At 38.5% G+C, this 72,089-nt stretch overlaps 2 protein-coding genes across 3 annotated transcripts; both read right to left on the reverse strand.

Moving 5' to 3' along the window:
- Positions 1 to 1,737: 1,737 nt before the first annotated feature.
- LOC136673560 (fibronectin type-III domain-containing protein 3A-like) lies at positions 1,738 to 28,631 on the reverse strand. Of its 2 annotated transcripts, none has more exons than XM_066649102.1 (26): positions 28,468 to 28,631; positions 23,809 to 23,938; positions 16,678 to 16,753; positions 16,516 to 16,592; positions 15,993 to 16,194; positions 15,543 to 15,821; positions 13,613 to 13,671; positions 13,334 to 13,503; positions 12,805 to 12,864; positions 12,541 to 12,679; positions 12,240 to 12,293; positions 12,033 to 12,154; positions 11,737 to 11,920; positions 11,030 to 11,116; positions 10,811 to 10,949; positions 10,176 to 10,238; positions 9,961 to 10,079; positions 9,736 to 9,841; positions 9,320 to 9,495; positions 8,350 to 8,463; positions 8,102 to 8,251; positions 7,688 to 7,974; positions 7,383 to 7,595; positions 6,483 to 6,649; positions 6,264 to 6,385; positions 1,738 to 6,161 (listed from the first exon to the last, which is right to left on the reverse strand). In XM_066649102.1, exons 2-26 carry the CDS (start codon positions 23,905 to 23,907, stop codon positions 5,850 to 5,852), a joined length of 3,576 nt encoding a protein of 1,191 aa, XP_066505199.1. In that variant the 5' UTR covers positions 23,908 to 23,938; positions 28,468 to 28,631; the 3' UTR covers positions 1,738 to 5,849. The 2 variants fall into 2 exon arrangements, with proteins under 2 accessions (XP_066505199.1, XP_066505197.1); XM_066649100.1 differs by having other exon boundaries at positions 12,033 to 12,157.
- Positions 28,632 to 33,016: 4,385 nt separating this feature from the next.
- On the reverse strand, positions 33,017 to 36,144 carry cysltr1 (cysteinyl leukotriene receptor 1). Its single transcript, XM_066649103.1, has 2 exons — positions 35,966 to 36,144; positions 33,017 to 34,312 (listed from the first exon to the last, which is right to left on the reverse strand). Exon 2 carries the CDS (start codon positions 34,307 to 34,309, stop codon positions 33,272 to 33,274), a length of 1,038 nt encoding a protein of 345 aa, XP_066505200.1. The 5' UTR covers positions 34,310 to 34,312; positions 35,966 to 36,144; the 3' UTR covers positions 33,017 to 33,271.
- Positions 36,145 to 72,089: the final 35,945 nt, after the last annotated feature.

The raw sequence follows: 72,089 nt of genomic DNA on the forward strand, positions 1-72,089 counted from the left end.
GAAACAGCATATTACGAAAAAGTCCAGAGTTTAGCATGTAATTCCTGACAATGAAGGCAACTGGATTTGTCAGGGGGATATTTGGCTAGTCAAAATGAGAACGCAGTGATTTTAAAGAGGCAGTGGTTTTAAACGATCAGCTCTCAGCCATGTCCTATTCACAGGAAGTCTAGGAACGAGCCTAGACTGAAACCAGCTCAAAATTAGTGTCATTTAAAACATGCATTAACTATGTAGTTAAATTGTTTAAAGGACTTCATAATAAGTCATGAAAAGATCTTGCAGGAGTGATATATTTGGTTTAGAAACAGACGTGCTAATACCAATTAACATTCCAAATTCAAATATATGCAATCAGCCAGACCTTTTAAAGGGAGTGTGGCTATACGTCCATAACAATTATGGGACTGAACACCTAAAATATTAAACACTGTGCAAAATTTGAAACCACCCTTCATTGGTTTAATTTCCAGTCGAAATGACCTTGCATTACAACATATTTATATTTCAGCAACAAAATAAATCCAAACAAATATTAGAAAATTACAGAGGGGCCTCAGAAAATGTATATGTCACATTTTTCAATTAAGGTGTCCATCAATTTTCCTGAATTATACCCTTTTCACTTTATCAATACATTTACAATGAAATCTGCATGGACACTCAGGTACACTTAACGTTCGTGACCCCAAGGTTCATTAAGATGTTGGTGGTCTTTTTCTACTTCTCACAATCCAAGAGATCCAAACATATTCAGGATGTCAAGGTCTAGGTTCTGAAGAGGCCAAAAGAGTCACATTTACTTGGCCATTTTGACTGGAAATTAACTTAGCACCATACTGTAACTTCATGGTCAGGAATCACACATTAAAATATGACATTTTCATGCTGTGCTCCTTCAGCACAAATGTTCTTTTTGGGTGTGATTATTCATTTTTTTTTATCAAATGTGTTCTACACCAACACATATAGAAAGCAGTTTGAGCAAGCTGGACTTCTATTAGTTACAAAATATAAGACATTCAATATGTCAGATACACTGAAAGAAATAAATCTGCAATTAAAATATTTGATCCAATACAATGCATACAAGTAAATATGACAAGTAAATATCCTGAAGCAGAGGCTGATGACATAATTTAGATATAATCTCTAGTCCTGAAGGTCAGTGACAAACTGATGACAAAGCAACAGCTGAAAAAGGAAATGAAACATTGGCTACATTTGGAATTGCAACATTCAGCCTAAATATGATAGCGAGCCAGTCTAGAATGGCTTCTGCACCATCCTTGAAAGAGGTATAATGAGCAAACAGTACACAGTTCAAAGTAGAAAAACACACAGCAGCTTTTCTCCTTTACCTAGAACAAACACAAGCAGCTCTATGACACCAGCAACAATGACCAGTTAGCAACAAGCTTGAAATTAGGCCTGATCACATACACATAATTTCTTGCAGATTAAGTGTGGATCTAGGATCAACTGTATTTTGCGTTGTTAATTAAGGTATAAAAGGCAATGATTCAAGCTCAGGACTGTGACATTTTTGATATGACCCCTGGTCAGATAGAGGCACTTCACTCTGGTTCTACTACATCCAAAACTATTTACCACTTAACTATCTTTTATATATATATATATATATATATATATATATATATATATATATATATATATATATATATATATATATATAAAAAGAAAAAAGAAAAAAGAAAAAAAAAAAAAAAACACGATTAAAAATGTACAACGGATAGTTACTCTGTAAAGTGAAAGTTGTATATCACAGAACAATTTGCATGAATTTTGTTTCAAGCTGACTTCGCCTCTTTGGCTACAGAAAAAGAGCAAAAGTTAATAATTGAGTATTAAAGATAACCATTACTAATTACAGAGAAGCTAACCGGTATTTGTTTATGGTAACATTTCATGACAAATTTGCAGTATTATAAATCACATTAACACTAATAGCAAGGTAAAACACATGATATTTAGATTAAACTAATTACATTTTAAGGTTAGAACATAGAAAAGTGCTTAAAGCAATAGCTCAGCAAAAAATTTATTTTTACTTTACCATAAATGTAACTGAAGTTTGTCTTTAGTTTTGCACTAGAGCTACAAAGCTAACATACACATACAGGTGCTGGTCATGAAATTAGAATATCATGAAAAAGTTTATTTATTTCAGTAATTCCATTCAAAAAGTTAAAAGTGTATATTATACTCATTCATTACACACAGACTGATATAATTCAAGTGTTTATTTCTTTTAATTTGATGATATCAACTGACAACTAATGAAAACCCCAAATTATGTATCTCAGAAAATTAGAATAGGTTCAATATTGAAGACACCTGGTGCCACACACTAATCAGATAATTAACTCAAAACACATGCAAAGGCCTTTAAAATGGTCTCTCAGTCTAGTTCTGTAGGCTACACAATCATGGGGAAGACTGCTGACTTGACAGTTGTCCAAAAGACGACCATTGACAAATTACACAAGCAGGGCACGACACAAAAGGTCATTGCTAAAGAGGCTGTTCACAGAGCTCTGTGACCAAGCACATTAATAGAGAGATGAAGGGAAGGAAAAGATGTGGTAGAAAAAAAGTGTACAAGCAATACAGATAACTGCACCCTGGAGAGGATTGTGAAACAAAACCCATTCAAAAATATGGGGTAGATTCATAAAGACTGGACTGCAGTCGGAGTGCTTCAGCTAGAGTGCTTGAAGCCGAGTGCTTCAAGAACCACCCCACACACAGACGTACGCAAGACATGGGTTACAGCTGTCGCATTCCTTGTGTCAAGCCACTCTTGAACAAGAGACAGCGTCAGAAGCATCTCGTCTAGGCTAAAGACTGGACTGCTGCTGAGTGGTTCAAAGTTATGTTCTCTGATGAAAGTAAATTTAGCATTTCCTTTGGAAAGGCAGAGGAGGAGAGGCACAAAATCCATGTTGCTAGAGGTCCAGTGTAAAGTTCCACAGTCAGTGATGGTTTGTGGTGCCAAGTCATCCGCTGGTGTTGGTCCATTGTGTTTTCTGAGGTCCAAGGTCAAAGCAACCGTCTACCAGGAAGTTTTAGAGCACTTCATGATTCCTGCTACTGACCAAATTTATGGAGACACAGATTTCATTTTTCAACAGGACTTGGCACCTGCACACAGTGACAAAGCTACCAGTACCTGGTCTAAGGACCATGGTCTCCCTGTTCTTAATTGGCCAGCAAACCCGCCTGCCCTTAACCCCATAGAAAGTCTATGGGGTAATGTGAAGAGGAAGATGCAATACACCAGACCCAACAGTTCAGTGCAGAAGTCCTGAAGGCCACTGTCAGAGCAACCTGGGCTCTCATAACACCTGAGCAGTGCCACAGACTGATCGACTCCGTGCCACACGGCATTGCTGCAGTAATTCAGGCAAAAGGTGCCCCAACTAAGTATTGAGTGCTGTACATGCTCATACTTTTCAGTTGGCCAGCATTTCTACAAATCCCTTTTTTTTGTATTGACCTTAAGTAATATTCTAATTTTCTGAGATATTGAATTTGGGGTTTTCAATAGTTGTCAGTTATAATCATCAAATTAAAAGAAATAAACACTTACCAGTCTATACCAGTGTGTGTAATGAATGAGTGTAATATACAAGTTTCACTTTTTGAATGAAATTACTGAAATAAATCAACTTTTTCATCCATCCATCCATTTTCGACCGCTTTTTCATGATATTCTAATTTTATGACAAGCATTATATATATAAATCAAAATAAAACAGGTTTACACTTCAGTAGCTATCTTTATGCAAACTCTCATGTTTAAGTCATTTTATAACTAGTCTTAGATTGCATTGATATATTTAGCTATTTCAAATATTCAAGTATTTTAGCTCCAGTGCAAACTAAAGATGCAAAAACCTCAAATAACTACCATGTTTAGGCTAACCACGTACAAGACCAAAGTATCACCAAGGATTAAATCGCTTTTGTGCCCCCACCTAAAGGGTCTATGAGAAAACACTGTTCTCAGGAGCAGTATCTGGCAGCCCTGTACTGATAAGCACCATCCAAGCAAGTATGTACATCAGGGATTGGAAACTTAGTGAAAGACATCAGCACAGTTTGATATTCTCCCTGCTCCAACTAAACTTAGTAACTGACTGCTGAAACATGTGTGAACTTTTAAAAAAAAAAAAAAAAAAAAAAAACAATGCCATAATCTAGCAGACATTTGGCTAATCTGGACCAGAGTTTCACACTGCTAATCGGCATGGAGGCAGGGCACAGTCAAGCCTTTATCAGAGCATGTCAAATTGCTTGAAATTCTATGCTGCAAGCAATCACAAAGAGTGGTAGGTTTCATTGGTAAAGGCTGAGGTGTGTGCCATCAAATCAGTAGTGTAGGATGAAGGGCGAACAATAATGAGAATTCACTATGAATATAAAGTGTTAAAAGCAAGTCATAAAATAAAACTCTTGATCAAAAGGTTTTCTAAAACCAGAAAGGGACTATGATGCTCAGTTTGAGCTAAATAGAGAGACATTTATAACAAATGCATATCCATATAGGCTATCTACCAAATACTGCCATATCTGTATGTACATGAACATAGCTAGAATGTATGTATACTCTATTGTATAAGCACACACTGGTGATAGCAGAACAAAAAATCTAGCTCTCCCAATGTCTGAGATAAATGGAATATTATTCATGTTGCAGTTATGATGTTATAGAACAGTCATAAAAATGTGAACATTTTTTTCTCATCTGCAGATGAGTAAGATGAGCTACAGTCGTTTACGAGCGTGCTCTTTTTTTTATATCTATGAAAACTTTGGCACTGTCTCCCTTTTGAAAGTGATAAAAACAGAAATACTGCCAGTTAAATAAGCAACAGTCTCACCTTTTTAGGCAGTATATATTCAGTCCCCAAGACTTACTTTCTAGCAAGGAACAAAAACTCAGTAACACAACTGTTCTCAAGAGTATCCTAGATGTGTCCCATGACAGCCAAACAAGGAAGAAGGGCCTTGAACACTCTGAAAACACTACTCTGTACCAAATAACAGCCAAGGTCAGCAAAGCACTGAGTGCTTGGCCTTGTCTAGATGCTTCATTATAAATGTTCTGTATTCATAAGAATATATAATCTGGCCTCAACCATATACAGTAACCTTCTACAAGCACATAAGGCAGCATACTTAAGTTCCATTTGTCACAGTTTACACGGGTCATGACAGAAAACGTATTGAAAAAAGTACCTACTGGCATCAAATATAAATGATCTCTTTCTTCCATGCAATAATAGAAATTAGAATTAAACTCAGTATTTTCTGTTGGCCTTTGCGGATAGATCATGTATCTGTGCTAGTCAGTGTGACTAGCCTCTTTTCTACTGTAGGGTCAAATGGGTAAAAACAATACCAAATCCAGTTTCCTTTTGTGCTGCTAAATCAGGTGATTTTAACAGTGGGCCATTATTGGTATTCCATGTATAAAATACGGATATTGTCATTGCTCCTGATTCAAAAAAGCTGTCTGGAAATTAGACTTTTTTTTACCGTTTTAAAATTTGGTAAGCGACAAATTTTCAGCCAATGAATAAATGAACTACAGCATTATCACATCAGATCTGAACAGTTCTGCTTCGATTAACGTGTTTAGTTGACCATGCCATATGTCTTATCATCATTCTATGCCAAACTGTATCTATGTGGTAATTCATTGTAATTTTCGGTCACTCTGTGCTCAAAATTTCTTGTCTCCCAAAGTGGAAAAGAGGCTAATGTGCTACGAGGCCTGCTCTACTCTGACACACCGCTCCCTCTTTCCTTTGCCTCCTCCCTCACTGCCTCTCAATGAAGAAGTACTGGATGAGCACTGCAAAGAGGACGGCCAGTACAACGAAGCCAAGGAGCAAGATGGTGGCAAAGGGCTCGTCAGTAAGTGGCCAGCTTCTCCTGGGCTGAAGGTCCTGGCTTTTGGAGATCCTTTGTTCTCTTGGGGGCTCCACTGCAGGCAGACTGGTGCAAAGGCTGCACTGACCCCACAATTCACTACCATCCTGAACACGACGACCAGCAGAGACTCTGAGCCTATACACAGCACCGGCTGTTGGGTTCTGCCATGTATAGGAGGATGCTGGACCCTTGTACAGCTAGAAATATTAAAAAGACAATGATTATAAAATTTTGTTCACAGGATGTAACGAAATAATGAATAATAATAATACTTTAGCATTCTAACACTCTTCCTTCACCTGCTCCACTTCACGCCCCCTCAGCAGCTGCAGTGTGTACACAATCGGGTCTCCTCTCATTGGCTGAAGTGCCTCCCATGTGACAGAATACTTATTCCACTCAATGAGTTCAACCTTTGGGGCTATCAAAGGGACATAACATTAAGTAATAATTACAGTGAGCATAAGAGCACCTAACAAATGAGCTAAGATCAAATATGCTAAGGGTACAAAACTTACCTTTGAGCTGTGGTGGAGGAGAGCGGGTGGTACTGAAGCTGTAGGCCGGGGACAGGGGTCCCATGCCTGCGTTGCTATGAGCTTGAATTTGAAACTGGTACTCAGTGGCCTCACACAATCGCTGCACTTTGAAGGTATGGCATGGGCCACTATAGACACAAACCGACCTGCAACACAGGAACATATTCAGAAAAGCTACTCTTGTGGTTGATTAGTAATGCAAGATCTTTTTCAATGCCTATTAATAACTGATCAATAAAGGATTGATAAGTACGGGTAAAAGTACTACTTTATAATTACAAATAACACTGGCCTGCCACATGTAGATAAATAAACACAATGCATTTAGAATCTACCAGAAATGCAAATAGTAGCATTGTACAAAGATAAACAAGTGTATAAGCAAAGATAAAAACGTGCAACGTCACTGTCCAAATGCTAAAATTATAAGTTTACATAACTTGCAATGTAAGTGAATGCAACAAGATTTTACTTTTGGAATATTTCTACTGGTTCATTCATTATGAAATTTTCACACAACGTGAATGACAGATGCTGTGTTCAAATGTTGTGATAAACAAAACAAAAATCGAGAAAAATGTCGATATGTTTTAATTGGACAGCGACGATATAAAATAGTGTAGAATATCGTGAAAAATTACAGTCTATTGACATACACATTTTACAGCATGTATACAGGGTATATGTATAGATTTTGAAATGGTTAAACGACCACATCAGAACAGCATCTACTGTATAAATTGTATTTAAGTTTACTACATTATTTGTGTTTGCCTGGGAACCTAAATGCCAGGGAAACTTAAAATATGTTTTCTGACTATGTACTTCAATTAATAATACTTTTGTGGATAGCAAAGAAAGCATTAGCTATTTCTGTACCTGTCTGCGCCGACCTGCATGTGCAAACAGTAATATGTCCCCCGTGTGTTCTGGGGTCTGCTGGGACCTTCTCCCCACTTAAGCTTCAGGCTCTGAGGGCCTGCCGCTACACATTCCAGGGTTGGGGGCTCGGGAGGCAGGGCTCGTGTCCTGAGCTTTAGCACTGAGCTAAAAGGACCAGCGCCAATGCTGTTCACTGCCTGTACACGTATTCTGATGCACAGAAATGTGTAACATTATCATTATTATTATTATTATGATTAATAAATGATGTATGGCTAAACAAGTTTGCTGTCTGCTCATACCTGTATATTGTGTCTGGCTGAAGATTTTCCAGTATGTGATAACAGGTCCTTGCGACAGACAGAGGGAGCTCCTCTCCAATGTCAATATTATAAGTGGAAATCTCGGCTCCGTGGCAGTGAGGTTCCTTCCATCGCAGGGCCAGAGTGGTAGGACTGCTGCGAGTCATGACCTCATTCAAAAGCTCTTCCCTCATCTCCTCAACCTGCTCCACAATTGCTGGGACTGAGGCTGGTGTGGTTACTGTGGCAACATCGCTGAAGAGGCCAGCCCCAACAACATTAACTGCCTATTTAGAGAGGGCAACATGACAAGACACAACAGGTCATTACTCTCCATATTTGAAATGTATAAACTTATCAAGAATTCCCCTGGCCAGCATAAACACATTGGCCCATTTAACATGATACACCTACCTGTACTCTGCAGTGGTACTCTGTAGCTGGCTGCAAATCACTCACTTCATACTGAGTTGCAGAGCCAAAGTATAGCAACTCTAAAGCATCCTCTTCAAGCCCCCACTCCAGCCTAAACTCACATACCTCTGACCCATTGCACACTGGGGTCTGTGGGAAGCAAATAAAAATAAAATTATTCAAACAAATGTAAAATCGACTTTTTTATTATGCATATTATTAAATCAAAATCTGTTAATCCTGCTCACCATCCAGGATGCTAGTACACTGGAAGGCGTCCTTAGCGTGAGCTCTGGCGCACTGCATTGCTCTGGAGGTCCTGGTGCTGTGGAAGCTTGGCACATTTCTGACAGAGGACCCCACTATGCAAGAAAATACAGAGCTATTCAAACCTATACAAACCAATAGCCCTATACAACATTACTAAATTCTAGATGTAATAATGAGTAATAGCTTAAAATACATTACATGTCTGAAGCTTAACCAATGTTTTTAAGAAAAACAAGGATGTAGCTACATATGTGAAATTCTTTACTAAATACAAAACTTGTATTTGAAGAACCAACTGCATTTAGTTTGAGAGCATTAATAAAGTCAGACATTAATTGATGATCAATCAATTAACAGGTTAAGAAACAACACTCCAACCCAAAATATATTTTAAGTTGCTCTATCACTAATACTCCATGTGTTAAAAATCTAGTGAGATTCCATAAATACCCTTAGCTACTGACGTGAACTCTATAACATTGATATTAAATTAATAGAACTGTAGATTTCCCATCCTGAAAAATGTTATGTGGAACTAAGTGAAATGATTTAGGAAATATTACTGAAGCCTTTGTTTGCAAATACAGCTACAAGATATTTCATACACAAAGAGTTTGGTGTTTAAGTGAGACTTTGGCCCATACTTCTAAACAGACATAACTGGATTAGAATGGACTGGATTTAATAAAAACGACTGGTGTAAAAGTCATGTGTATATCTGCTTTGGACACATGTTTAAAAAAAAACGTCTCCCCCACTGTCCAAACAATGTGTGCACAATTACAAATATCCATGTTAACAATGGGTATATCTTATCTTAGAAAAGCTGAATTTGATCATTGGTGTAGTCTGTATAATTTTAGACATTGCGTAGCGGATTATGAGCCCATTTTTGCCATTCCATCAACTATTAGGAGGGAAGTTTTAATCAGGTCAGTTTGAACATACCCCTGCTGGATTGAAGGCCTTAACCCAGAAGAGGTAGGTTCTGCCAGGCAGCAGCTGGCCGACAGTACAACAGACGTCAGAGCCACAGAACACTTGCTGTTGACATTCCTCTGCTGACTGAGTCATCTCCACACTGTACTGGGAAACTGGACCCCCACCATCACTGGCTGGAGGATCTAGATGCACACAGAGGTTGTCCAGTGTTAACTGTGCCAATAAAAGTTTCAGTAGGGCATGCTAAATTTTTTGGTATATTCTGAGAGTGAATAGGGTAAGTACAGAAAATTGAAAAGTTGGAGGCTTTTCTTTCCAGTGCAGTAAAGTGATTCAAAATTCAATACACTAATGTCTTACAACATAAATAAAACATTGGGTTTCAACTATATAACATCTTGAGCTGAATAAACGTTTCTCACCCCAGCACAATGGAATCTCTGAAGGTGTAGATTCCCCAGCAGGACGTAATGCTCTGCAAGGTCCAGGAGGTAGAGATTTTGTCTCAACTGAGAGGATCTCTGATAACTGAAAGAGGGGGAAAAAAAAAAAGATTATTTTCAACCAAGGAGAAAACAAACGTTCCTGTGCCACATTACTCAGCTCAGCTCAAAAATATTACATTTGAATTCCCTTTCAGCCTTTACCTGACTCTGTCCTCCCAAACTCTGGCAATAGACTCTGAGTTTGTAGCATGTTCCTTCCTGCAAGCCTTCACAAACATGCTCTCTGAGAGGCCCTCTGTATGCAACATCCCACTGGCCTCCTGGGCATACATAAATTAAAAACAAGGTCCATCTACACGTTCAGCATTTAGGATGGAAAATAACATTTCAGTCTAAAAGGTTTGATTCACTCTTACCACAGTGACTAAGTTCCAGTATGTATTGAGTGACTGATGAGCCCCCATCATCCTCTGGAGCCTCTGAAACAGAAGCAATAAAAGAAGCAATTAATAACCACACCTTCCTTATATCTACACCCATTCTCCATTTTTTCAGCTCATCTGAGTGAATCAGATACAGCAGTGCTGTGAGAGTTTTTAAACTTTGTGTCCACTCATTGTCCTTTGTTAGACACACCTACCTCATTGGTCCACATTGTAGATGTAAACTCAGAGACAGTAGCGTACCTGTTGGTGCACAGTTTGTGTTAATTGTCCTCTAGTCCTTCATTAGTGCATACAGGATGCTGTTGGCAGAATATCTATGGTTGGTGGACTAATCCGACACTAAGGGCTTTAAAAAAAAATTTTAGTAGCACTGATGTGTCTGATCCACTCGTATCAGCAATATACACACTAACACAGTGTCACTGTAGCATTAAAAATGATCCACTACCCAAATCAAACCTGCTGTGTTGTGGAGAATGGATATAAGAAAGTAGGCAGAGAAGCAGGTGGACATATTTATTTATACACGCTCATCTAACATTTATTCTAAAATATACATTATTACTATGTCTTTAATTTGTAAAAATGAGGAAGATCCATCTTACCCCAGATAACATGTAGGCTGTGTGGCTCTGCAGGTCTTTGTAAGGACAGCTTGCATGGGTTTCCAGGTTGGTCTGGTTTAGTCTTGAACTCCACCACAGCACTAGGCTGGCTGGTGCAGTCCACGTCAGCCACCAAAACCTGAATAAAGATGAGAATGGCACTAAGTGGAAGAACCCTCCAAACAAACACCAAAAAACAATAATGATCAATCAACTCACCCTGAACCGGTAGGAGGTGAATCTTGTGAGCTCCTTCACTGTACATGACAGCTCCTCTCCTCTATACTTCTGTTGGAAGCCACAGTCCTGTTCAGCAGAAAAAACACATTCTATTAACTCACAATCAGTTTTATATATTCTACAAATGACATAATTACATGCCTAACCACTACTCTTGCAGTCTGCTTAAAAAATGTCTCAATGCTAGTGTTACTTATTTTCCTCTGAATGTGGTTGTGTAAAGCTGGAATTGTTGTCTGTGGTCCTTAAAAAAATACAGACTCAGAAACAGATGCAGAGTCTCAAACATCTGTATTTAATTAGCTCTGAGCTGCTGCCACAGAAATAAATCTATATCCCAGGATAACACTGGGTACATGCACAGAATTGTTGGCTTTTGAGGGCAACACACAAAAGGCCAGGGTCAAATACTGCATTGCAAATATGAAAAACAGTGTTAATCTGTAAGAGTTTATTGGTTTAGAGATGTTTTATAAATACAATATTGGTAATCTGCATATAAGTGTATGGTAAATATGTAAAATTCATTAGAAGATTCATGAACATAATATTGTATCTGGCATTTCTACAAGTACAAACATCATATTTAAAAAAAACAACAACACAGAAATACACAGTACCTTCCATAAAAAAAGTAAAAACTTATTACAAAATTTAAATTTATTATAAATGTTCTGCTTACTAACCGATCCCTTCTCCTCCATCTCCAGAATGTATGTAAGTGTATCTCGGCTGGCTGACCCACAGGGGGCAGTCCACTCCAGAGCTAGCCATGTGACTCCAGCTTCTGTGAGTTGTGGGGGAGCCGGTGGTGTCAGAGGAGAAGCAGAACAGTCAGCCGTGCAGCAGCTCAGAACAGCACTGAAGGCACTGGAGAGAGGAAATACAAATATGGACAAAAGTTTCTGAGCCATTCAAAATCATGTAGCACAGTAGATAATCTGGGGGAAATCTACATTTAACTGGACCAATTGACACATACCTCATTCCTACATCGTTTTTAGCAGCAAGTCTGAAGGCATATTTTGTTGAAGGCGTGAGTCTCATGACTTTGTACTGCTTGGCAAGGCCACTGTAAACCTCCTTAAATGCACTTTGTTTTCCCTGCTGACAAAACACACTTTCATAAAGATGCATGCAAGAATTATGTTGGGCAAGCATGTTAATCTTTCATTCTACAGACGCTTACCTCATGATATTCCAGGCAAAATCCAGTGATTTTGGAGCCATTGTCACTGGGTGACTGAAATCAACAAGTAATTATACACAATATTATAAGATTTTTTGTAACGGCACTACAGAACTAGTAAAAGAAGCAGGGCTGCTTTTGACTACTTAACTGACCAAAAACCACTGAAAAATTAGGTACTACATTTATCATTCACTGAAGAATCACTGACAAATTTCATTACAATAATGCATATATTACATTCTTTATCTGGTCCTTCTAAACTGGAAGAAACAAAACCTGAAAAACACACAAATCTTACCCTCCACTGAAGGCATATGGAGGTCTTAGTGCGTTGGATGAGCCGGGGCGCTGCAGGAGTGTCCGGAGCACTGCACTGTGTGGTAAAAGCTGCAGTCTCTGAGGGGGCTCCCTTCACAGAGCTACACGCCACACATACCCTTCCACACACAAAAAAAGAGAGTGTTACATAAAAAAAAAAAGAGAGTACATTACGTGCAGAGTTTGTTGCATTTACAACCAGATTTATGGATTGACAAGTAAATTGTGTATCTATGTGTCTTACCTAGCATAATAGTGTGTAGCAGGCCTGAGGTCTCCTACTGTATATGTAGTGTCTTTCCCTCTGGAAGAAGATTTTACATTACACAACATTCTTACATAATACTTCATTAACATCACTGGAGAATAAAATTACAGGGTATGAAGTTTACAACACTGTGGCTGTAGTGAAATTAAACTCTTAAAATTATTTCTGATAAAACAGTTTGTACATTATCAAGAAAATAGGGACATACTCTGGTAACCTACAAGATGAGTTGAAATAAAATAAAGGAAAACACAGAATCTAAACTTTTAAATACTGGTTTATCTGTGACATTTCAAGTTTATGTGAGACTGATTTTTCTGCTGTTGGAACAAAACCTTTTACCAGATCTTTCTGTGCTGTGTAAAAATGTGCTACATAGAGAGAAAATGTCCCTGAATCCCCCCCAAAGAAGTTGTGTTTCAAAAACTCTCATTCAAAGTTAAGAAGATTCTTCCTTATTCCTTTCGTATGTGCATGTGTAAAAGAGAGAAAAGTTGTTGCTCACTGGTACACAAGTTTGAAATCTCCCTCAGTGCCACTCTGGGACAAGGCCAGCTCGTAGTTAAGCAGCAGGGCAGTGTGTGTGTGTGTGTTTGAGTGTGTGTCCATGTCTGAAGGTAAACGAAGTGGGGGACGCCAAGAGAGAACAGCTGAACGGGATGTGACACTGCCCACCTGATAGTTAGAGAAAGGAAAAAGAGAGAAAAAAGTTAAAGGAAATAATGAAACACGATCTGGATAAATCTTACAGGAATGTCATGGGTGTAGGTCTAAAAACACTCACAGCTGGTTTACAGACGGTAGACAGCAGCTCCTGCACACGTCGCACTTCCTCCTCCGGGTCTACAGAGATAACAACCACATAAAATGTCAGCACACACTTGCTTAATAAGCCAAGAGCAGGCCTGTGACTGGTATGGAAATACATTTAAGTATTTACTGAAAAGCTCATTATAAATGTGTATGAACTGGCTCAAGAACACACAGTAAGGATGTGTATATTTTACATGCAGTTTCATTTACTTTTATTGAAATGTTTATTTAAATATACAGAATTGTTTATGATCTACAGTGTATATAGCATTAATCATTGAAAGCTCATAAACAACAAAGTTAAAAATTAATAACCTCTTCAAATAGTGTAATTGTATGATTATGATTGGTGTTTTTTTTATTTTTTATTTTTTTTTTACTCTTTGTACCAGTACATTTAATCTGAAATAACACAAGAAAGTGCATGATGTCAGCTTCAGTTGAAATGGTGAGCTATATTGAGATTGCAAACATTTTATACTTACATCCATGCATTTTACATTAACACAATTTAGAAGCTCAGTTAGTTGGTAGCCAAATGTTACAATAATATATATAAATAAAAATAAGCGAAAATAAATCCTAAGGGCAGGGTTGGGTAACATTCACTGTTGAACTGATAATTGTACCTGGAATTTGGTACAAGTATTTCCAGGAACTTTATTCTAACTGTAATAACAAAAATATAATTTCCATAGTAAACACTGATGATGTCATGAAACTCAGAGACCGCAAATAAAAGTCCCAGCTTAATGTAAACACAGTATTTCATGTGCAATGAAAGAATAAGACATAACAAAGCAGAATAAAAAAAAATGTGTTTTAAAGGAGCACATTTTATACTTTTTTTTTAATAGTTTTCTTAAATTGGATTACTTGGAGATACTTACCTGAAGAAGTCAATAAAGTGGCAAATTCTTCATTTAGATTTTGTTTGGGGATGTGGCTATTTTTTAGCTTTACTAGGTTTTGCTCCAGTTGTGAAGTATTGCCCAGCTTTGCATTACATTTCAAATTCAGTTGTGCATCATTTAATCCAATCAATGCGATGAATGTCCATTTGTGTTAATGGCCGTGGTTTCAAATATTATAATCGTGTAGGTGCTACTGCGGACGTTCTGACCTAATTCACACAGGGATATGTAATCAGTCATGCAAGGCCTCCAGGCTCTTTAAGAGGGTGATGAGGGTGACTGGTGTCAGGCATACGCATGAGTAATAAGCTTAAGAGTTATTTTTGCCCACCTTGGAAATTTTTGCTATGAATCCTCAGCTACCCGATAGGAGTAACATCAACATATTGCTTTTACTGCTGTTGTTCGAGACCAAAGACCATATGATTTTTAAACCAAAAATGTCAATAATACAAGCTATTAATGGAGGAAACATCAAGACACTTTAATTTAATGCAAAACAGAAAAACTGAGACTTTCAGGAATACAGCCATGATTAACAATTTGGCAGAAATGACCACAGTAGTCAATCAAAGAAAATTTTCCTTTAACATCATCAGCTGTTAAAAAAAGAAGAACATGTATGAAAATACAACAGAACGTTTATGCCAAACCTTCAGGATTACGGACCATGAAAGTTTAGCATAAAGTTTGGGAACAACTACAAAATTCTGGAAACATTTGCAAGTCTTAGCAATGAAACAGAGATACAGCGAAGAAGCAAAAAGGATCTCCTCCTGATCCAAAGAAAACTAACCTAAAAGATATAACTAAAAACAACAACTGTAAGATGAATTCTGAAGTACAGAGAAACATCTTAACTTATTCAAATCAATTGGACCTAAACAAATTCCTTAAAATTGTAATATTGTAGCTTTTTTCTGGGCTACATTAGCCTCTGCAACATTTCACATACATCTTACCAGGAAATGAAACTGGAAAACTCACCTTTAACGTCATAGCTGGATGGAGGGGAGGCTCTGGTCCGGCCAGAGTGTTTGAGTCGGGGGGGTGTAGGAGAGGCAGTTGAGCTTGTCCGGCTCTTTCCATTTCCGTTGTGCATGACAGTCTGGCCGCCTTTTATAAAAGGTCCAGGGGGGCTGTGAGGAGGTGGCACACCATTGGCAGTGCCCAGGTGGCCACTCTTTAGCCTTCGTTGCAGCTGCTCCTGCATTTTCACTGAGCGTTCATCATGGATAGGCACAGACATGCTGTGACACATCATGTCTGAGTTCCCGCAAACACAAACACACAAACACATGCAAACTTAAAGTGCTATATCACTCTCTTTTTAACAAGAATTTGGTATTAAATGTCTAGCAAAGTCTTGAGCCAAGCCCTGACTTGTTTTTTATAGCAACTTGTGCACATTAGCAGAGCTTTAGTGCTCTCACTCACCCTGCTCAGTGTAGATGGGGAGTGCAGGCAACGGGTGGATGTAGTGAGGGAGCTCAGTGGGGAAGAGGTGTGGGTGGTGTAGCATGGCCGGGTGTGGCGGGGTGTAGATGGGAAGATGTGGGGGGACTGGTGGGAGGGAAGGATGAAACTCCACAGCATGGGGCAAAACCAGAACTTTTCGCATGCCATTCTCCTCCACCACCTATAGGGGGCACAAAAAAATGAATGAACCATACTTAAGACAAGATACATGCATTTATATAACAATTAATCATATAGCCACATTTCATTTAACAGAAGGAAATATACCACAGGCACAGGCTACTGTTTATCCATAATGTGATTGTTACGTAAAAACATCTGTGATATTTTCAAAGTATAAATAACTTCAAAAACCCTCTCCGTGAAACAACTTAAATATACATGTTTCTCTGTGCTAGAAATTCTAAATTACAACATTTAATAACTTTTGAGGCAAATGAAAAATTAAATTCATAATTTGGTAAACAATAAGAATGAATACCTGAGAAACGTAACCTGGAGGAACAAAAATGGGAGGCATGGTGCCATTAGGAGAGACCATGGGCACTTGTGCTGGACCTGTTCAAGTACAACATGTAACAATGTCTGTTAAAGTTCACTGAAAGGTCTTGATGAAGTATGTATTTATGATGTGTGTGTTTACCTGTAATACACTGATAGTGGCCATCTTCTGTACGAATAGTGAATGTTTCTCCTGGATTCACCTGCACCAAGATCATCTAGATAGGACACAAACAAACATAACCATTCAAGTTAGCAGCCTGACTGCACAATATGCCATAACACCATGCACATGGACAGGAACAAAGTGTAAAATTACAGATATATTCCATGAATACTCTATTCCCAGACACCATGCATCTTTTAAATTTAAATTTGTCAAGAGAGCCGTAATGGTTCTACAAACATTTTTCATGCCATCTCTGATGTGCATATTCTTCCATTAGGATTTTGTTCAGTAAAATTCAGTAGCATAGACAGAGGCTCTATTCTCTCCATTACAGATCAGTGAGACATCACAAACATTTTTAAACTGTAATTTAAGGTTAAAATATTACGCTTTTTCTTTAAAAGCCACTGATTAAGACATAACGAAATCACAGTTCCAAACCCTGTATTCAATTCCTGCAGCTGAACAGAGTCAAAGACTGTGCCCAATGCCTGTCTCTCACCAGGTTGTGGGGGAAATAGTCCCAGTTGAGGCGAGATCCAGCTCTGTGCAAACACGCAGTCACACTCTCAAAGAGGGAGTGTTTGTTTCACCCAGCCTGCAGAGTGTATGCACAGTGCTCCAGCTACGTTTAACAAACACTACGCCTTCATGGGAAATGTACACCAGCCCTGATGCACTCGTTCCCTCCACACACACACACACACACACACACACTTTTACCTACACTTGACACTGTAAGACCCAGCGAAAGTCGTGCATCAGTATGGTACAAAGTTACATTGTATAATATGAATGACTTCCTGTTTTTTTACACACTTAATTTGATAACTGTTTTTTTCTTCTTCAAATTGATTATGCACAAATATGCACACATTCACAAATGCCTACTGCCACTATGGTGCATGAGGGGAAAAATAGCGCAGGAGAGAGAAAGGGGGTGAGAGAGAAAGACAGTGAGCGCAATGAAAGAATGGGGGAAGAAGGGGGGTAGTATGTGAAGAATGCAGGATACAGACGGTGGAAGAGGGGCAGAGGTATGCATGGTATGCACCAACCAGCCCCCAAAGCCATTGCCATCACTGGGAACTGGAGCCAGAGGCGGGGCAAGGAAATGAGGATAGAGGAAAGGAGGAGGGAAAAGAGGAAAAAAGTAGGAGAAAATTAGGAATCTATAGTATATCAGTGCCTCATTTATATTGCTTGATATATATATTTTTAAATGCTATACTAGTATTGGACCATTCTATTATATCCTGCCAACCTAACAGTACATTATTAAATTGTGGTTACAGACAATAAATGAATGATTTATGATATCAATTATAATAACTGCATGAAGGATTAGTAAATTTTTTTGCCACCTTTTCATCCATTATCTATTTTGAAGGACTAGAAGATAAGGTCATTGTGGGCTGGATATTTTTGGCGTGTGGGATGTTCTCAGAACAGTAGTGACAGTCCACATATTCTAGTAGCCCGCTGTGTATGATCCACAGTGTGTGACAGCGATTAAGCATCTACTCCAATCGTTATTTTCACCAAAAGTTCTTATCCAGTGCCAATCCACCATAAACATGACTGATATCCTGTGGTAAAATTATATTACCCCAGCTCCTCACGTAAAACAAATCCCACCGGAATAGACTATAGACTGTGTATTGTGGTGACGATACACAATTTCCGTGTGAAGAAAAAGAAAATAAATACAGACGTCATAATCTTAAAAAGAATGACCATTATCTACTGGAGTACATTCTAATGACATATCTGTGAATATGATCCAAGAAAACAAAGCTGTGACTTAAGTGCTAAGTACCAAAGGGACACTGCATTCCTAACAGCTGAGAAATGTTCACATAGGAGGGGCCTTATTAGTTTGACCAATCGCTGAACAAAATTCAACCATCTCATCCACAGCAGAACAAAAGAAAACATTCCCACTATGTGTTTAGGCTGAGGAAGCAGTTTCAAAGGTGCAGGGTAAATATTTTGAGTTCTCCAACATCTACGAGAGTGAGTAAAATGCAAAGTCGACTGGTCATCACACAAACACACGTGCATAAAATCACTCACCGTTTAAAATGCAACTGCACATACTGGTAGTAGGCTCTGGATTTGGGCCAGCTTGTAACGTAAATGGACGTACAGATAAATCATACCACTGGTTTGGCATCCAAACATTACAGACCTCTTTGACGTCAAATAAATCTCTCCCAAAATGTCCCAACACTGGCAAGACTCATAAAATTGACCAGCCCTGGCTGACACCTCCACTGGTCATAGCTAGAAACAGTGACAGATTATGGTAAAATGCATGAGGGCTGGGAAGTTTGGTCACTGTCTGGACTGAGTCATATATCAAGGGCAATGAGGTAGAAGCAGCAAGAGTAACCTCGAATGGCCTTAAAGTAACAGTCTGCAAGCTCTAAATAAACAAATACACAGGCAGACAGATACTTAGCTAGATAGATAGATAGATAGAACAACAAAGAAACAAAGAAATGATATGTAATCAGCCTGGGCAAGTTTGCATTTTTACCATTGCTGAAGGTATCAATTAGAGATAATACATTTTGGAGTTTTTCTGCCATTTACATATTAGTCTTTTAGCAAGAAGCAGCCGACAATTTTGCTGTTAACCTAAATATTAGTATATCTAATATGTGTAAATTAAATTTTGATTACTACAATGCATTTTTTCTTAAATATTGGTAGCACTCTAGTACCTGGGACAAAAATGTGTGATATTAAACATTCAGCAATGATTATATGAAATAAAACATCATATTTATCTATAGTACGACATAAACTGGTGTGGTATATGTAGTATTCAGAATGACAGCCCTCAGTTTATCACTCTCAGTCTATTATGCCACTGAAGCAGAACTTAGTAGTGCATGTGAGAAGAAAATAGTAAAACAGGGAGTAGAACTGTAGTATTCCAGGTAGTAATGTAGACCCCACTGTTTTCCTGCCACACTGAAAAAAATTCTTTTTCATAGTGTGGTATAAAGAAAATAATGATTATATGCGCTTTCCTTTCAATGCTTTGATTTGAGAAATGACAAAAAAATGAATGGGTGAAAAATAGAATAAATAATAAACAAATAGATACAAAAAGCCACAGGCAAACATGTGCTTCTAATGCTTGCATAGTTAGCTTTTGTCCATTGGTAGCTTTCTCTTGGTTGAGATCAAATGACATACCCTTTCATTAAATAGTAGTCCATTTGACTGAATCTGAGCAGGTAGTATAGCTCTATACATTTAAGAACCAAACTTGCCGTTCCTATGTGCAGTAACTATTCACCTAGTTCCTTTAGAAGCCATACAAATCATTGCTGCCATTACATTGCTGCCACCATGTCTGACAGAAGATATGATACACTTCAAATCACGAGCCCTTCTTTTTCTTCTCAGTTCTGCTCTCATCCTATCATTCTAGCACAAGTTTATCTTGGTTACATCTGTTCAAAGACTATTTTGTCCAGAATTGGGCAGGCTTTTCTAGATGTTTACTATCAAAGACTAACCTGGCTTTCTGTTCTTGAGTGTTACCAGTTGTTTGCATGTTAAGGTAAAACACTTGTACTCGAGATTCACGAAGACAATTCTTAACTGTAGACTTTGACAACTACAATCATGCCATGTCAAAATTTTTCCTTGACTTATCCCTAATAGCTGTCTCCATTTTGACACAACCTGCTGGTCAATTTAACCACTTGCATTCAACTCTAAACCATTTATCCATAAATCTGTCAAAGTACACACCTTATCTGACAATTGAGCATGGGAAAACGATCAACTATGAAAATTCTGTAATTCCTAACTTGTTAACTCAATATTTATTTGTTAAACCTCTTCAATTCATGCAGAAAGTTTACACTTAAGCATCTGCAAAATATGTAAGTTCAGACAAAATTAAAACCACAAAATGGCTGCTTCTAAATATGGGAAAAACTAGAAGCTTTCTGATAATTTTATCAAGCCGTGTCCTTGTTTCACTCTTATTTTCCTAAGGCAAAGCTCTACAGTGGGACGGAATGTGTTGGGTGGTGGGTTTGTTGGGGGGTTGGGGTACTTAGTGGAAAAGTACAGAGTCTGATGGATAAAAAGGTGGCAGAGGGTTGATAGCAATCTCCCCCCTGTCATGAGCAATGGACTCCACAGTGGGACGCAGTGACCTGGACTGCTCAAGGGTAATTTGACATGCGCTCTCAAGGAGATAAAGTTGCTCAAAAGTCCTAACTTGAGCTCTCATTCTTGCTCTTTGTGTGGCCTTTTGAGTGCCCACCAGGCTTTGATCTTGCAGCCAATCAATGGGGAAAAAGGGTTGGAATTTGCCTTTTTTCTTCAAGGGGAGACATGAATGAACGAATTAAAGAATTTGGCCAACTTCTTTTTGCATAAGAGCAAGGATTTCCAAACAGTCCAAACTGACTGGAATAAACTCTTATACTACATTACATATAGTAAATAAAAAAAAATAAAAACAATATATAATTAATTCAATACTATAATTAATCAATTATGTTGTGTAACAGCATACAGTGACTATAGGTTTCAATACCTTCATGAAAGTAGCACTTTTATGTGGTTGCCTGTTGGTTAAGGAAGTTTTGCTTAGGACCTGTACTTTGTATATGTTTTTTCAAAAGCTTTTCTTGATGGTTTCTTGAATAATACAGAAATGAATTATGGAATAAGCTAGAAATGATCCCTTTTATCAAACTAGAAAGATACATAAAAAAAAGCAAAAATATTTTTAGAGTAAGGAACCTGTCTATAAAGCTAAATGACTTATTTCATACAAGTACGATAACTGTTCTCCAAGCAATAAATTCCTGAAGTCCCATTGTACAAATAAATAAATAAAATAAGAACTGTCAAATATTCTTATGTCTTTAGCACTTCACTTTCCCATAGTGATATGCATGACTATGTGAAAAACACACAGGCTGGGAACAGCATACATGTCCCACCCACTCTATCATCCCCGCCTCCCCCCGTCCCGCCACCCACCCACCCACACACACACACTGAGACGCCCTCCCATCAACAGAGACTATCAGGACTGGGTTCCGGATGTGTACACTTTCAGCCCCCTTCCCCCTCCGCCCCCGTTTCGCCTCCTCTTACTGGAAATGTTGCTGGCAGAGCGTGGCTGTCAGGAATGCAGACGCTTCTCTCTTCTTCTCCAAGCTTGGCTAACCCCAAAACCCAGAGCTGTGCTTCGAAGAGTTCTGCCCGTGCGTTCATCCCTCTCAAGGGGCCTGAACCCTCACCTAAAAACCAAAAGTCACACTGCCCCATACCCCTACTGTGTGCCTGCAGACACATCTTTCTACAGTTCTACCAGGCATGATTTTACCCAATGACAGAATGACTCAACCATTGCCATTCCAATACTTAATAGACTGCAACAGTTAATGATTAAAATGTTAAAATTAGCCTGAAAGAATGAACTACAGGGGTAAAATGAACTACTCAGATTTCTTCATGACAAAAAAGTCTAATATCCATTTAGATAAAAGATATTGTTGCATATTGAAGTATTACATATATGAATACAAGTGGCTTAAGAAGCATTTACCAGAGTCTCAGCAGGTTGTTGCTCATCAGTTTATGCCAAAATTTGACAGAGACTTGTCAACCAATCCAAACAGAACATTTTACAATGCAGGATGGCAAATATTTTGTCTTTCACCATGTAGAGTTCATAATATTATGGAAAGATTCAGGGAGTGAGGGGAAATGTTGGTGCATAAAAGCCAAGGGTGGAAACTGTTGCTAAATGCTCAAGACCATTGATCCCTCAAGCGGTATTGTTTGAGAAACTGTCATGCTTCCATGATGGATATAGCCATATGGGCTCAGGAGCACTTTGGAAACTCATTGTCACTTAACACAGTCTGTAACTGCATCAAGAACATCAACCCAACATTGTATTATGTAGAGAGGAAGCTATACATCAATTTTGCACAGAAATGCTGCTGAGCTTTCTGCGCCAGACATCATCTGAGATGGGTCGCAAGGGGTTCTCTCATCAGATGAGTCCAGGTTTCAGCTTATTTTGGGGAAAATAGACAAAAGATTTCATGCTCCAACAATGGGGGAGAAAAAAAAACACATCAACTTTCATCTAATGTCAGGCACAAAGCTAACAAAATGAACTGTGGTGCCGCCTAACTTCGTTGTAAGTGTGTTGTTTGCTAACTTGTGCATACACGGAACCCCTAAGAGCACATAGTGTATACGAATAAACCAGACCTTCGTGGAGGTGTTCTAATTTGAGGTTTAGCTTTGCCATGCGTTGTTGTAAGTAGGCTGCTGTAGCATGTTAGGCAGTTTTAGGCTTCGTTCAAGATTTTTATGTCGACATGGCTGAATACATGTGGAGTGGAGGGTTGCCTTTATTGCCGCATTGATCCATCTGAATAGCCAAATACTCGGGACCAGCCTTAGAGCACACTGGGAAAACTTTCTGCTGAAAAGTACATATATTGAATCTCCAAAAGAGCTGTATAGAATTGTAGATGGTGGCACTGCCCCTTAATCAACACGAGACGCAAGGTGAATAGTGTCTCTCACGCAGCCACATGTTTACAGCGTTTAGTCTCCTTACAGCTGCAGCCTCTCACACGTCAGGGAGAAATTGCAAAGCTGATCCTGTTTGCAGTGTGGGCTCGGGAGGCGGGACTCTAAAGAAATCTTAACTGTTTATACAAAATAAATTGACTAGACAATGATGGAGCGTTGTATAGTAATTTTCACCCAAAATGATTGTGAGGGACAATTCAGTAGTCACTGGACGGGTATAGAGACATGTAGACAAGCCTCTACCCAAAGCTATGCCCTTGGCCAGACCACATGCTTTGCTGCTGCAGTTAAAGGGGCCGGTCGAGCAAAAACAGCCTGCCATGTATGTTCCACGCGCTGTAGTTTAAAGACCCCTGATCTATACTGTGCTTTACCTATTAATGTTGACAATACTATTCTTGATGATGAAACATGGCCAAAATACATTAGTTTCATTAAAATGGTCTTACCTGGTCTCTTTTCTAAGCAAGAATCTGTAATAGACTGGGACAAGCCACTTACCTGATGCACGCTGTCTCCATTAATCATTTGAGGGAGGAGAGGCACCTCAGTCAGCATAGGTGTGGCCTCCAGAAGTGGGAGGTGCTGATCGGTCATCATAGTTGAAGAGAGCTTTCATTGACAGCAACTCCTGTGGGACAATAACAAAAAAATGTATATGCAGCATAATTCTTAACCTATTGCAATTATTCAGCTACAATGAAAGTGTAAGACTCTTAAAACAGTCCGCTGAAGCAAAACGACCAAAACATCAATGTCGGAATAAATGCTTGTTGTGCAAAACTATTTAGTAGATGAGAATAATTTCCAAACTCTCCACACCAACACACACAGACATCTTTTGCTTCCAAACTCCACTGGAATTTATTTTAAACATTGTAATACATTCAAAAGTGAATGTACAAATCACTTTTACTGTGGAATTATTATAAATGACATGCCTTGTTGCTTCCCACCTACACATACTTTGCAAACCACTGGTTTAACAGTGAACATTATGCAGAACAACGCAGAAGAAAAATTAAATATCACTCTTTGTTAAATACTAACATTATTTTTATTAAATGCCTTGCTCAAAGGCAGTCCTTGTTATATTGCTTGTGCTGTGGACCCTTTCTCAGAAAGAATGAATCTGATGTTTATGAATGTGTTGGTGTAGAATTATAAAATTAACTCATTCTTAGTGAGAGGATCCTAGTGATTTAACAAAGGTTTTCTTCAGGTCTTCATCATTATGCTGATTTGGCATTTAAAAGAATTAAAATCCTCATGCACAGAGACCATCAAGGAAGAGTGTCATTTAGAGCCTGTGACATTAATAAGTAAAAATGACACAGTCCATATATCTACCAAATCCAACACATTTCTAAATTTTGAAGTACTATTTAATTCCTTATTGTATGACCCACAGCAAGTCAATAATAATAATATTCTTTTCATTTTACCCAAAAAAATCTTCATTAGTGATGACTGGATCCTCTAACCTGCACATATCTGAGGTTTTAACAAAAACGGATTACAAATTCACAATTTCTGAACTGAAAGTGTCTCCCTAAATTATGTCATATTGAAAAATGTGACTGACCCCAAAATAACGGTTACTGACTGAGAAAAACAAAGTTAACTTTCATATCTGAATATATCTGACCTCTATGCAGTCCCAGTACATCTTCTGGGAAAGTCAAAGTTCTCATTGTGGTCCTCTACCACAAAATGTGTTGATGGATTACAGTGATGATGATGGTGTTGTGATTCTCTCTCTCTCTCTCTCACACACACACACATTTCATGCTTGTTTCCCATCTGGAGTCAATAACCCCAGACTCCTCTGCACAAATGTAGTCTAGGCTGTAAACAGGAAACACGAGTAACGCATGCGACATGACACAAAACCAAGCTCAATGACTGAACAAGGCACAGAACAACCTGTGCCTGAGATAGGTGCTGAAACTATAGCTCTTCAGACCACACACACTTCCCCCATCTAAAAAGGTATAGGCCAACAAGATGTCACACAAGACTGCGGTCTCAAAATCAGTGACAGAAAACCTTACAGATGAGTATTGTCTATCTTGACCCATCAAGATATATAACCATGTCTTTCCAGTGTGCAATAGCTTGTTAAGAAACTTGTTTTCTAAAATATAACATGAAGTAGGTCTAATCAAACCTAAATCTGGCTACAATTTTCTATATGCAACTGGAGTGCGCTGTAAATATTTACCTTACAATGTACACACACTCCAAAGGCACACTTTTGGCCTTAGAGGCACTCATGTACAGTTTTTTTGATTGTGGATTAATTAAACTGGGTCCAGCATGTGGTCAATTATTATTTCATATGATGGTCAATATAAAAATACACACACACACACTTGAAGACAAATGGTATTCCATTTTTGGGAGAAAGAAACACCAGTAAAACTCTTGTGACACATTACAAAAAAGGGAATGAATGACAAACGATAATTCTTTTAGCTAAGCATTTGAACATCCATCCGTTTAAAAATTGAAATAAAAATCAGTTTGGTTCTTTGTTTTTTTTTTTTTTTTGTCTTTGTAAGACAATATATTGTAATGAAAGCATCCCCCTCTTATTACTTGCTGGGTTTTTATTTATGTACTCTTAAATCATAAGAGTAACTAAATGTTGGGTTATGCAAAGTTCTTAAAGAATATTCACTGCTCATCTGATTTTCTCTCTTTCTTTCTTTCTGCATTTCTCTCTTTATCTCTCTGTAATAAGGGACTACAAGAGGCAAGAGTCTGCTGGGTGATTGTGGGTGAAGAGCCTCCGGCAGTGCCAGGCACCCCTTAGCCAAGGGCCCCTGTGCCACACAATGACTCTTTGACATCCGCGGCTGCTGGCTCCTTCCACTCTCCACCACTCAACAGCTGCTCCCGTGTGGGGCACGCCCCAACCCCGCTCGTTGGGCTGGGACCAAGCCAGACCCCTCCACAACTGCTCAACAACAGAGCACTCCACCAACAGGAAGTGCTATGGGTCAAAGGTACAGCACCTGCTATTCCAGTTTACCGTACCTGAGAAATGTTGCGTTATGACCAAGGATGTATTATTACAACTTGTTTCTAAATCCTGATATTAGTCGATTATATTCATAGTAGCAAATCCAGTATATATTAAAGCCGTAGCCACTGACTCTCCTACTGGTTTTCCACCTTTGAAAACTCCAATAAAATAGGTTACATCGAGTCAGTAGGTCGGCAGGGTTGCGGGAATCTGTAAGGGCCAATAACTAAATTAGAGTCAAAATACTACACTTGAGATGACCAGTGGTCAAATTTCTATTTTAGGATGGTGCAAATGTTTGAACCATCCAAGTCCTTTGGTAGAAGTTAAAAAGGTAATCTATTAAGACACCGTATCGGATGTAGATAATATCACACCCATGTTATATGATCTGTTTACTAAGGTCAGTTTAGCTGCTGCTACCATTTCAGCACTTTGGATCAGTGTATCTCAAATTATGGTGTGGCCCTGACACCAAAAAAGCCACAGGAAAGAAGCAGGGTGGCAGAAAATGAGTGTGCGCAGAGTGTAAAAATGCCCTTGGGGCATCCTGCACCAGGCCAACCTTTGGAAGGGTGACACAGGGTGTGGAGCACAGAGGAAACTGAACCCTTCCAGGACAAAAGATGCTGAAACAGTGAATCTCATTTTCCTGTGACCACTCCCTCTCACCCATTCTCTTTCATCTATGATAAAACCGTCATCAAGCCCAAAACTATGGTATTATCTGACATGGCTAACATACAATAGCACTGCTTTGGAGGCCAACACCTGAGAGCTGCAGAAATTTGCAAGTACTTTGGGCCCTTTCTAAACAAACAAAAAAAAACCATGTGTATGTAAGTGATTCTGTGTTTGATAAATCTCCCTCTCTCTCTCTCACACACACACACATTCTCTCCTCAAAAAGCAAGTGCCTCACACAGACTTACATCTACGATGAAAGTTAAGCATTACAGATGATTTTTTAATTTTTTATCTGGATTTTTGGAAGTCGGCTTTACTCATACAAGAATGATCAGTGCCATAAAACTACTCAGAGTAGTTTGTTACAGTGATGAAGAAGTGTTCTATATTATACCCCAAACTGGTATATTTCAAAACCTTGCTATATTCAACATTTTTTAAACAGCACACAGGAGCTTACCATTACAACCAAGCCATGGACGTGATGCTGTAAAAATAAAGAGCAGCCAATATCTGACCAGTCGTCTTCTCAAGTCTGTTGAGTGATTTTTGAGCTCCTAAAATGGTCGTAGCTCATTTTCTTACCTCTGAACACTATCTATTTCAAGACATGACCTATAAAAGCAAACACTCAAAGTAAACCCATGAAGTCCGAACATGTGGCCACCAGATAAAGTAAATTCAAGCAGTCTTCCCAACTTTATTCTCTCCAGAGATGTCAATCACTCCTCCCTTCTCGAAGGACATCCAAGGCTGTTATCACGAGTACGTGGCAATTAATGTCTTCCATCAGAGAAAATACGAAGGAACATCGCCTCCATCAGTGGTGCCACGTCCTCCGGTTCAGATTTAGTATAGCGGGCTACAGAAGAAAAAAAACATTCAACGCTCTACGCATTATAAAGTGTAGTGTAACGTTACAGCGTAGCCTTGGCGAACTCGTGCAAGGCTACATTCGAGGCGCCCTTTTGCTCAGTTAACCACTAAAACCCCAAGAAGCAGCCCGGTGTACGGACAAAAATACGGGGTTTTGAATAATTCCGTAGCGTTTAATTTGAGGGAAAACGGCCAGTTCAGGCAAGCAGGGCGTAGGCCAGTAATGAGAAGGAGAGCGTGTAGAAAAGAAACGGAGAAATAACCGTGTACACCCCCAGAAATAATGTTTTAATATTAAGAAAAATACTAACAAAACTCTAGCTATCCTAGTTTTCCATTTCCCCTTCAATGGTGTAGCTTTACATTGTGGTATCTCTTTACTTCTCCACAGACACACAGTTGGCTTCGAATGCACCAGCTTCTCATTCTAATTTCCCGTTCCACCTTAACGCAGCAGTTACATGGGCGCCAGAATGTATCCGCTGCGCCATTTAAGGTGGAACGGAACATTATCTAGTATAAGAAGCCAACAACGTCTTAACAAAAACCGAAAAAAACATGCCTACCGCGATAAAGCTGGAGTGGAGAGGACATGCGAGGCACAGTGGAGCTCGCATGTGACCCGCTGGGAAGAAAAGGAGTCTGGTTTTTTTTTATCTTGAACGTTTAATCCACCTCCGAAAGCCCGTTTGCTCCCACACGCACTGTTGTGTGTAGTAGGATCTGAGGGGAATATCCAGCTCTCACAGCATCGCCATCGGCTTTTGGGAACATGCGCACTGGATCGTATACATTCCGTAACACTAGAGCTTTGGATATGGTCTGCAACCATGGAAAAAAACTCAAAATGTTTAAAAGTTTTACTAATACTGGGCTTGACTTGTTTCCTCTTTTTAAAAAATGGTATCTGCCAATAAACACTGTTACTTTGTATTAAGACTTTGTGTAAGGTATTTACCAAATATTTAAAATCAATATAAAACACATGTAATACGCTGCTAGAAATAATAAATAGCACTACAAAATGTGAATCCTCATTACTCTATAATGTTTTCTGTTAAATGTTTTAGAGCACTTTTTTTAATAACTAGAATTGTCAAAAAGCAACTTTAAATAATTCCAAGTACTAGCATAAGTGATTTCTCCAGAGACAACAGAAGCAAGAAAAACTCCCACAGAACATGAGGACGAAACCTTGAGAGGAGCCAAGTCTCAAAATCAGAAACTCTAGTTACTTATATATCTGTGGTTATGTGAAGTGTGTATGACCACCAAGGCGGCTCAACAGAAATAATTGTTCCAATGCCGTGCCACTACGAACCTAGCTTCATTCATTCATTCGTTATCTGTAACCGCTTATCCAGTTCAGGGTCGCAGTGGGTCCTGAGCTTACAAGTCACCCATGTGACCCATGTGTGACAAAGTGGTATATCAGAAGCTTGGCGCACACTGGAATTCATCAGTAACATGGCTTCTCATGCCAAGACTCTAAGTGAGTAGGATTCCTGGCTGTCATCCACTATTCACATAACCTGTTACATACAGTACTTAACTAGTCATATGCTTCTCCCATTCTGACCATCAGGGCGGTGCTAAAAGACATGGATAACAAATATCAACACTGTCTCAAATGAGTTCTAGAGATGGTCCAAGCCCTGCAACATGACAGCTGCTGGCAGAGCCTCAGCAGCAGCCACTTTAGCATTATAAAAATGGGGAAAAGGTGCATGGCGATGACCATGTAGCCACTGCACACACGGCTCTCAGGGGAACACCCTTCAGTTCCATCCAAGTTGTTGCCATGCTCATAACAAAATGGGCCGTGGTAGGAGAGGACATAGAATAACAAGTGGCCTTGTGAGGCCACTCTAACCTCAAACAACAAGTGTGACAGGCACAGTTTGACAGATGCTGTGACAACGGCAAGCCAAGCTAGGCAGCTAAAACATAACTTAAAATAAAAAAGACAAACATCGCAACTGCCCAATGGACAGCCTGTGTCACATATATGGGCTCTTAGGGCACATCTTGAGACTAACAATGCTTTAAGGGCCATGGCTATGGCCTAAGTTGCTCTGATTGTGGATGTCATACCAATTGGGAACGCAAGATCTGTCTTTAGAAAAACATCTTTAGTGACAAAAACCTTGATGCATTGCTGACAAGCTCTCTGAGCATACAAAGATGTGCTTCCCCTGTAGCATGTGTTCTCAGTGTGCTGTAACACACAGTTAAGACAGGGAGGACAGTGCTAGATACAATCATTGTCGGTGTAAAGGCTCATGACGACAAGCTGCCAAGCCAGCAGGACCAGAACCAGCTCTTCCCCTGAGGAAACCCTATTTGGGCAGGAGGGTTCTAGAGATCTATAAGCAGGATGTAGAGGAAATCGAAGAGCCTTCAATGTTGTGTGGCTGAACTGAGCATACTGGTAATCAATTCATCTATACATATGTGCTCAGGATGCGAGGGTCTGGACATAACCCCTCGATTAGCAAATTCACCAAAGACTGAACATAAACATTAAGAGGTTATATACTGAAGTAAAGAATAAAATCTGAAAATATTTCTCTCTGCTCTTTGGTCTAAAATATATTGCTAAAACCTGAGAGTTGGTTTAGATGTTAAACTAAGTTCAAAAATATGATTTCTAAATTATTTAAATTCTACTTCAACACACAGGAGATGGCACAGTGTGTGTGTGTGTGTGTGTGTGTGTTTGAGAGGGACAGAGAGAATTCAGTCACTTTTCAGATGAAAGAATCTGGTAGAGTTTGACATGAAATTCATATAAATACATTTTTTATCATGCAGTGTACACCAAGGCTTAAAGCTGGTTGGCACAGTGCAATATTCTTGACGAATTAGACAACATATTACTTACTCCATGAAGGCTGATTTAGTGCCACTCTGACCAAAACCAGCTGATGAAAATGTTCTGTTTTTCAGTGTGCCCTGGAATGGGCTGGACAATCAGGGTGACATGACGTAATCATAGAAAAATAGTGCAAATATTTACTGGTGATAAACAGATGCAGAGAGAAAAAAAATCCTACACCACTCAAAGCTGTGGTGGATTGAAACCGTGATCACAACATATTTTTCAGACAAGATTATTGTAGGCTGTCTTTGGTCACAGTGGCACTAAATCTGCTGCCATGAAGCATATCTCATTACAACATCAAAGATCTGTATCACAACCAATTTTTTTTTCACAATCTGCTATTTCTGTGACTGCTATTTCTGTGTAGTCTGTGACTGCTTCTCTTAATAACCACTGCACTGTGAAAATACCTTAAAATGTATTTTAGCACATTAGCCCAGAGTCACCTGAAAATTCTGCTTTTCTGCAGTGAATATGTTCTCATTTGTAAATTTGAAAATATTGATCCTGTCAAGAAAAAAACAATCTGAGAATATTTTAAATATCATCACTGTCCAATGAAAAACATGTATCTCCATTTTAGTCCATTTTCAGTTTACAACATCCTTCTCGATATGTGAATATTTCATGATGAATGGAACAATAGAAATGCTCCAGAATGAGAGGGATTAGAATCTTTTAACCTTGATTTTTATTGAAACTTATGAATTACTATGAAATTCTGCATGAGACACGTTTGTCATTGAACAGCAACAATATTCACTTTAAGCACATATCTGTCAATACCACTTAATCTGAATATCACTGTGCATTCCTACTAAATATAACATTTTATATTCATATGGTATCAAATATTTATCCCCAGTTTTGGATCAACACAAACTACACAATTTTATTCCAAAGGTGTAGCTGAGGGATTAAATAAACCCTCTTTTAAATGCTGTACCACTGACATAGAATTGACTCATAGAATTGAGATTGGGTGAGGGTTTTCTTCACTGTTCTGTGTTAAAATGGCATATGGCATAGGTGCAGAATTTCTATGAGTGTAGATTCCAAAGCTTAGCTTTCTACTGTTACAACGCATAGTCACAAGATGGAGCAATAAGACCATAAGGAAACTAGAAGAAGATGTAAAACCCACAAATGAGTGAGGTGACCTGCAATATGAAATTATAAATTTGTGATTAAAACACTTTTATTTTTATTGCAAACATTACTACTGAAGAGTCTTTAATTTAGTCTTTATTCTTGCATAGCCCTAATTTTATTGATATGCTCCACTTTATTTACTCAATAAATTCCCAATACACAGTCAGTTATATACAAGAAGTACAAATCCACTCAGTAATATATAGTATATACCCTCAAGGATCTCTGGATTAGGGACACCTACCTTGTATCTACACTAACTGTCCATTTTTACCAGCGTCACAGACCATACAGAAGTACTTTATAGTTGTACTATTACAGACTGTAGCCCGCCAGTTCTCTGCATACTTCTTTATTTACCCTTAATTTACCCTGCTCTTCAATGGTCTGGACACTGGACAGGACGCTGTTGACTGCATGTTTCTGGTTGGTGGACTATTCTCTAAAAACTCTAGCAGCCCTGCTGTATCTGATCCACTCATACCAGCACAACACACACTAACATATCACCACCACATCAGTGTCACTGCAGAATGATACACAACCCAAATTAAACCAGTTCTGTGTGGGCCTTGACCAAAGAAGAGCAGGGTGAAATGGGGATGGATAAGAAAGTATGCAGAGAAGAAGATGGACTACGTTCTGCAATTGTAGAACTACTCCTGTATGGTCAGTGGAGCTGATAAAATGGACAGTGAATATAAATACAAGGTAGGTGTTTTTAATCCAGCAATTGTTCTGTGTATTAGGCCTATGAATGGTGTCTTTAAAGTATAACATGACATTTGATAACTTTTCAATATTTCAATATACAAACTGCAACCGTTTGAAAGCATGTAATTGCAGATTAAGCACAATAAATATAACTTCTAATACATGGTCTTATATGTGAAGCAGCAGTATGAACACAACACACACGGCTTAACCAGTTCCAGGGTTGTGATACCTACCTTATTAAACATGTTCTAGTAATACAAACAGCAGACAACTAAAGTGTTTGCATTAGGAGGCTACTGTTCTGTATTGTAGAACATGTGTAATAAAGTAGGTGCCCCCCCCCCCCCCCCCCCTTGCTGGAGAAGCAGGTGCAGACTGTTAATGAATGATAAATGCTTTATGGATTTTTATGTCAGTATGTAACAACACTTTATCTACATTCTTACTTCTTAGTCCATAGCTTGGAACTTGGGCAAGCACACTTGGCTTACCTACTCTCCACTGATTACCCTCCATTCTTGTTCTTCAGGTTTGGCCTCATCTTCAATAACAAGAAACTGTCACTTGTCTATATCCCCTACAATGACTCTAAATGGACGGTCTCATCCTCTTCCATCCTAACCAAGTTTACTTGAATTGTTGGATTTTTTGAGCTCGCTATCCTCTAGAGGGTTGATGGCTGGTGGTAGATTCCGGCTGCGCTGGATGTTAGCACTGTTCACGGAAGCTTTTCTGAAGGTGGACAGACGGTGGCGGAAGTTCTCCCCAGAGAAGAAGTAGAGCATGGGGTCAAAACAGGAGTTGGAAGCTGCCAGGCAAAGTGTGATCACCACTGACTTCTGCATGTAGTTAATTTCCTCACAGGAGCCGTTCTTCTTTTTAAAGTACAGATGCACTGTGCGTTGTATATGATATGGCATGAAGCTGATTAGGAATGCCAGCATGACTACGACGATCATACGAATGGCCTTGGTGCGTGTGCTACGCTGCTTCTTCAGACCATTGGTGTTGCGAAGTAGAGCTCTCACAATGCCTGCATAGCATACAATGATGACCAGGAAGGGGATGGCGAAGCCTACCACCAGGGAGATGTAGTTTAATGTGATCAGCTTCCGGAGGCTGCCCGTCTCCTCAGGTGGTTCAAAACATTTTGTCTTGTTAGAAATTGGGTCAATGTGCTGTCCAGTTAAAAGGAACGGTGAACTAGTGGCACAAATGAAGACCCAGATGCAAACACACACCACACGGGCCCGTCGCTCAGTGGCCATGCGTAGGTTCTGTACTGGGAAGACAATGGCTAGGAAGCGAGTGAAGCTCATGGCCATCATAAAAAAAATGCTGCAGTAGAGATTGACATAGAGTGCGTAGGAGCTCACCCTACAGAGGAAGTCCCCCAGGTCCCACTGGCCCTTTTTCACATAGTAAAGCACCCTCAGTGGGAGGGTGCTGACACACAACAGGTCCGCCACAGCCAGGTTCAGCATGTACACATGGAAGGCCGAGGACTGGCGGTAAGTCCGAAGAAGCACATAGAGCGCAAAGCCATTTCCCACCAGGCCGAAGACTGTTATGATGGAGTAGGCAGTGGAGTACACCTGATTGCGAAAGTCATCGATAGAGCTGCAGTTTGCAGCTGAGGTGTTAGACTGGTACATCTTCTGGATTGTTCAGAAAGACAAAAATAAATAAATAAATAGAAGCATTACAAAATGGAATATTGTAGCTTTAATGCACAGATACTACAGACAAAGCTTTAGTTTTGAAATAAACAAATATCTTTTTTCCAATAGATGAGCAATGCAAAAGAAGAAAAACAACTTGTTTGACTGCAACAACGGTGTGCAGATTAGTTGAAGGCTTGATTAACTAAAGCGGAGTGTGTTTTTCAGTAGTAGTTTAACCCTAACGTGACACATGTTGTTCTGTGAAAGAAACAAAATTAGTATTGCAATGCGTACAAACGTTTCGCAGGTAAGTTTTTTGGAGGAAATGTCTTTCGTTAAATAATAATCTGCATTGTTGTGGTTATTCGTGAATGGACACTAGTGTAAATGTGGTGTACAACAAATCTGGCCTAACAAAATTTCAATCGAACTATTAATGAAATTATTGAGACATTAAAAAATGCTGGGCGGCACGGTGGAGCAGCAGGTAGTGTCGCAGTCACACAGCTCCAGGGACCTGGAGGTTGTGGGTTCGATTCCCGCTCCGGGTGACTGTCTGTGAGGAGTTGGTGTGTTGTCCTTGTGGGTTTCCTCCGGGTGCTCCGGTTTCCTCCCACAGTCCAAAAAACACACGTTGCAGGTGGATTGGCGACTCGAAAGTGTCTGTAGGTGTGAGTGACTGTTTGTGTGTCTGTGTTGCCCTGTGAAGGACTGGCGCCCCCTCCAGGGTGTATTCCCGCCTTGCGCCCAATGATTCCAGGTAGGCTCTGGACCCCCCGCGACCCTAAGTTGGATAAGCGGTTACAGATAATGAATGGAGTTTCATGAAATTGTGGAACACTGCCGCCTAGTGTTTACTTTTAAACATTTGTCGCCGGTCCTCGCCTCCCCTTTCCCTCTCAAAACAAAACCCAATCACACCGATGTGAATATATATATATATATATATATATATATATATATATATATATATATGTGTGTGTGTGTGTGGTCCTCTGATATAGGTGTCTGTGTGAAATTAGCCCTTGGTTAAAAGTTGTGTATTCCCAATGTAGATTAATTAAAATTTCCAAACTCTTTTACCTCTAGTGAATATAACATGCGTTAATTATTCTTTGGTATAAATGTAGAAAAGTGCCATGGCTCATCTTAATCCAAACATATTACAAACTATAAAACACGAGTACACTAACGCCAGTGTGAACGCATTGTAATCTGGAGTCATCATGTCATTCTCACTGGGCTCCATACTGTAAACGATACAAAAGGTTTTCCTTATAAAGTCCTAAGCAGACTTCAGCTAAAGGGAAAGCACCAGTTATCATTTCCTTCTCCACCTGTTAGGGCTTGTTTAAACACAATTCACTGGAGTTTTACACAGCAGGTTTTAAGGAAGCTTTTCCTCATTCTTTGGTCCATCGTTTAATGTTAAATTGCAGATTTGGTGTCAGCAACATCCAGTAACGTTTCACTACATACTAACCTACCACTAACTGTGCTCAGGCACAGAAAATATTATTGGCTCCATCAGCACTGCAAACATAAGAAAAACACAAAACAAATGTAAAACAAAATCAAAAATAAACGTGTTATTGAGGTGTACTGTAAGTGATGGTCTGCGTACAGTAATGTGTGCAGAATTCTTACCAAAATGTGCCGCCGTTTTTCTGGAAGTCAGTCCACTCAGTGCCGAAGATAACAGTTGAAAAATGTGTGAAAAGTGTCGACGTTCCTTCTTTTCCTCTAAAGGAGCTGAGTTTTGTGTTTATGTGTCTTCTGGTCTTGGGAAAACGTCCGGTTCTCTCTGTGTGTGTTGATGCTCTGAGAGTAAGATCTAAAAGTGTTGACTACGCGCTGAACCTCTCACTTATCCAGCGAAGTCTAGTGAATGAATCATTCGTTTGACCGATTCTTTTCGATTCACCTAATGAACCGACTCACACCCTTATTATAGTCAGCCTCCACGGACCACGATGCTTTGGCTTCATTAATTTCATGAATAATAAAAAATGCTATTAATCCAAAAGTGCACTAAAGTGAGTAAGCTCATAAACATCTTGGAAACTTATGCTTATGTATCCAGAGTTTGTTAAGGGATACTGGGTGGATACAGAGCCAAGATAAGTCTCTGTTTGCTCTCGGTGAAGGCCATAAATGTTAGCACTCAGGTTACCCAAAATAACAACCATGATGGCATCCACTTATTTCTCTCTTATTCATAAATAATAAATCTCACTAGTAGTAACCATTCAAATTGACAACAACTGATATGTGCATTATTTATAGGCTAATTTAAGAGCAATGTATACATTTAAGTTAACAATAGACACACTAATGGATTATCGGGATGTGGGGAGAGCATTAATTTATCCAAGGCATTACAAAAAAAATGATATTGTGAATTCTTATGCACTGACGTTAACTTTCGAATATGTATACACTGTGGATGTCAAAATATTAAAATGATTAATCATGATTAATTGCATAATTTTGTGTAGTTAATTGGAATTAATCACACGTGTATCATTTGTTTATTCATATATATGATACACATATAGTGGCGGTAGCCATTCAAGCACCCAGGGTTTGGGTTCCTTGCTGTTTCTTTGCTTCCTGCCACCTAATCCCGGGGGAATGAACCAGCAACCTTCCGCTTCTCTAACACTTCTCTAACAGTAAGCCCATGTTTAAAGTTAAGAGCATTTCAGAAAGCATTTAGGTAACAATGCAGTGGACAGGCTTGATTATTTACATAGTTGGTTTCTATGTTTACAACACATATGAATTACTTTGTGCTAGGTTTGCACCCTAGAGAGACTGTGGTATGATACAGGATGTAGTGTACGGTGCCAGGCAGGGGTTCAAAATGAAGCTCTCTTTCATTGCACTGGTTATTATGCTAAATGTTGTCAAAGTTTCTCATGGTTGTTCCACAGATTTGCTGCATCTATGAAATGCTTTGTGAAATTATCCATTATCTGTAACCGCTTATCCAATTTTAGGGTCGCGGGGGGTCCAGAGCCTACCTGGAATCATTGGGCGCAAGGCGGGAATACACCCTGGAGGGGACGCCAGTCCTTCACAGGGCAACACAGACACACACACATTCACACCTACGGACACTTTCGAGTCGCCAATCCACCTGCAACGTGTGTTTTTGGACTGTGGGAGGAAACTGGAGCACCCAGAGGAAACCCACGCGGACACAGGGAGAACACACCAACTCCTCACAGACAGTCACCCGGAGGAAACCCACGCGGACACGGGGAGAACACACCAACTCCTCACAGACAGTCACCCGGAGGAAACCCACGCGGACACGGGGAGAACACACCAACTCCTCACAGACAGTCACCCGGAGCGGGAATCGAACCCACAACCTCCAGGCCCCTGGAGCTGTGTGACTGCGACACTACCTGCTGCGCCACCGTGCCGCCCTGCTTTGTGAAATGCATTTTCAAAACAAAAGTGGTGCTCACCAACCTGAAGCAGATGAAATGCAGTTGCCATACTGCAAATGGTCAATTAAAAGAGAGCAGATTACACTTCCTCTGGTTCTCATTGATCTGCATCAGATTATGTACATATTTTTCATAACAACAGAGAAATTATGAAAGGTGCCTAGAAGTATGGATGTTTCACAAGGACAATCTAGGAAAAAAGTAAAAGACTGGGTACTCAGCTTCTATAATTTTCTTTATAAACCTTTGACCAATATAATGGGATGCAGCTGCACATTAAGGTCACATGCTCAGTGCCATGTTTTGGCTACAGGTGTATACAGACCCCAGCAACTGATTGTGTAGCCATGGAAGTGTATATTTGAAGGGTGCACCATCCAATAACTCTGGAGTTGGAGTGATGTTTTTCATCCAAAGCTAATTGTTGTTCCAAATGTTCCAACATCTACACACTTAAAAAAATGGTTCTACAAGAGTTATTTAGTAAAGAAAATGTTTCCATATAAAACCCTGAGAAGTCAAATAACATTTTACATGATAAAAGGGTTCTCTGCATTGTGAATATGTTCTTCAGATTGATGGAAAATGTGCTGTAGATGGTTGTATAGAACCTTTTAGAGAAGGAATTCTATATGGCAACAAAATAATTCTTCTTTTGTAACAAGCTTGACAGTGTAACAAAGTAAACAAGTAAACTAAGTAAAACAATTAGATGCACTTCAACCACAACAAGAGGAAGTGCGGTCTCCTCTCTCTTAATTGGCCATTTACATTGTGGCAGCTGCTTCTGGCTGGTGTATACCACTTTTGTTTTGAAAACAGAAGAGAGGCACTATGTGTGCATTTTACAGAGCATTTCATAGATGCAGAAAATGTGTGGAACATTCATGTGGAAGTTACCACATTTAGCTGACCACTTCAGACATATTCCAGCAAAAGGTACAGACAGAGAAGAGCAGCAAGTTGAAAAATTGGGTAAAAGCAGAGTTAATTAATACAAAATGTGTTGCAAACATAGGAATCAACTCTTCTATGGGGTTCAAGTCAGTCAAATGTGATGGCAATGCCAGATTATTCCAAGACTTCTTCTGAAACCAAAACTTGTTGGACTTTAAGGTATGCTTATGCTCATTGTCCTGCTGGAAGGTCAAATGACACCCAAGCTTCAGCTTCCTCACAGAAGTCATCAGGTTTTTTTACTGGGATTTTATTATACTTGATTGAACCTATCTTTCCCTCCACATTCTGCAGATTTCCAGAGCCAGAGGAAGCATAAGAGCCCCAGAGCATCACTGAGCCACTGCCATGCTTCACTGTTGGCAGGGTGTTTATTTCAGTGTATGCTTCATTCTTCCATCTCCAGACATAGTGCTGATCCTCAGGCCCGAAATATTCCAGTTTTGTTTCATCACTCCACAGAACAGAATCCCAAATGTCCTGTGCTCATATTGTCGCTGTTTCAAAAAAAAAAACACGTATCTCCATTTTTATTGATTTTTAGTTTGCAACATACAAATGTCCTTCACATTGTCTGAACATTTCATGAGGAATGGACCAATAGAAATGCTTCAAATTTATGTGGAATAAACTATTTTTTAACTTGACAACCATTTAAAGTTGAGACAGACTTTTCCTTCTCCTATAACAACTTAGAGCTGTATATTTTTCATTGGACAGCAAGGATTTTGGAGCTATCTTTTCTTGTGTTTTTGATCAGAAAACGTGTACCTCTTGGAGGCTGGGCATTGTGTGTAGTATGTGCTTTTCTGTGCAAACTGAAGCTTGAGTGCCTGCTGCCACCAAACCATACTGCAGGTGTTTTGCAATATTCAAGGGTTTTTGAAAACTGCCCTCCTCAGGAATCTGGTGTCAGTCAGTGATAATTTCCTCTTTCCGCAAATTGCAGGTAATGTAGCTAGTGTTCCTTTAACTATACAAACTTGCAGTCTGCCAAATTTGTGTTTAGTAACATTCAGCACCATTGCTGTCTTTTTTGTATCCACTTCCTTGTTTGTGCAAAGCAATGATCTCTACTCTCAACTTTTTAGATATCTGTCCTGACTTAGTCATATTTCAAACATACAGTCAGCCCACAGTCCAATTCTTTGGGGTGTTTTATCTCAAGCAAACTTGAAGTAACTAATGAAGCCCTTGATCATCATGACCTTCAGGCATGATTTGTGAATGTGTTTTCTTTTAGGAATTCTATATTGGAGCTTGAATAATAAGTTATTAAAAGCATTGTCATTAACTGTGGATTTCCACTTATTATTAGATATGTTGAGCTATTTAAATTGTTCCTGGTTGACAGATTTTTTTTTTATCACCGTTGTAGCATCAGCCATCTTTTATGAAGTGGTCCACTGGGGCAGTAGCATTAGCAGCTCAACTGCAGAAAGGAGCAGAACAGACAGAAGTTATTAAGGGGGTCAGCTCTCTCCCTAGACCTTATACAAGTGGTGGAAAAAAAACCAGCTTGTTAACCAAGTGAGCAGCAATGCTTGAGAAGGACGTTAACCCTATGCAAAAAACTCAGGCAGCATTGAGTTATTCCTTTAGTGACATGCTGCTTCACCCAAAGTGTGTGAAGAAGCGTTATCTCAGGTCCTTCCTTCCTGCTGCTGTTAGACTGTACAAACAACACTACTCCCATTAGACCACATACGCTATGCATTTACAGAATGCATATTGTGAATATTTATTGTCATACCATGCCCCTGTGCAATGTTTCCCTGTGCGGTTTAGAGGTAGTCATTCTTCAGATGTTTGATTTTTGTTTTTTATTACTATAATGTTTGCATTTTTTATATGGTTAATACTTGTTTATTACCGTTTTCTACTGTTGAGTGTCATACTATCCCCCAGCTGCTGTATTTCCCAGCTGTGAGACGGTTAAAGTATTGTTATATGTTATCTCAGTGTGTAAATTTAGCTAATACCTATTGTGCAATGGGGGTTGAATGATTTTGCAGGTATCACAAAACCTCCCATGACTGTAAATGATAGGTAAGAGTACATATTCTTTGTTCACATATCAAATGCTGCCTTTCTCCTCAGGAATGCAGATTAAATTACAGTATGACACCTAATCAGCTTTAGAAACGGGACTTCCTTGAAGTCTCTAACTGAGTGATTTACCAACTGTTTGAGATTATATCTGTTTAAAGAAAAATTCACCAATATATTATACATTATAAGTCCAATATTACTCATTTGTTAGACAGTTTGCACATCATGGTGGACCCAGTGAGTAAGTAGGAACTTCATTTGCAGATGGTTTCTTTAGATATGCATCAGGCTAAAGTGTCCTATCTCTGGTTGCTTTATACTCTTATCAGTTCTAATGAAGATATTTTTCTCTTGCCAAAGCCTTGTCCTTATAAAGTTTGTCAGTCGTCCTCCTCTCCTGACCCCTACAACTGAAAGACAAAGATACGCTGGCACACAAGTGCAAAAACCATTTATTTTTAATTGGTTCCTAGGGGTACATATGCCACCCACTGTGTGGATATCGGTAACTAAATTACTGTTGAGCAAACTGAAATAAATGAAAATGATCCAGTTAAATGGGAAATTTATATACAATTTCCTGACACACAAAAGACAGCTAGGCTCTACTGCACAAATCTCCTCACAGTCAACAGAGATGAAAGCACAATGTTTACAAATGGTTGGACTTCAAGTGACCCCTTGAAAAAACTTATTTCGGTTCCAGACACAGGGACATATTTACCTGAATTATGTAACTTATCGAGAAAGAAGATAACTAAACATGGTGTACTTGAGGGCAGCAATGCATCTCAAAAGCTTTGGGACCCTGCAACAAAAGGGTGGAAAAGTAAGTGGTTCTAATATAAAACAGTTGGAGTTACTCAGAAGAGTGAATGGCTGAGCTTCAAGTTCCTGTGAAAAACTGCATCTAATAATTCCAACTGTTTTAAGATGCACTGCTGCCATTAAGTTTTAAACATATTGATATTTTGCATGAAATTGTCAGATGTCTTACTTTCAGCATCTGATATTTGCTCAATGTTCAACTGTGAATAAAATACAGGTCTTTGACAGGGGTGGGCAAAGGGCCGGTGTGGCTGCGGGTTGCAACTAAGCAGGGGGTCAAATGATCAGTTGATTTACTGAGACTAACCAATTAAAGAAGTGGAATAAGGTGTGCTCTGGCCTGAATGGACTAAAATCCAGCTGCCACACGGGCCCTTTGAGGATAAGATTGCTCACCCATGATCTATGAGATTTGCCAATCATTGCATTCAATTGCATTCTGATTTTATTCAGATTTAGTTACATTTCACACCAAATGTGGGCAATCTTATCCGAGAAGGCTGTTGAATTTTAGTCCATTCAGGCCAGAGCACACCTGTTTTCACTAATTAGTTGGCCTCAGTATAACTGATCATGTGACCTCCTGGTAGATTGAAACAAAAACCAACCCTTTGCGGATAAGATTGCCCACCCCTGTTTTACACAGTGTCCCAAATGTTTTGGAATTGGAGTTGTAATTTTAGGTAAATTACTGACTCACTCAGCTTATTTGTTCCCTCAAAACCCTGAAATCCTGAGAGTCATTAATTTTTAGGTCTGTTACCATAAAAACATGGTATTCATCAATATAGCACTTGATGTTGCATGTCAACAATGCAGGCCTTGAATCCACATCCAAACCCACGGCCAAAACTCATTATGAAGAGGAGATTGACCAGATGCTCTCTAGCACCAGTTTCCTAGAATTAATGTAATCAGTAAAGTAAATGCTCTGATGTGCTTTTGCTTGACTCAGTGTTATATGGGAAAAGCCTTTTGTGGTCAATCGAAGTAAAAGCAATCTAACAGAAGTTTGTTAACGGGCATGGCTCTAAAACTTTCTCAGAAACCAATGAATAATGTCCGCTTATCTTATTTATATATATTTGGTTTGGCAATGGCATCTGGCTTCATATCCACAAAATAATTGGGAAATTCCCTGAAAATCTTGGGTTTTTTTTTTTGTTTTTTGTTTTTGTAATAAGTCTGTTTTAATAGGTTTTTCAACCTCTGTTTCTGCAGTAACTCTTTCCATTCATCTGCAATGCCTGGAGCAGTGTCATGAGGATTTTATTTATTCATGAGAAGAGTAGCAAGGCCAGGAACTAATATTGGATGATGAGCTGTGGATGACAAAAGCCACTACAACCCCAAGTGTATTAATTGTATGCAGGTAACACAGCTCTACAGCTGTGTGTGCACCTCTGAAAATCTCTTTCCTGAATGTCTATAACTTAAAGTATGTGAATTCACTAAGTACAAATGGTTCCAAGAACCTTAGACATAGTGCGCACCAAAGATTCAACACTACAGATATTTTCAAGATTTCTCTTTCCTCATACCATGAGCAATAAAATGTATATTTGGTGGGGAGAAAAAGTTTAAAGATGAAACAGTAGGTCTACAATATTTTAAGAGTTGAAATATGTGTTTTATTGTTTCTATTTTTTTTTATTATTATTTCTATTGTTTTAAAAAAATTTTACCTCACCAAAATAAACCCAAATGTTTTAATTACACATAGCTTACCATATAATCACTGTGGGTGGGTGGACCCCCTCAATGTTTAGAAATGATCCATCTTACAGAATGTTTTAAAAAAAGGTTAAGCTTTGTTGCGAGAACAAGCATCCAGGAAATGGAGGAAATATGCAGTGAAGCTCTGAATGCTTTGTTTATGTTAGTGAGAAAGGATGGAAATGGTCATTTGCAATTTTCCAGTTGAAGCCATGTACGAACATTAATGTTTATTGTGCTGTGAATTTTATCTATGCAGTATTAATTTAATTTTCTAAAGTGTTACACAGGACAGGTCATACTTTCCCTTATTTGCACAGAAGTACATATATCAGATTTGTAGAGAACGTTGCATAGTAAATTGTTTTATGCTTCCTGTAATTTGCAGAGAATCCACTCCCTCTGATAATTGTGCCGGGTACTAGCCTTATTTGTGTGCAAATGTAAAACTGAGTTTAAAGGCTGAGAGCCAACAGAGCTCAGACTCAATTAGAGTAATGTGCATGCAGCAATTAGAGCACTAATATAAAGTGGAAGTCTTGTGGTACCACAGACGTAATGATCTTTGAGATCTTGGCATCAAGCAATTGTACTGGGGTAAAGTGCACTGATCATATATAAATAGAGAAAAGATGGCATGGAGTGCATTAACCAGTGTACACTTCTGATGGACTCTCTACAAATGTATGTGTATTAATCAAATTGGTGGTAGCACTGGGCTCTGGCAGTGGTTGTACGTAATGGCATCATTAGAGTGAAAAGCTCTTCTCCTCATATTAGTGGCAAAATAAAAATGGATCAACCTCTTGTAGGCTTGCCACCTGTACATTTATTAATTTGATAGACAAAACCTTTTTGCACTACATAAACAGGCCATGGTTTCCACTCTTCTGTGCTCTGCTGCTTCTGATTACTGTTAGAGGAAATTCTTTGTTTCACATCATCACCGCCAAATAGTGCAGTAGGACTTAATCATGGCCTACATCAAAATTGACAGGCTGAATTTTCCAACCCAATTTTTTTAACTGAATACTGCACATCAACTTACGATAAAATGAAAATAGGTCGATCGAAATAGTTTATTTATTTTTAAAGCAAAATCATTTACATCTAAATTTGACCTAATTGGGAACTTACAAATTGGTTTCATTTTGATTCAGTTACTTTTAAGTCAGCCTTCTTTCAGACAGCCCTTTTGAAAAAAAAGTCACAATGTAATTCTTAGGTAAACATTTTTTATTAAGATTGACTGGTCTTATAACAGGTCCAATATTAGTGTTAGGGCTAACATAGTACACAGTGTTAGAGATGTGATTCCTATACGTGACTTACAACAAAGTTCAGAATAAAACACATTAACACATTAGAAAAATGTTCACTTTATTAGAAAAATTAACTAAAGCATTGATTGAGTTTTTCTCCCTACATTTTTAATACCGGGCGGCACGGTGGTGCAGCAGGAGGTAGTGTCGCAGTCACACAGCTCCAGGGACCTGGTAGTTGTGGGTTCGATTCCCGCTCCGGGTGACTGTCTGTGAGGAGTGTGGTATGTTCTCCCCGTGTCCGTGTGGGTTTTTCTCCAGGTGCTCCGGTTTCCTCCCACAGTTCAAAAACACACATTGGTAGGTGGATTGGCGACTCAAAAGTGTGTGTGTGTGTGTGTTGCCCTGTGAAGGACTGGTGCCCCCTCCAGGGTGTATTCCCGCCTTGCGCCCAATTACTCCAGGTAGGCTCTGGACCCACCGCGACCCTGAACTATATAAGCGCTTACAGACAATAACTGAATTTTTAGTACTTTTGATCCCTATTTTTCCCCAATAAATAGTTCTAGCGCCAGCACGGTGGCTGTGCAGGTAGTGTTGCTGTCACACAGCTCCTGGGTCCTGGGGGTGTGAGTTTGAGTCCCACTCTGGGAGACTGTCTGTGAGGAGTTCTGTGTTCTCCTCGTGTCCACGTGGGTTTCCTCTGGGTGCTCTGGTTTTCTCCCATGGTCCTAAAACACAAGTTGGTAGAAGGATTGGCTACACAAGAGTGTCCATAGGTTAGAGTGAACGTGTGTCGTCCTGTGAAGGAGTGCTACACCCTCCAGGGTGTGTAGGCTCCAGATCCTACAGATCCAAAAATATTCACCATATTACATCAGTCATTTAAAAAATGTTATCTGCTAAATAATTATTATAATAAGTGTTTCTTATTATAAAATAAGGTTCTAATAAGCATTTCTAATAGTAATCAAGCTTAAATGAATGTGTCTTTTTAAAGACACAGATAGTGACAAGCATTTGAAATAATATATTTTTTTTGTTTGATTGTTTGGGTTTATATATATATATATATATATATATATATATATATATATATATATATATATATATATATATATATATTTTATATGCTGAATTTGGTGTTATTCTAGGTCTTAGAGAATAAAACCAAGTTCATTTATTCCTTCATTGTCTGCAAACACTTTTCCAGTTCAGGGTCGCGGTGGGTCTGGGGCCCACCCAGAATCACTGAGCACAAAGTGAGGAACTTGCTAGTCTTTTGCAGGCTGACACACACTCACTTCACTCACTTACTCTCTCATAGGTGGAGTAGCCAATCCACCTATCAACGTGTGTTTTTGGACCACGGGAGAAAACCCACATGGACACGGGGAAAACACAAAAACTCCTCACAGACAGTTACCCGGGACTTGAACCCACAACCTCCAGGTCCCTGGAGCTGTGTGAACGCAACACTACCGGCTGCGCCACCATGCTAGCCCTTACTAAGTTTATTTTATTCAGTTAATTCATGTGGAAAATAATACAGCAAATTACTTTTTTGAGCAACCGCATGAATACTGTTATCCTCGTGAGGTCAAAAGCTTAGATTCAGTATTATCCCTCATTGACACCCTGCACATATTGTACATAGAAATGCACATATTGTAATGTTAAGCAATCCTAAAGTTGTAGACAACCCTTATAATTAGGGAACTCATGTACTTTAATGTTCACCTACTGTGGACAGATGGTGACCATTCTGCACACACAGCTGTCATAAGCTCCAAAGAAGAGCACAATTGACAACTTGTATATATATCTCCAGCCTCTGTGCTGCGGAACAGTAAAGTTGTCTCTGGAGTAACTGAGCCCAAAAACATGTCACATAACATATTACACATTACCACACAAAATAAATCAATTTAAAAGAATACAATAAAATGAAAGCATCATAAAATACCCAAAAGTTTTTTTCTTTGTTTCACCAAAGAACATTTCAATTTTAAAAAAAGAACAATCAACTGGATGGTTATTTAGGAAATGAACAGGGGATATTACATGATATTGCTATAAAAAAAAACAGCTTTCTGTGGCCTATATATCAGCAAACGAGCTGAAAACGTGTCAGAGTGCATGAAGCAGTCAAAATGGTTTTCTGCTCAAAAAGTAGATTCTCTGATAAAATCAATGGGGACACATTTAAACACATCAGTAGAGTATGTAAAAAGGGCAAAGCCATTAAAAGTGTGTCAGGAAACCAGAGAAATGTAAGTGTCTGTGTGTCCAGATGTGTACAGAGATAAGATTTTGTGGTGTATGCTTTCTGCTAAAAACTGGGGGCCTATTGAATCGTTGTACCTTGATGCTATGTTTGCTTCATAGGTCATTGTGCTGAACTGCAGTTTAAGGGGTCTGTGTGCATGCAGTTGATTGGCAGAATTTGAACTAAGACCCGGCCTTATGAATGCAAGTGTAAGATGCCTGTTTTCATTAAAGGATCATGAAAACATACTGCGGAAGACCTGTTTTTAAAAATCTGATAACATTTCAAAAATAAAAAACAGTTTCCCAGGCCTGTTGAAGCTTTAATTAGTTTGTCAAATTGAAGATTATCACAGGAAGATGTGGTTTTAAGCTGTTGTTTTTTTTTTTTTTGGAAACAGATAAGTATGTACTCTTTCTTCAAGTCAAAAGTGTTAACAAGCGGCATCATGATTTGTGCCACACACTTATGCCTCATTTTAAATTGACAATAATGTTGCTTAAAAATTGGTAAAGTTTCAAATGCAGGAGAGTGCTGACATCACAAAATGCAGATAGCACTGTCACAAATACGGTGATTCTTCTGACGTTTGTCCCAGGTTTATTGTTAATGGATAGGATTTATAGCCTATAAGATGTTGAAAGACATTCAGATTTAAAAATGTGCTGACGTTGAATGATTAGGTATGGATTGTAAAAACCATTTTAAAGTATCTCTGAGCTATTAAAGGGTGTTTTGTCTCTGGAGAGAATGCAGTTACTGCTCCACAGCCCAACGCCAGTGGCTAAATAGCCTGCTAGCCGACACTTGCCAACAGATATTGGGAAGCTAGCTCTTGTGTATTCTACTGGAAATTCTATGGAGATGACACAAGCCGTGTGTATGAGCAAATGAACGCTTTTCAGAGATGAGCGCAACTTTCCCATATAAAGCCAAATGTGTCAAATATGATAACATGTTCATCATCTACTGAAGACAAATACCGAAACAAACTTCCATTTTTGGGGAAAGTGTTCTGAGTTCTCTACTGAACTGTGAATAATGTGGAAGCATTCCTATATATTTACCAAACCATTACAAAAGTGTTGCTATCATCATGAAAATACATGAGAAAATCTATGACTACTTTTTTGCTAAAGTGAAGCAATTCCAGGAATGGTTTGTGTGCTACTTGTAGTAAAACGAAGCATTTTTGTTCCATTTCGTAGATGTAGTGTATTGTACCTGTCGAATGCTCATTAAATATGATAAATATTCAGAAAATTCAAACTGTTCTTTACAACAGCAAAACACATTTCGACGATTTTACGAAGTATTTTATTGAACAAAAATGTATTTTTAGTTTTTCAAAAGCCTTTGTGTACAAAATGTGTTTGCTCAGTTGTTGACACAGATTGTGTGAGACAGATTCAGAGGAAGATGATAACACAGAGGAGTCTGGGAGGTCTGCTGAATGACCTCATACATCAAGCCAAGGTTCAGACAGTAACAGAAACAACAGTAGTTTCACTAAACATGGAAACATGGTTGTGCAATTCAACAAAAAAGAGCTTTTGTGGTTTCGGTGATTTTATTACCACCAGTATATGAAATGTAAAATGGTCAGAATGAAAAACAGAGTACTCATAGGTCAAGGACCTCTGGAGCAGTGTTTCCCATCGGCTCAATGTTATGTTTTCCTGAAAACTTCTGAAGAACAGAGACAATCATTTGATATTGATTGTTTAATTCAGGGGTGTCAAACCAAATCCACGGAGGGCCGTGTGGGTGCAGGTTTTCTTTCCAACCATGCAGAAGCCACACCTCATTCCACCTGTTTTTAATCATTGGATATAATCAATAGATCTTGACTTTCAGTAGTGTGGGGCTTTTGCGTGGCTGAAAAGAACACCTGCACCCACACAGCCCTCCGTGGATTTGGTTTGACACCCCTGGTTTAATTGAAATCAATGACAACTAAGAATAAAAGTCTGAATAACTGTTTTAACTGATGTAGTGAGCTAAATGAACAATCAGTTAAAGAGATAAATATTGGTAAATACCTAAATATGATGCATCCAGAAAATATGATCCAAAATCTCTATATGAACAACATTTAGATTTTTAGTTAAAGGGCCACATAATGTGTGATTTTCAAAAATCAGTTTTATTGTATTATTATTTCATGTGTCAGGCTTTAAAGGGTTAATGTACAGTCCTTTAAAGTTATATTTAAAGGCAGTGTCTATGATTTGGGGGGGGGTGCTGTTCTCTGGTTTTTGAGATCTATGCTTTGTTTAAAAACCAAGACCATGGCCCTCTTATATATATATATAAATTATAAATATATAAATTTACTGACAATGGTTTTCTTTGTAAATACATTAGACCAGTTTTCCGCACACAAGCAGCCTGGAGAGCTAGCAAATGGTGAGGAAACATCCTCAGCCTTTATTAAAAATACTTTTTGATTAATATCTTAATTTTCATTTGAATTAATTTTCTGTGTGAAAATCAAAGTAGAGGTGAAAAAACTTACACAAACCAGGTGAGTTGCTTAAACTTTAATAACAGAGTTGAACTGGTGCAATCTGCCCATATTTTTGCAGCCCTCTTTCATGTGCATAAGCATAAGAGAAGTATATGTTGTTCTTTCCTATGCATATAGGCAATGCATCCAATAAATTATTTATTTTCTTTTACTATGTAAACGTATTACAAATCCATATCTTGAAATGCTGTGTGCCACCACACACACCATACACACTGATCAGTTAAAGCCTTCAAATGTCCTCTTTGTTTACTTCATTCACTGACAATTTGGCCAGCTCCTCTAATGACATAAATGCCCTTTGTTGATATTTAAAGTTCTGAAACTACTTCATACTACATTTAAATATATAATGAATAATATACACATATATAGAGGACACACTTCTGCACATTTTATGCACAATTACTCTATTAGGTGAATTGAATATTTTAAAATTTGTTGTCGGTGTAATAGTTTTCTGCAAATGATGCAATTTCCCCAGGACTGGCCAGATTTTTAAATACAGTTGCATTCAGTCATTATTTTGCAAGCAAACTACATTGTTACTTTAATGTTTTGTCATTTTTCTGCAGCTAGTTGCCTAGTGGTATTTATGGGTGTTTCAGGACCTCACAACTTATCGGCATCTAAACGTAGCTGTTAACTGTAGAAGAGATACGTGTGCAGAGAAGCCATAGAAAAGATGCCTTGACAAGATAGCTTTCTGCTTTCTCTCATATTCAAAATATTATTAACCACTTTCCTTTCCTTTGATTTGAGCAGTTGTTATAGAAAAAAAGTAGAGGGACAGTGTTCTATATCTATGTGACGAGTACAAGCATGAGCAAAGCATGAGCAGGAAAACCATGTGAACCACATAAACTGAGTTATGTCAACACATATGAGACCTGCAAGATGTACAGAATGTATACATTGAGAGCAGCTTCTGTGGTAGGAGCTCTTCTCACCACACTGTGCTGAGACCTTTTTTTATGTCACACATGCTTGTGTTTAGCTGTCTGATAGCAATTGCAGGGAACTTCCAGGAACCACACACAAACAGTCTAGGGGCAAAATAATAGCAATTATGACACTCAGTGCTTTATTGAAAGGTTGATTTGTTTGATGTTCCATGTAAAGTGTATGCAAACCCTTGGTTGGCTGTCTATTGATCCCATGAAATGCATCATTAAATTATTCATCAGGCCACACATTTCTTTTGTAAGAGGGACACAGAAATAGACAGGGAACACCCCTGTTTACAACCTCCTTTACAATAACAAAATGCTAGAATGAAAATTAAGCATCATTCTTGCAACATGCTGTTCAGGAAATTGGGATGTTGTGCAAAATTTTAATAAAAAGAAAAAGGAATGCAATGGTGTGCAAATAATTTAAACCCTAAATTTAGTTTAAACTGTAGAAAGAAAATATTTCATATGTTGAAACTGAAACAAATATTTAATTTTAAAACACATCCATCAACACATTCCAAATACCATCAACACATTTCAAAATTTGGGGCAGGGCAACAAAAGAGTGGTAAAAAAGTAATAAATAAATAAATAAATACAAAATAAATAAATTGGCAACAGGTCAATAATGTAATTGGATTTCAAAAGAGCACCACAGAGAGTCTTTCAGAAGTAAAGATCAAAAGAGGTTCAGCATATTTTGAAAGACATAGATTGCTGCAAATATTGCAACGATTCAAAAATAATTTTTCCAATTTTATAAACAGTGTAGACACTCAATAGCACTGAATTAAAAACCGACATGATTCTGCAGTGGACATAACAGCCTGGGCTCAGAAAAACTTACAAAATCCGGGTGACTGTCTGTGAGGAGTTGGTGTGTTCTCCCCGTGTCCGTGTGGGTTTCCTCCGGGTGCTCCGGTTTCCTCCCACAGTCCAAAAACACACGTTGGTAGGTGGATTGGCGACTCAAAAGTGTCCGTAGGTGTGAATGTGTGAGTGAATGTGTGTGTGTGTCTTTGTTGCCCTGTGAAGGACTGGCGCCCCCTCCAGGGTGTATTCCTGCCTTGCGCCCAATGATTCCAGGTAGGCTCTGGACCCACCGTGTCCCTGAACTGGATAAGGGTTACAGATAATGAATGAACGCTGCATCCGCAAAAAAAAATTAAAATTCACCAATGCAACGGTGAAACCATTTATAAACAGTCTTCATTGGGCCCAAGCACTTTTAAAAGGAGGACTGTGCGAGAGTCAGAATTTGTCCTGTGTTCAGATGAATCAAAAATTATAATCCTTTTTTGAAAAAAATTTTTTACATCCTGTGGGGTAAACTGGTTTGTTATAAGTGCATCGTTCAAAAGCCAGCATTCGTAATAGTATGAGGGGACATTAGTGCACATGGCATGGGTAACTTACATGTCTGTGCACCAGTAATGCTGAACGATGAATAGAGGTTTCTGTTACAGGTGTCTGTTTTGGGGCTTTGTTTATTAAATTAAGCCATAGTCAGTCCACACTGCATGAAATACAACAGCATGGCTCCTGAGAAAACATGTCCAGATCTGTCATTCATCGAGTCCATTAGAAAAGAAAAAATTTTATAACAGAGACTGAGTTCTTGAGCATTTGAAATCCTATAATGAAAAAATGGAAAAAACATTTCACTTTCAAAACTATAGAAGTTGGTCTCCTCAGTTTTCAAACTGTGCTGTCAAAAAAGACGTGTTGTAATACAGTGATAAACATGTCCCTGTTCCAACCTTTTCAGAACGGGTTGCTAGCTTTAAAATAGGCAAATAAACATAAAATAAACTTTCTTTTTTTGAACATTTCTTTGTTTGAACATTTAAAAGCTCTTTGTAGTATTGGCTATTAAACATAGATTGAAATTATTTGCATAGGCGATGATATAGTGTCCATAGGTGTGAGTGAATGTGTAAGTGTGTGTCACCCTGTGAAAGACTGGCACCCCCTCCAGGGTGTGTTCCTGCTCCCAATGATTCTGGGTGGGCTCTGGACCCACCGCGATCCTGAATTGGATAAGCGGTTAGAGACAATGAATGAATGAATAATGTAATTGAAAGACAATGCACTTTACTATAAACAGACAATATGAAATTTTGTCTAATTAACGATGAAAATTCTGGACCTAATCTCTCCAAACATCTTAGTGTTAAGATCATCTTAACTGAAGCGGAGAGTGTTGGGTGTGATGCTTGCTCTGCCGTATAAGTGTGCTGTTTGTAGTAAGATGCTTTTGGGAAATATATTCCTTTTCATTTTTATTGTTTACAGTACATCATACTACATTTCAAACCACATTGATAAGTTTGAACAATCACAGTGTTCAGGATGTGGTTTGGGTTGTCTGAGAAAAGTTTTATGGATGTGTTTATGGAAAATATGTGTATATTGACTTCAGCTGACAGTAAAGTTAGCCTGACAGCTCCAGTTTAAAAGTAAATAGGCAACTTATGAACACCAAATATTGCCTTGTCTGATTGACACCATCTGAAGTAAGCAGAAACTCAGCAAAGATTATATTTTATAAAAAAAATATAAACCATTTCCTTAACTTCTATTACAACTTAAGAAGGGTTTTTCCTGTTATTTTGAAAGGTTTTGTCTGAATAAACTTTACTCGGTGTATGTCTTCCACCTGTACTAACTGATTCAGTGTTGGCTACATGCACATGTTTGGCTTCTGTTTTTATTTGAAACAACCTTATAAACATAAAATAATAGAAAGCATATGAAGGCATAGGCCTCCTGCAAACATGCCCACACTTGACCAGTAAGGCCCAATGTGGGCAGCCCATATTTAGACAATAGGGATTTGCACATTGTGATGTGTGATATCAACCCCATGGCATAGGTGCATTTTTCCCCATGTTTTTGGCAAACTGTTGGCAACCCACACTGAACCACTGGAGATTTGATCATTGCTGCAGTATTGGCCCCATGGCATTGGCCCATTGTGGGGCAGCCCACACTGTGTCTCTGGAGATTTACTTATTGGTATGGCATTGGCCCTTTGTGGGCAGCTCTCAGAAAAACCACACTGGCCTACTCCATGCCCTTTGTGGACAACCAGTGGAGCTTTTATCATGGCCTATTGGCTATTTTTATTGGTCCCAGGATGGTGCGAGCCTGGAACCCTGTAGAAGGGTAGAGGTCAAAATTATGCCTCAGAGCGTTAAAAGCAGTCCTGTCCCAGACAGCTGAGTTAAGCTGGTTATTTACATGGGAGAGTGTTATTTGGTAAATTAGCACAATGCTAACTTTCCCTCAGGCATTCCCTTATGGTGCTAAAATGACTTGACAGTGCCAACTGGCTTATTGCACATTAAATTTCATGGCCAGTGGTGCACGTTTGCTGCCTCAGGCACTGATCCGTAAAGGTAACTGTAGTTAATAGGTTATCAGAAATTGAAAGCGAATTTATTACAAGGAAGTGAAGGCTCAATATTTACTAGACAGAGGATGTTTCTTTAACCTAAGACAGCATGGATATCCTTGTTATGAGAAGGTCTGGAACAGAGAATTATTTGTGTTGGCAAGTTACTTATGCCTTTTGGAAATTTACTTCTTGGCTTTCTATTCAACTTCTGTTTCTGTCATTAAAGGAATAATATCTGACAAGAGACACATACGCTGCATTAAACTGATTATGTGAAGTTATTGCAGGGATGGTCGATATTAAGGGCAAGAATTTCCAGATACTGGAATGATTTTTTAACTCTTTTTTTCTGCCACTCAAAAATATTTTCATGGTATGTTATTCTATATTTTCCTTCTATACATTTAGAAAAAAAGTGATGAATCTACCCATACATGTAAAAAAACTCTTATTTAAATATTTAAATCATACTTAAAATAAATTTACTTCAATATCTGTTTTTTAGTATATGGGATTAATAAACTTGCAATGTTCACCAATCCTAGTAATTATTTCTAGATGGAAATTTGTACTTGTTCACAGCTACATTTTTATGTATCCTCACAAACGTGATCAAAGTTAGATGGTAAATTTATTTTTAATCTTGCAATTAAACAGTGTGTTACATTAGAACCAATGTATTATTACTTGATTTGTGTTTACATCCCATTGTTCTGATGTACATACCAACTTCACCTTAATTTTACAGAAACCTGTAACATAATCTTGGAATTTGTAACAATCTAGGGATCACTATCCATGTATTGTATTTGTAAATATATATGTCCTGCTGCCTGGAAGACTCAACAATTATGATATATACTTGTGTATAGTGAGAATAAAGATGGATCTGTGGATTTTTTCTCCTAGCGATCTACAAAAATTTCTCATTTAACTGAGAATTAATTTTCTCAGTTATCTATGTTAGTTAGATTTCTCTCAGTCACCTAATGCCTCACAGCTGTGATTGTGCAGGCAAGTATTTCAGACAGTTCAGCTCATTTGGAGGAGAACATTAAAGGCCCAGTTTGTTTTGCCAACTAACAAATGCCTATGTTGGCTAGCATAGCACTGAGTGATGGAGGGAGAGGGCAATCCTACCCTCCCAGAAACTTCATATAATTTTAGAGCCAAATGAGACCCTAAAATGTGCATTTATAACGTGCAATTATTTGTCACTGTACAACGTACAACAAAATGTGACTCCCATATTTAACCCATATGTGGCAGTGAACACACAAACACGCACTAGTGCACTGTGTCTGTGAACACACGCCCAGCCCGGGAATCAGTTATGGGTTCGATTCCTGCCCATCAGGGGAATCAAACCAACAGCATTTCAGTTCTAAGCTTTCTTCTCTAACAATTAGGCCATGGCTGCCTAGTAAAAACACAAGTACTCTAACTTTTAATTTTAATTTTACATGAGTATTACTTTCTATTTTTTTACTCTGACTTAAATATTGGATTTGTGAATCCTCTACAATAAATTCAGAGTAAATGTCATATTGTGGCTTGATTACAGCGACATGAAGCAGACATTAAGGACAGAAACAACATCATAAGTTTGAAACATCAATAAAAAGACTTGATGAATCAATCACAAGCAGCTGGAACTGTGAATCATGCTAAAAGGTGTCAACAGAAAAGAATAAAAAAAACAACAAAGAAAGAAAAAACATGTTAAACACATGACACTCAGGAGGATTCATGGCTCAATTTAAGCAATTTGCTCAGCCTTATTTGTAAGCGTGATACATGCTATGTTCATAGTATCACTTGACGTGGCACTGGTAAAGGCCCTCTGGCTGTCTGTTACCACAACAAACAAAGCCTGTTAAACACATAACAACAAGAGAAATATTATATTAGACATATTACTTCTTAGTATGCAGTTTGATTACAGAACGTCTTTCTGTCTGAACTGAAACCTAGCTCAGGTAGTCAGTTGAAATGACTCAAAATGCAAAGCCCTGCACCTTAACAACACAAAGGATATAATAAAACGGGTCTGAGATCAACCTTAATGATGGCTCAGATTCCCCAGCACATACCTGAAAGTATTTATGAAATATATGCTACAATTTGCCACTTTGTCACTGACTTCTTGAACAGACCCTAACACTTATGTATGTCATGTTGATATTTCAAATCCCCCCTGATAAAAAAAACCGACTGCCATAGGGAGCATAACTGGCCTTATTTCTTTTGTGTTGTTAGGAGAGGCCTCGCACTGTATTCAAACTGCTGCAAAGTGAAAGATTTTTTTGGGCTGCCTCAATTTGTTTTCTGTGGAGACCAGTGGCAGCAAAGTCAGATGCAAAAAATTAGAGGGCTGTTTCTCAATTACACAAAGAATGAACCGAGTTCTCTAAAAAAACTTACTTGACAAAAACATTAAGAATTCACCTCGCTAGCTTAAATTTGTGATGCCACAGTGAATGATGAGATGAGATGATGAGGTAATTCTTGTTGACAAGTAATGAACAGGTGCATTCATTATTTTGGGTGGAGCTAGAACAACATCTGATTTTAATCGTTTAACCAAAGGGCTGCGTCTCAATAAAAAACACAAGCTAATCTCCTCACAGTAAATTCACCAGTGTTAAATCAACACTATTCGTGTTACATTAACTAATAATTGATTTAACATTTGAAAACTACTGTATATACTAGTTCAGAAAACAATATGTATGAACATTTAGCAGAAGATTTAAAACCAAACTAACCACAGTTTCTCATTTGCATACAGCATTTGACTCCAAATCTAAGAAACTTGCCTGGGGGAGACAAACCTGCTTGCATTTTTAAGGGTGTGTTCAGAGTTCAGTTCAGTTCCCTTGGTCTGGACCAAAGAAGATAAAGATATATTGTTACATTTTAGTCCTGGTTTAGTTTAAGTTCACACTGACACATTTACAATCAAAAAAAAAAAAAAAGGATGTACGTATGATGCACATATTACTTTTATTTTGCAAACCAGTGAACAGAGTTCCTGATTTTTAAAAAAAAAGTAATTATTATATTATATATTATAGTAATTATTCATTCATTCATTATCTGTAACCGCTTATCCAGTTCAAGGTTGCGGTGGGTCCAGAGCCTACCTGGAATCATTGGGCCCAGGACGGGAATACAGGCGCCAGTCCTTCACAGGGCAACACACACACTCACACACTCACACCTACGGACAGTTTTGAGTCGCCAATCCACCTACTAATGTGTGTTTTTGGGACTGTGGGAGGAAACAGGAGCACCTGGAGGAAACCCACGCAGACACAGGGAGAACACACCACAATCCTCACAGACAGTCACCCGGAGCGGGACTCGAACCCACAACCTCCAGGTCCCTGGAGCTGTGTGACTGTGACACTACTGTAGTGGATATGATGAATGTGTATTAATTTCTAATAAGAAATCTTGACTTTCTGAAGATGTGATTTTAAATACCCAAGCTTTCGCTAGTTTTGAGAGACATCTCCAACAAAGATCGGAATGTAAGATTAGCATCCAGAGCAGGCTCGTAAAACCTCACTCCAGGACGTTTACGACCTAAGGTCCCAGAGTCAAGAGGAGAATCTCAGCAAAGTGCAGAGAGACAAACAGACTTAAATTTGATTAAAACTTTTTAAACTCTGGTTAAAAACCTGTGGTGCCAAATGACACAAGCTTTTTCAAGTTTTTGAGCTTTTAAGCTGTTTGGGCTTCTGCCTCTTTTTCTCTGATGTTCGACTCTTCACTTCAAGGCTCCAGATACTTGGGGCGTTATATCTTTTAGCCTTTTTCAAGGCTAAAAGAGTAAAATGACCTGAGTTTTGGAAATGACTCTGCAGGCGTCAGATTCATGGCTTTCTTAAACAGTCTTTGGCCTTTTAAGCGTGGTCCAGATAGAAAATACAGATTAAGAAGAGCTACAGTTTAACCCTAGCAAAATTTCAACGCCACACCCAGAGCATGAAGGCAACCTTAGACCTCTGAGACTCCAAACGACGACAACGCCACAAAGAGGACGGCTGCACGCACCCTCAGAATGATCTTCTGAGATGAGACCCCAGGAGAGACCTGCATGAATGTGTCTCTCTCTCACAAGGCAGCAGATCAGCGACGACGAAGAATCCCCACAGAGACCTTCAGAACACCACCAGCTCCGATGCCTGCGTCTGAAAGCCTTGGGAGAAAATGAACGCCCGCAGTTGCAACCTACAAGGCCCACGTCTGCAATTCTCCAGGAAGTCGTGTCGGAAGGCACCGTCAGCGACATGCTCCCCGTTCATCTCTGGATACGTAAGGTCACATGGTCTCATGTCTCTCATGGCTCATGGGTTGGTACTGAAAGTTTGCTGGGATAAACAATAGCCTTTCTTAGAACTTAGGACAATAATTATCATAGAGAAATTCCCTCATATATTAATCTCCCTGTTCCCTCATATATCGCTGTAATCCAGTTACTTATATGAATGTCTAATCAATATTCATTATTTGATATTATCTTTAATAAACCAGTTGTGTGATAAAACCAATCCTTGGTTATTTGTTTGTGTGTGCACCTTTCTTGTATGGAATTATAACTTCTAGTTCAGATTCCACTGCAGAGTCAAGAACCCACGGCGGGTCAATGAGCATAATTCATTAATAGCAGTTAATCCTAGCTAATTCTGCTGTATAATATGTGAAGATGACCTATTTGTCTAAGTTAAAATTAAGACAGGTAAGGACACTACATATTAGTTAATGGCTCCCAAACATGGAGCTTAGCAAAATGAATTAAATAATTAATTATTAATAAAATAATAATTAATTATCATTGACTCCGCTATGTAGTGTAAATGCCACAGCAACGTGTGCATACTACTTCCACTACATTACCTGCTGCACCACCATGTCACCCATTATAGTGATTATTACAATAATAATAATTCTGAGGATGTGTCCTCACCATTTGCTAACTGTTCAGTCTGTGCTACAAAATTAAAAACTCAAGTTACAAATAAGGTGCATGGTAATTCAAACAGTGAATGAGAACTTACAGACACGTTATTGTTCAGCCACCTACAAACAACAATTGTTGTTCCTCCAAACCTGTAGGTGGTTTTACCAACTAGAAACACAGCAAGAGGTGGTAACATAAGTAAAAGTGTTCAAAACAGAACCATACATTAATCCACTGCATTGTCCAATGGAGCTCCACTACAGAGAGGACATGCTAGGATGTTTGGAGCACATTGTCCTCAGCACAGATGTTGTCCTCAGCACATTGTTTTTAATGCATTCTGTTCCCTCGCAGTGCAATTATTGTTAAATCTTGGGAAATCACATCCTGTGTTCATGTCAGTGCCCTTGGCCCTTGTTGGATTTAACTTGAAACAAACTGCACAAGTGTTTGTTTAGAAATGGGCCATGCGATCTTGGTCCGCTTATTTATGGAGCATCTGTGTTTGAAAGGGAGCATACATACTTACTCTAACAAACCACACTAACAAAGTATTCACACAAGGGTTTCTTTTAACTGAACCAAAGCTGACCAATCAGTGTGAATGCATTATAACCCCATTCCATTACTCAGAAAGCAGCTAGCCAAGGTTGTTTTTGTTAGATAATATAAAAGAAAGGGGTAGTTTGCACTGTCCTCCAAAGGTATTGAACTGTTCAATGATTTTTTTAGTGAAGAAAATAAGCAGAGAAAGAGAAAGCAAAGCAATAGCAATAAGCAAAGAAACAGTGGCTGGTTTCACATGTCTCAGAGTTGCTAGATTGGTAGCATTGTGTGCTAGTGTGCAACAGGAAATGATTAAATGGTGGAGAACATTAGGAGATGGAGATGTCATAGCCTATCAAGACAAAAAAAAGGTCTTCTAGCTGCCCACACAGTGTGGAGAAATAATGTAATAAATTAATAAGATTTTCAAAATAGGTTTCTAATCTCATCTTTTACAAAACTTTTCCAAAGCAACTAATGACTATTTTGATAATCAATTAATCTGCCGATTATTTTTTCGATTAATCAATTATTAATCGGATAAAAAGGAAGACAAGCCAAATTTGGTTTCCTGTCTGTTACTAGTATATTCAGGATACCATCAGTGAGAACAGCTGCTTGCTGTGGTGTGCAGATCTTCTTCAAAACATAGTCAGCAATGCTGGGCTGTTTTTATCTGAGGTGAGAGAGAAAGTGTAGATATGAACATACATCTTTTTAAAGTTAATAACTACTGATCTAAAATGCAGACAACAATGCAGACAAATTGAAATTACATAAATGGATATTGGGTGATGCTGCCATGTGCTGAGAATAAAAGGGAAATTCATCTAACACATGATCAGATATGGTTAAGATATTTAAGATTTTAGAGAACTAATGTTGTAATTGTATAAGGAACACACAACCTACCATTATTATAAATTAGCGTTTACATGAAGAATTAACCCAACAGTTACATTAATTTTATATTTATCAATATTTAACAGTGTATGCAATGTAATATACACTTATAATGTAATAAACACTTGGCTGTGATACTCAGACACTAACACGCAATGCCAGTCAGAAAAGACCTTGAAAAAAGCTTTAAATATATTATTTTAATAAATGTATTTTTTAACTCTGAATGTAACTGCCGCCACATTTAAGGTGGAACGGAAAACTCGCTAAATACAAGAGTGATATAAATTTACTAAAAATGAGACATCTTGTTTAACTACTCTAGCAGGCTCTAGTGACATTGAGTGAGAGAAAAAATAGAACTTGTCACTAACGTTAGCTTGACTAAAACTACGGCTTGTTTTGGAACTGCTGGTCGAGCTGACACATTTAAGGTGGAAGAGAAAACTCGGGGGGGGGGGGTGCTAAGGCTTGTTCGCTAAACACGAGTGTAATATAAATGTACTAAGAAAAACAAATGTTGTTTAACTACTCTAGCAGGCTCTAGTGACACTGAGTGAGAGAGAAAGTAGAATTAGCTTACTATACTTCATCTCTTACACATATCGCTCCAACAGGCTTCCTTTTCAGGTGCTCATGCAGTGATGTTGTGCTGCCGTGCCATGCGAGATCAGCTGTGCACATTTTGCACCTAACGCTGTTCCTTGAAGGCGTTAATGTAAAGTGTTCCCATACTTTTGATGACTCGGGTCGTACATTTTTCTCTCTGCTTGTGCTAACATTATCCTCTGCTGTGACCGCCTCCGCCATTTTTCAAACCCTTCTTCCAGAGTTCGTCACGTGTAGCAACTGTACCTATGTGTATAATAACTTAGACCCAACTAATCGATTATTAAATTAGTTGCCAACTATTTTAACTCTCGATTTTAATCGATTTAATCGATTAGTTGTTGCAGCCCTAAAAACTAGCCACCTAGTGCCTTGATGAATTGTTTAACCAATGTGAGGGCTTGGATGATGAAGAACTTCCTGAGCCAAAATAATAAAAAATCTGAGGCCATCATAATTGCTTCTCCCACAACAGTCAGGAGGCTTAGTGACACTACTGTTTGTATCCCTGGTTTTGTTGTCTCTACCTCAACACAGGTGAGGAACCTTGGCGTCATTTTTGATTCTACAGTATCATTTGAATCACATATCAATAACACATGTAGGACAGCCTTCTCCCACATTAAAAATATTGCTAGGATTTACCCTTTTCTCTCTTTCAGCAAAAACCATAGTCAATGCAGAGACCATAGTCAATGCATTTGTAACATCCAGACTTGACTACTGCAACGCTCTGTTGTATGGCCTCCCTGCTCGGGCTTTGAGCAGGCTGCAGTATGTCCAGAATTCTTCTGCTATGGTGCTGACCCACACAAGATCGTGGGAGCATAATATTTCGACCCTAAATAGTCTACACTGGCTCCCAGTGCAGTACCATATAAAGTACAAGACTTGTGTTGGTTTTTAAATTCTTGCATGACCTTGCCCCTTCTAATCTAATAGTCTATTCCAATCACATTCTCCAGTGCATACTCTTCATTCCTCAAGCCTACATTTGCTTGAGGTCCCACATTTTAACACTAGAACTACCAGGGTTTTCATATACCCCCTTTTTCTACCAGAGGCTGCCAAATGGCAGTGCTGGGGTAATTTGCAACCCATTAGGCCACCTTTTGTTATGTACATTAAGCCACTACTAGGTGCTAAAACGGGGGGGATGGGTGATAGTGTGAACTGTGTTGACTGACAAAGCTCTGAGAGTCACAGCAGGCACAGACTTTCAGGAGTTTAGTTCAGGGCAACAGTCTCTACAAATAAAAAATATTTTGGTACTTTGGCAGTTTTCTCAGCTGCTGATAATAAAAATAATTATTATAATCTTTCAAAAATATGATGAAATAATACTTGTTTATTTAGAATACACACAATAAAGAATTATTTAAGCTTTTTAGTTTATATTTGTTGATCTAATGCAGTATTATTTGATGTGAAACCTACAAAAACCTTGAGAAATATAAATAAAAAAATCAGTTAAGTAAAAATTGCTCAGAAATAGTATTTTATCTTAATTTGAGTCATATTTACTTGTCAAGAAAAACACTTTGCCAATGGAGTGAGATATTTTGACTTAAAACAAGAAAAAATGTCCTGATAATATTCTTTTACTTGGGTTTTAAAAAGTTTAAGTAAAAATGTCCTTTTTACAAGTAGCTGAGGGTTGTTTTTTGTATAAATTTATGTAAAAATATCTTTACCTATTGGCAGTTTTTCAAAAGACAAAAACTACTTAAAATAAGGTTACAAAATATCAGAGCTATTTTGACTAATCAATATGCAACTTTTTGCACTGTGAAAACAATCCTACATTAGCACAAAGGAGGCAGTTTTTCAAAAGGAAAATTTACTTAAAATAATGGTTAAAAAATCTTAACTTTAGCAATTTTGACCAATCATCAGTAAGAAAACAATCCAAAATTAGTACAAAGGAGGCAGACTTGAGATGTTTTGGAATTATAGTTCAAATAATGTCTTTGTGTGAGTTTTAGAATAAAGAGAAAGATGACTGCAGACACAGGAAAACTTGTTAATAAAATGTGTAAACTTTATATAATAAACTGCACCAAAGTAAATAGCCTATCTGGCTACATGCTGAGTGAAATAAAATAGAATAAACCTTTCTCACTATAATACAATATTACAAATATACACGATGGAGGTAACTGAGATGGGTTCTATATTTATTTTAAAAATGTTGTTGTTGCAGCCATTAGATCGAACAATGCCAGTACCAGGTAACAGTGAACAGGGACGGGTATGGTGGGTGATAGTGTGAACGATGATGATAACGATTATGTATGTATCCACCTCCATGTGGATAACAAGCCACGTCACCACATATTTCACTTACTCTGTTGACCAAGAAGCAAAGATGGCAAAGGTTTACAGTACACAGCAGACTTTGGACATGACCCTCAACCATGTCAACCCCTGTGACTCCGATGGAGAAGAAATTACTATTGATCAGAGCGGTGACTCTGAAATCTCTTCTGGTAAGATTTCCTAAATTTTCTATGTTTGTTTGCTGGTTATAGCTGTTGTGATATTGGAAGAGACACACTGCAAAAAGTACAATCTTGAAGTTAAAATTGCTCAAGAAAATTATTCTATTTTAATTTGAGTAATTTTGACTTGTATTTTGACTTAAAACAAGACAAAATGTCCTGATACGATTCTTTTACTTTGGGTTTTAAAAAGTTTAAGTAAAAATGTCTTTTTTACAAGTAGCTGAGGGTTGTTTTTTGTATAAATTTATTTAAAAATATCTTTACCTATTGGCAGTTTTTCAAAAGACAAAAACTACTTAAAATAAGGTTACAAAATATCAGAGCTATTTTGACTAATCAATATGCAACTTTTTGCACTGTGAAAACAATCCTTAGCACAAAGGAGGCATACTTGAGATGTTTTGGAATTATAATTCAAATACCATGTTTGTGTCAATTTCACATTATTTTAACCTTTCACTAATCAATTCACTAATCACTAATCAAACATATGGTCCTGTAGATGAGGAGACTTCACCACCTCGAGGAAAGAGAGGTCGCATGGAGACACACGAGTGGCTGACAGAGACGGCAAAAGATGGCACAGTGTGGCATGAAGAACATAGTTTATATTTCTGTATAGTTTACATTTCTATTCACTTTTGTTACCATATTGTTGCATGCTTATTTTATCTTTTATTACTTCCTTTATTACTATTTCATTGTACAGGGAAACCAAGCAAAATGTTTCTTTCCTGTTGATATACCAAAAAAACTACCTTGAATCTAAATGTCTGGTAATGTTGACTTTTTGGGGGGTGGGGGTTCACCAACTTGCTGCAGAGAAGAGTGTGGAGTGCAGTAGAGTGTCTCCTTTCAAATGTAAAGGACTCATTTACATAACACTGGAGGTGAGAAGAGCTGTTCACACCTGCCAAATGGCAGTTCTTTGGGATTTAAAGATATAATTGCCAAATGGCAGCAGTTTGGTAGTTCTAGTGTTAAGCTAAGCACCATTGGACATAGAGCGTTGTGTGGCGGGTCCAAAGCTGTTCAGTAGTTTTCCTGATGAACTGCGAGCTTGTTCATCTATAGATGTTTTTAAAATCATCTTATGAATGATAAAAAACTTGCATATGTATTAATTTTTTTTCCATTCCTAATTCACTGATCAGTGATAACAATACAACCCCTGGCAAAAATTATGAATCACCATTCTTGAAGGATGTTCTTTCATTTGTCATTCTTTCAAATGAAACACAGAGACATGCCACAAAACTATGTTTAGTTTTGTTTTTAATTGCAACCTTCGGGCATTAGGAAACAAAAAGTAAAAAAAAAGAAAGAAATATAATATATATATAATATAATTATAATATATATATAATATATAAAATATAATTGCTGTAGTCAGTCACATTGTTTTTTTTTTTTTTTTTTAGATCAAACAGAGGAAAAAATATGGAATCACACAATTCTGAGGAACTGCACCATTAATACTTTGCTCCACCACCTCTGGCTTTTATAACAACTTGTATATTTGAGGCATGGACTGTCTCTTATTGCTGTTGCCAGATCAGCTTTGCAGGTTGAAGCTTTGTCATAGACAATTTTCTTCAGCTTCCACTAATTTCAACTGGATTGAGATCCAAACTATTTGCAGGCCAGAAGGTAACTTTTGAAGGTAAGTTTTAGGCCCTTTGCCCTAGGGCAAGATGCATTATAAATCTTGAAAAATGAAGTAATCATCAACATACATCCTTTCAGCTAATGGAATAATAAAAGTGTCTAAAATCTTAATGTAGACTTTGGCATTTATTGAAGATATAATGACTGCCATGTCCCACATGCCTTGACCTGAAATTCTGGCCCATTGTCATCAATGACTGGAAATTTACATTATTTTCAGGCACTTGTCTTCATAAATTTCACTGGACCGGAACCAAACAGAAGTTCCAACATCATCACCTTGCAATACATATTAAAGATTCATCACTGAAGGTCACTTTCATCCAGTCACCCACAGTCCATGATTGCTTTTCTTTAGCATACTATAACCTTGTTCTTTCTGTTGAGGTGTTAACAATTGCTTTCATATGCTTCCCTTTTACAACCTTCCTATTTTGTTTGTACTTGGTCCAGGTTTTAGACACAGCCGACTGGAAACAACCAATTCCTTTTGCAACATTCTGTGATGGTTTACCATATTGAAGAAGTTTTATAGTCCTCTCCATTGTTTCAACTGACATCTCTCATGACAATCCGCTTTATGCAACAGCTCTCCAGTGTGTTATCTTGTTTTACTGAAGGTTAATTAGCAGATTTATTCTGATGCAGGTGTTTGTTTTACTGCAAATTCCACATTATTTTCCTCAGAATTGAGTGATTCCATACTTTTTTCCTTTTCTTGATCTAAATAAAAGAAATGTGATTGACTATAACAATTATATTTCTTCTTTTTTTATATACTTTCTTAATAACAAAAGTTTGGAACTTTGAAAAATGTTTTTCTGATCTTTGAAGGTATCTGGATCATCAAAGTATGTGTGTCTAATAGAGAGTGGAGAGTGAAAAGGCACAGTGTTAAAAATCCCCTCTTTCTTATGTTAAAAAATATGAAAAGTTAAGTCTAAGTCAAAGAGATAACTATGCACAGTTCACCTCACGTACACTCAGCAGAGCATGGAAAAACGCACGTGGCTTGAGGCTGAAGAGCCTGAAGTGATGTCAGCAGACAGGGCGGGCTGGAAGCTGGGATATTCCTGATCTCCCACCAGCCTCTACTGAGTCACAGAGTATGTGACTGAGCCAAAGACTATAAACAGACAGCGAGGAGCAGGTTTTCCCTCACAGCTCTCACCATTCACTCATACTAGCCTGGCCAGAGTAACAACTATGTTAGAACCAAACTGAAACTAGTTTCATGTGAGGATAACTGTAACCTCCTGTAGAACTCCACACAGCGATTGAGGAAAAATCAAGCCACACTACAACAACAACACATATGGAAACCATCACCACAACTGGAATCTCCGAACTTCTGTTGTAAGTTTTTTTTAAGCTTATTGTGGATTTTGTACGTTTTTTCAAATGAGATAGACATCATTTGGAATGCTACGAAAAAATGTACAATCTTCAAATACTTGTAAACACTAATCTGCTGAACCAAGTCGCAGTTTGATCCTTCGTCTTAGATAATCCTGCTTTGTTCACTGATGTCTTATATTATGTTCTGGCCCAAGAGCTGCACAGCTGTGGACCTTCAAAGCAATTTCACATTCTCTTTAAAATGAAGGTGCTATAATAGTCACTTGAAGTTACTGAAGATTAACCACTTCAGGTTTCCTAAAGAAGCTGTTTTAAACTCAGAAAGTCATTAAATTGAAATTTTAATGTTTATTTGGGAACCAAGGTGGTGATTCTGTGGTAGTGATTGCCAGCCTTCCCCAAGACTCTAACTCTAACCACAGTCTTTCTGCCAGCTATTTACATTCATTAAAAAACGATTTCCTAGATTAGATGTGGGTTCGTTTGGATTTAAAAAATGAAGTCTTTGATTGGTTGGTTGCAAACAAACAGTAAGATTTAGGAGAGTTAAACTCAACACTGTAGTCTCCAACACTATTGGATCACCAGAACAGAAGATAAAACACTGTTTTGATTACCTTACAGGAAGACCATGGGGGAGAAAATGAGCTGGCCAGACCCTCACAGCACCATGCGTCATTTTCTACTGCTGAAGTATCTACAGGTGCTGGCCTTGCCTTTGAAGAATGGACCTCTGTCAGGCATTGGGTCCTTGGCTAGTCTCTACACAGCACTACTCCTTAACTCCCCACGTGCTTCGCGCAAGGCCTCTGGTGTACTGTTGGGACAGCTGGCTCGTGCCGATTTACTGCTACTGCTGCACTGGGGCCTGGGAGCTCTAAGGCCTGCCTTTGGGGTCTCTGAGAAGGCCCTGGAGAGACTGGAGCATGGCCTTCTGGCCTCCTACCATCTGGCCGGCTTGCTACTTCTGAGCTGCATAAGCCTGGAGGCTCAATTGGTTTGTTGGAAGCCCACTGAGACACGCAGCCTAAGGACAGTACACTGTGCGCGGCTAGCAACCAGTACCATCTGGGCAGTCGTGGCCATGCAGTTTGTCATCCTTCAGACCTCAGAGTATGACTTTGCTCTTAAGGATCAAGGAGGTCTCCTCACAGTTCTCACAATAGCCTGCAATGTTTTAGCTCCTTTCATTCAAATACTGGTTTTCTGTGTAATACCAGTACTTTGGGTGGCTAACACATGGACATGCTACACAATATTTTGCAACAAACCTCAGAGAAAGCAAAGCTGCTTTCACTAAGGCAAGGAAAACTGATTAATCGGACATGTTTACTGCAAAATATTTATGTGGAATTATTTCTTACTTTTACATTTTTTTATATTATGTTAAACCAGTTTACTCTCCATAGGGTGGGTAAACATCCTTGATTAAAATTGGAATTGTACAGAATATATGATACAACCAGGCTGTCAGTATAATGACTGCTACATAACATGAAATACTTGTTTTTCAATCTAATCTGTATCTGCTGTATGTATCACTTTTAATTTTTTTACATAAGGTATTTATAAGGTGTCTCTGTCTTGAAAAGCCATTTAAATAGAATTTATTTATTTCGTTTATTTATTTATTTATTTATGATGTCAGTTTATGAGACAAGTTTAATTTTCTATTCTTTTTCTCAGTAAATGGAGCACTTTAGAATTAATATATGTAGAAAACAAATGCATATACACCAATCAACCATAACATTATGCCCACCTCCTTGTTTCTGACCATACAGGACCACTTTGGACTTCTACAATTACAGACTTATCCACTTGTTGCTAAGCATAAGTCTTTTGCCCCGGTCAACCTGTTCTTCACTGGTCAGGATCCCCACAGGACCATGACAGAGCAGGTTTAATTTGAATGGTGGATCATTCTCAGTGCTGCAGTAACACTGACGTGCTGGTGATGTGTAAATGTATGTTGTTCTGGTACACGTGGATCAGGCACAGCAGTGCTGCTGGAGTTTTTAAACACTGTATTCACTCACTGCCTACTCTGTTAGACACACATACCCCGTTGGTGCACCTTGTAGATGTAAAATCAGAGAGAGTAGCTCATCTGCTGCTGCACAGTTTTTGTTGGTCATCCTACAGCCTTTCATCAGTGGACACAGGACGTTACCCACAGGATGCTTTGTAGGTGGGATGTTTTTGGTTGGAAAAACAGGTGGGGTGATTTTGGTTGGTCGACTATTGTCAGTCCAGCAGTGACACTGTGGTATTAGGTGTTTAACAACTCTAGCAGGACTGCTGTGTCTGATCCACTCATACCATCACAACAGAATAACACCATGACCATGTCAGTATCACTGCAGCTATAGGAATGATCCAGAACCCAAATCATACCTGCTCTGTGGTGGTCCTTTTAGGGTCCTGACCATTAAAAATGGGGTGAAAGGGAGAAAACAAAGTGTGCAAAGCAACAAATGGTCTAGGGTCTGTATTAAAAGCTTACTGTAGAACGAAAAACTGCTCCTGTGTGGTGAGTGGAGCTGAGAGAATGAAAAGTGAGTGTAGAAACAAGGAGGTGGTTATAATGTTATGGTTGATTAGTGTGCGTACATGAGCAGCAGTTATGGATTAGTGGGAAAATTTAAGGAGTATACCTTTCACATACTCATGTCTTTTGAAGCAAAATGTATTGATTAATATTATTTATAATGTGAAAGTGTGCTTTGCTCAAAATAAATGACACAGAAACTATTATTTCATAGCTTGTTGATGGTACTACTGGGAGTTTGTGAGTCTTACAGCGGTAATCCCTGCGAATACAAGATTTCCTTCTAGATGGTGATGTCATTAATATGGTATTCATGAATCACTCGTTCACATCATAACACAAACACAAAGCTGTTCGAGCTGGCTAGGCTCAATTTAGAAATGTCAGTTTTCTTGGATTGCTACACAGAAGACCATCATTTTAGGGGGAAAAAAAACCCACAGGGATCTTAACCTATGATTTTAACAGAATAATACTATGATGTCACAAGAGGCAGGAAGTCAAGAGAAGTCAAGCAACAAGCAACCTTTTTTTTAAATGCCCTTACAAGGGCACTAGCCGAAAAGGAGCAAGGGAAGAGGCTGGAAAATTTAAGGTGGAACTGGACATTTCAAACAAAAAAGACAATGAATATGCAGCTGAATTCATAATCATATCAATCAGAGTTAGGAGTGGGTGATAAAATATGATTGTGGAAAACTTTTGAAGGTATAATGCCATAAATATAACTACAATGAAGTGGAGAAGCTCTAATATCTTTGCAGACTGGCAGTAGAGCACCTCTGAAGCGTTGCTTTTTTGTACTGTGATGACATATCAGGCTCTTCAACATTCGGTCGTAATGTTTCATAGGGAAAGATTTTAAACACTACACCTTGTAACTCACTTCCAAGGGGCATGTTGACTAGCTTGCCATAACTAGTCGCATAACTAATTCATTCATTCATTTATTGTCTATAACTGTTATCCAGTTCAGGGTTCGCGGTGGGTCCAGAGCCTACCTGGAATCATTGGGCGCAAGGCAGGAATACACCCTGGAGGGGGCGCCAGTCCTTCACAGGGCAACACAAACACACACCTACGAACACTTTTTATGTCACCAATCCACCTACCAACGTGTGTTTTTGGACAGTGGGAGGAAACCGGAGCACCCGGAGGAAACCCACGTAGACACAGGGAGAACAAACCACACTCCTCACAGACAGTCACCCGGAGGAAACCCACGCAGACACAGGGAGAACACACCACACTCCTCACAGACAGTCACCCGGAGTGGGACTTGAACCCACAACCTCCAGGTAATATATATATATATATATATATATATATATATATATATATATATATTACATTGAGTTCCACTGAAATTTAGGAAGGTTTTTTCCTTCTCCTTTAAAGTTATTGTGGGAAACGTCTAGGAAAACATAAATTAAAGACAGAATCAAATCTACAATCATGCCTGACATTTAAGATTACACATCAAACAGAAGCTTGCAGGTGAAACTGAATTGAGATATGACTAATGTGAGAAGTTCCTCAAAGAAGATCAGTAAAAGATGATGAGAATGACATTTAGAATGGAAAAGCAATTAAAGTACAGTATATACTGAGCCAAAGTGTAAATGTAGGTTTCAGCAGAGCTATGTCTGTAAATGTCATGAATTAAAATCCCCTAGTCATCTTGCAGAGCATAAATAAACATAGCTGTTTTTGTTGTTATTTTACAAAGGGAAAAACAGAGCAATAAACTAATTTCCAGAATAATGCCTATTGCCCAAATACACAAATTATGTGTAAAAATATATCAGCAAACTACAAATTTAAAGTCAACACACAGTGGAACCTCACAATGATTGACTAGATTAGAGAAAATAAACAACTGCAGCTGTGTAGGTGGGCTTGTAGAAGAATTGTATTGTATCATAGTGAGAACTGTGGTTTTTAGATTTGGACTATAGAAGGAAAAACCAAGCACCTGGAGGAGACCCACACAGACCAAGGCCAAACGCAACAAACTCCTCAAAGCGACCCAAAGGGGACATAAACCACCACCCCACAACTCTGAAGCTGTATGGCAGCGCCACGGCCTGTAGCACCAACATCCTGCCCCGTTGTGTAGCTAATATATTTATCTTTTAGTCTATTTGTTCTTTCAGGATTGTGTAGGATGATAAAACAAACACATCCAGGAGGAACTGACGTGTTTTGGGCCTACTAAATGTGTGTTTCTTTTTTAATTCAGCTCACTCGACACAGAACTATGTCTAATTGAGGGTTATTACCTAAAATAAGCCTGACCACTCTGATTTAAAGAGATAGGTTTCTCTTCTGCACCAAACAATTTTAGATATCATTATGGCTACATGCAGTTAGTCACTCTATCTAAAGTGTTCCTCTAATATGTGATTTTGGCTAAATGAACAGGAAATAGTAGTTAAAGCAACAGTCAACTTCTCAGCTCCATTAAAGTCCATAAAAAATAAAAATAAAAAATGAGACAGTAGTGGAAAAACAAACAAATGATCTTGGTTCAAAAATGCCCTCTGGGTCTTTCCGTCCACTCACTGTGTATAAATGTAAAACCATACAATTGGCTGAGATCCCAGGCAGATGAGGGAACAAAACATGCACATTTTGTATTATAACATATCTGCAGGACCACGACTGACTCATGCTGTATCTTCAGAAGAAACCCGCTCTTTATGATCCTTGTTAAATTGGACAATCACTGTCCTAAGGCTCTATACCTGAGACACTGATGAATGGTATGTCTGGATGACGCCAAATGATTCTATGTAATACATTATCTGTAGTATTTATCAGTCACTGAGATCAATTCTCGCTTTAAGGGTGAGTGAGTTAACAGTAAAATGATTCAGCAGTGCAGATGAACCATGAGCTACTTGGAATAGGTGGACACTTAGACATCAGAAGTGCAGGCCTATTAGCAGCAGACACAATACCACAAGCCCCTGAAGAGGCTGCATGATGGGAAGTTTTTGTGGGGTAATTGGCCTAATTATACAGACTGGTTATTGAACCAGGGCAGTTATGCTGGAGCAAAATGCTTTTTAGTACTTTACTGGTCAGCTGAATTTCCTCTGATCACTAGGATGAGATTTTCAGTTATAAGTGACTGGCCTGGAAAGGAAACTTAAGTTTCAAACTTGAATATTGTAGCATTTTCAAATAAGGTGCGGCGGCAACCAGCAGGTCTCTCCACTGCAACGG

Source organism: Hoplias malabaricus, chromosome 17, assembly GCF_029633855.1.
Source record: "Hoplias malabaricus isolate fHopMal1 chromosome 17, fHopMal1.hap1, whole genome shotgun sequence".
Classification (NCBI taxonomy): Eukaryota; Metazoa; Chordata; class Actinopteri; order Characiformes; family Erythrinidae; genus Hoplias; species Hoplias malabaricus.

What these genes read in the sequence shown, in the direction of transcription:
- cysltr1 (XM_066649103.1), bottom strand. Translation starts at nt 34,309, where the DNA reads ATGTACCAGTCTAACACCTCAGCTGCAAACTGCAGCTCTATCGATGAC.
- LOC136673560 (XM_066649100.1), bottom strand. Translation starts at nt 23,907, where the DNA reads ATGATGACCGATCAGCACCTCCCACTTCTGGAGGCCACACCTATGCTG. An exon ending in AGAGATTCCATTGTGCTGGG is followed by an intron (nt 9,496 to 9,735) that starts GTGAGAAACGTT and finishes GTGTGCATCTAG; the next exon opens with ATCCTCCAGCCAGTGATGGT. An exon ending in ATGCAGGTCGGCGCAGACAG is followed by an intron (nt 6,650 to 7,382) that starts GTACAGAAATAG and finishes CCTGTGTTGCAG; the next exon opens with GTCGGTTTGTGTCTATAGTG.